This window comes from Oryctolagus cuniculus, chromosome 9, assembly GCF_964237555.1.
Source record: "Oryctolagus cuniculus chromosome 9, mOryCun1.1, whole genome shotgun sequence".
Classification (NCBI taxonomy): Eukaryota; Metazoa; Chordata; class Mammalia; order Lagomorpha; family Leporidae; genus Oryctolagus; species Oryctolagus cuniculus.
The window spans coordinates 66,899,935-66,971,839 of record NC_091440.1 but is presented as its reverse complement, the minus strand read 5'-3'; the positions used below and the strand labels follow the sequence as shown (position 1 = coordinate 66,971,839).

The 71,905-nt window shown below is 45.8% G+C and overlaps 2 long non-coding RNA genes across 2 annotated transcripts in view; both read left to right on the top strand.

Annotated features, from left to right (window-relative positions):
• The window catches only part of LOC138843800 (uncharacterized), a 19,705-nt gene extending 16,669 nt beyond the window's left edge, over positions 1-3,036 (top strand). Inside the window, exon 2 of the long non-coding RNA XR_011378799.1 lies at positions 2,229-3,036. This is a non-coding gene — a long non-coding RNA (uncharacterized lncRNA). The remainder of the gene's footprint in view (positions 1-2,228) is intronic.
• A 30,861-nt stretch (positions 3,037-33,897) lies between these two features.
• LOC127487258 (uncharacterized) lies at positions 33,898-51,607 on the top strand. Its single transcript, XR_011378800.1, has 3 exons — positions 33,898-34,013; positions 34,937-35,083; positions 49,915-51,607. It is a non-coding gene; the product is annotated as an uncharacterized lncRNA (long non-coding RNA).
• The last annotated feature ends 20,298 nt before the right edge of the window (positions 51,608-71,905 follow it).

Below are 71,905 nucleotides of genomic sequence, written 5' to 3'. Positions count from 1 at the left end.
ACTGCAGGCGGGGGCTTTACCCACTATGTCACAGCACTGGCCTTTAAATAAACTTATTTTTAAGCTCTGTTTTCTGGGTCCAGCACTGTGTCCCAACAGATTAAAGCCGTGGCCTGCACTGCATATGGGCACCAGTTTGAGTCCCCACTGCTCCACTTCTGATCCAGCTTCCTGCTAATGTGCCTATTCTCCAGACCACTGATTGTAGTCTTAATAAAAGAAGCTGTTCCAGTGACAGACACTGGGACTCTAAAAAATTATTTATTTTTATTTTATTTTAAAGGGTGGAGGAGAGATCTTCCATTCATTCATTTACTCTCCGAATGTCTGCAACAGCTGGAGCTAGGCCAGGCTAAAGCCAGGAGTCCGGAAGTCAATCTTGGTCCCCAAGTACTTGAGCCCCCACCTGCTGCTTTCCAGGGTGTGCATTAGTAGGAAGCTAGAACCGGAAGTGCAGCTGGGACTTGAACGCAGGCACCTTGATACAGGATGGGGGCGTCCCTGGCAGTGTCTTAACTGCCTGCCAGCACTGAGAAGGTTTTATAGTGCATTTTTCATCTTCCGTTGTCTTCTCCTATGAGCTGGGGAATTTCCCACAGGGAGCAGTCCCAGTTTTGTCTCTGCAGGGGGGAATAAGCCAAGTGTGTGGATTCTTGACATGCTAATGTTGGCTAATTAGACACTCTAGAAGAGACTCCCGCAGTGCGACTCAGGTGACTCCACACGTGAGAGGGGAGGAGCTTTTGCTTTGTGGCTGAGCTTAGATTTTTTTGATAGATCTTCCTTTTGTCCCTGCCTTCTCAAATCCCATGACCTTGGAGAACTAGATGTGTTTGCCAACACCTCTTGTCGTGACTGGCGTTCAGTCAATATTTGTTCTGTTGAGCTGGTTCTCATTAGTCACGGCACAGAGTCTGGGTGAATTGGCTGAACATCAAAAGAACCCAAAGGGCATTTTGAGGCTTCCTGTTGAGGCGGTCTTCTTTCTGGACAACTTAAGTCATTTATTTATTTTTTATTTGAGAGGCAGACACACACACACAAACCACCTGTTTGTTTACTCCTCCAAATTCACACAAATTCTGGCTGTGGCCAGAACCAGAGCCAGGATGGCAGTCCAGGTCTCTGTCAGAGGTGACAGGGACCCAGTTTCTTGGTCTACCACCTTCTATCTCTCAGGGTCTCCATTACCAGAAAGCTAGGGTCCGGAGCCAAAGTTGGGAGATGAACCTAGGTACTCTAATGTGGATGCTGGTGTCTTAACCAGTGAGTCAAACATCTACTCCCAATTTCAATTTTTAATAGCTGGTCTGTTAGCATGTGTACTAGCTCACCAGGACTGATGTAATGAAAAATCACAGCTTGCATGCATGAACAGCAGGAGTTGGTTTTCTGTTGGTTCTGGAGTCTGGAGGTCCATGGTCAAGGTGTTAGTTGGGGTGGTGTCTGCAGAGGCTGCCCTCCTTGGCTTGCAAATGGCCTCCTTGCCATGTCTCCCATGGTTCCCCCAACGTGTGCCCACTCCTTACCTTCTTCTTTTTGGGCTGAACTTTCCTCTTACAAGGACAGACCCACGCAGACTGCACTCGGGCTCCCTCGTCTGACCTCATTTCACCTTAGTTACTCTTTAAAGCATCCTGTCTCCAAATGCAGTCACATTCCAGGTGCTGCCGACTAGGGGTTCAGCATTCGGGGGGGCCTCAAAAAACTGGTGAAGAATGGAATGAAAAGTTGTTTTGCTGCAAAAAACTTTGTTTTTTGAAGTTTCATTTTATTTTTTGAGAAAGCTTTTATTTAATAAATACAAATTTCATAGTTGCAGCTTTAGGACTATAGTGGTTCTTCCATACCCGCCCATCAACCCCCACTCCTGTCCTACCTCCTACTCCCTCTCCCATCCCATTCTTCATTAAGATTCATTTTTAATTATCTTTATATACAGAAACCAACTCTATACTAAGTAAAGATTTCAACAATTTGCACCCACACAGACACACAAAGTATAAAGTACTGTTTGAGGACTAGTTTTACCGTTAATTCTCATAGTACAACTCATTAAGGGCAGAGATCCTGGACAGAGGTCCTACATGGGGAGCAAGTGCACAGTGACTCCTGTTGTTGATTTAACCACTGACACTCTTATTTATGATGTAGTTTTAAAGAGGCATGTTTACTACAGCAATGACAACCCAGTGACATCATCCCCCTTTCCCTTGCGCCCTGGGTAGGCCAGTTTCTAGGACGTGGTAGATATTCAGGATGTACTTCTGGAATGAGTGGAATCCAAACTTCCAGGCCGCCCCTCGACACCTTTCCTGCTCGATGCAGGCTGACGGATGGCTTACCGCTGCTGAGTGTTGAGGACATGCCCTGACGGCTGCCCTGCAGACTTGGAGGCGAGTACTTCATGTCTTCCTCTATTCATCACTGCAAATGTCTTTCAAGCGGCTACAGCAGGTCAGGCATTGGACAGCAGCACAGCACCCTCCATCTTCTCCAGGAGTTCAACCTGGGACGTTGCAGAGCCCGGGATTTGTCATTTCCAGCTGACCTCAGAGATGTGGGAGAATTCCCGCGGCCTCATCGTGCCTGGTACACACTAGGCTCTTCTGGTTTTGGGAATCCGTTCATTTGGCTTGTGTGTTTCTAAGACCTTGCACGAACATAGTGGCGTCCTGGTGCGAAGTGTCAGCAGAGAATTAAAGGCTGACTGACACGTCCCTCTGTGACAGGCCTTCACATGACGGCACGTCCCTTCCGCTCGTCTGCCCTCTCCAGCTCATCACAGCTGCAACATCCTTCACTGTGGTGGAATGAGAAGGCCATGCCAAGGTGGCCACTGGCAAGCGAGTGTCAGTTACTCAGGAATGGCTTTGAAACCCACCTGGCAACGGAGCCTGCCTGGCAACAGGCTGTGATTGGCTGGGGCATAGACCGCCCCTTGACCGGATTGGCTGGTCTTGGCTATATAAGATGTTGTTCCAACAATAATAAACGAGTCTGCGGGCTGCTCGCCTCAAGCCTGCTTTCACCCGACTCCTGGGGTCTGTGTGGTGATTCCGCGCCTCTTGCCCCCACCACGCTGCTCCTCTCAGAAACGAATCCACTGCAACATTGTTGAGAAATCAACGGCAACATCTGGCGCACCAATGTGGCTGAGAGAAAGACAGCATGGGCCTCGGGGAGGTCCCCCCTGGATTTTGGCAAGAAGGCCCCTTGGTGTTTTGTGTGCTGTTCGGGTCTGTGAGGGTGGGCACAAAACCCCCTCCTACACCCCTTTCCTTGTCCTTGTCCTCGGTCTAAGTGACCCCAGGTTAGGCACACACCGCCCAGAAGCGTACGTCGCTTCTCGGCTTCTCCTTTTACTTTCGGTTCGCCTGGCGAATTCACATAAGGGACTGATCATCCCAGAATTCGGAACCAAGTCATCTTCCCTCACTCGAGGGATGTGACGCTCTGGAGACACCGTGTGGGCATACGGCCTTGACCTAACGAATCAAGGAAGTCCCCCACTAAGCACAGGACATACTTACGATCTGATACACCACTATCTGTCTAACGTAGGGAAACCTCCTGCAAAATGCCATCAACAGCTGAGGTGCTAGGAATTTGCTTTGTTATGGCAGCGTGCTGTACGTGTCTTTCCTTTGGCTAGAGTTGGCATGCCGTGCCGCTCTTAAGCGCTCAGACATGGGAAAGATACCCACCTCTCAGAATCCTGTGCAGATTATCAAACATAGTGAATCTGTGAGTGATAAGAGCCTGACACTCCAGGTCCCTGTTTCACAATGGTTGATGACTTAGGGAGAGAGAACTCTGACTGTGAAAAAAACAAGGTAGCCAACAAGGTAGCAATGCCTAGTCGGCCACCCCCACATACCCGTAGGATGAACTTAGAGGACCTCTAGATAGTAACTCATGCGAGGTCATCCCATCCGCACCCAGTGAGGATCCCCACATTTGTGGCAGTACTCGGACACCCCAAGCTCTTAGGGCAGCAGCTGGACCCCAGCCCACCTGCACGTTTGCTGTTAATGTAGGAGTGGTTGCAGAATTCAGGCCCTGGATTCCAACACCCATAAATGACCTTACTATGCTAAAAAAGGCTTCTCAAGAGTCAGGTCCTGACTCTCCCTACTTTGAACACGTGCTCATATAATGGGCAGCAAACCTTCAAACTCATTTTGACTGTGTTGCACTGCTCAAAGCATGTTTGTCAAGACCACAGTTTTTACAGTGGAAAGCCTCCTATGAGGAAGAGGCTGAAACTGTGGCAAGGAATAATGGTGCCTATGGAATAGCAGTAACCTTTGATATGCTTACAAGCCGTGGCACCTACATATATCCTCAAGAAAAGGCCTGCATTGGAGTAGTTGCCTATTGTGATCAGGTCAGAGATTTGGCAATGAAAGCCTTAAAAAATATAAATCCTCCTGATTATAGTCAGCTCTTTAGAAATCTAGTTCAAGGCCCAGGTGGATGGTTCCCCGATTCCCTTGCCAGAGTCTTGGAGGCAGTAGAGAAAAGACTACTGCCTGGCCCCGATCAAGGCAATTTGGTCAAACAATTAGCTTGGGAAGGTGCTACCAAAGAGGCAAAAGCAGCAATCGCCCCAGTCCGTAATGAAGACATTTCTAAATGGATAGTAGCCACAAAGGAGGTAAACCCTGCTGATATACTCATACAGACCCTAACTGCAGCCATTAACAAATTGAGCACAGAGAAGTCTAATGACCCTCCAGTTTGTTGGGGATGCCAGGAAATAGGACACCTGAGGCGAAACTGCCCAAACGCTGCAAAATGGGGCAAGCCCAAAACGCTGTGTCCCAGATGTAAAAAAGGCTTTCATTGGGCAAAAGATTGCAAGACCAAACCTTTAAACTCCCAGTGGGGCGGCCCTCGGCCCAGCAAGTAAGAGGGAGTCCCACCACCATTAACTGGTCGATGCCTATCTTCAATCTGAGGCCGAAATTGACCCCATATTTAGATGACATTGCCTTTGTGGGTTTAATTGATATGGGAGCAGATGTTACTGTCTTAAAAGCTAGGGATGTAAGAAAAATACAACATTGGAAGACAACACCCGGACCTGACCTCCAAGGTGTTGGAGGATTAAAATTGGCTGATCAGGTCATCACACCTGTAACTTGGCGAGATGACAATGGAGATACGGGAACCATCTTTCCACTAATTGCTGAGGTTTCCATGACCTTATGAGGGAGAGATGTGCTCTCACAAATGCAAACGGTCCTTACTACGGATCACAAATCTCCACAAGCCAGCAGCTTTAATGGAGAAACTACAAGTAAGATTCACCCCCAATTCTAGGGGCCACTGCTCACCTCATACAAAAGCCAAGCCCAATACCCATTGAATGGGAAAAAACAGGAAGCATCTGGGTAGAGAAGTGGCCAATAATACAACCCAAACTTAGCATCCTTAAAGAATTAGTCTAACAATGAGCCAATGCAAACACCTAGTGCACTCTAGCAAGAATTGTGCACCCCTTGCCCCGTTAGGCCCACTGCAACAAGCAGGAGCGAACCCGCGAGGCCTTGCTCCTAATAAGCTATGGCAAGTGGACGTCACCCACATTAACTCCTTAAACTTAAGTTTATCTGTGTGGTGGTAGATACTTATTCAAAGGCTGTATTTGCAACAGCCCAATCTGGAGAAAAAGCTAGTAATGTGATAAAGGTGGTTAAATCAGCCATGCTGGTCCTTGGTGTCCCCTGGACCATAAAGACTGATAACGGGCCAGCGTATACATCACAGGAATTTAATTCCTTCCTGAAATCTTGGAACATACAGTCTGCTACTGGTATCCCATACAATCCACAGGGACAAGCAATCATTGAAAGAACTCATAGGACGATTAAACTTCTCTTACAAAGACAGACAAAGAAACAATCATATGCTCTCAGACCCACAGCTTGCTTTGGCTGAGGTCCTTTTCACTATCAATTTTCTTACTTTTGATTCCCAAGGGATAAGCCCAGCTTATAAACACTGGGGATCCTTTCCATCCCAGACCCCAGCCCCTATGGTTAGGTGGAAAGACCCCCTGACAGGAGAATGGAAGGGACCACACCCTCTGCTAACCAAAAGTCGAGGATATGCTTGTGTCTTTCCAGAGAATGCGGAACAGCCCATTTGGGTCCCAGCCAGAAACAACAAGCCTGCAACTGACAGCCAACCAGAACCAGCTGAACAAGATGGAGACTCTGCCTTGTTAGCAGATGCACCTGCCCTATCATCCTACCCTGAAGAACTGCCCATAGCCATGCCTGTTACTGTTTTATACCCCCACTAGCTCTGGTCAGCCACTCAAATGGCCCACAGCCTGTGTGCGGTCATGCCATTCCTGATAACCATTATTCCTCATTCCTACCCCTATCTGAGCAAGCAATCCTGTGGTCTCTCGATTTGAGCGCTTGTTAGTCAATGATGGGTAAGATCCCCTGGGGGACAACCTAAGACAGGCACAGCTGCGTATGGAGACCACATGGAAAGTGGGGTCAACAATGGTATGGCCAAGAATCATGCCTCCCGTGGCTCAAAAATAAATGAAAAGGGGGAAATGTGGTGGAAAGAGAAGGCCATGCCAAGGTGGCCACTGGCAAGCGAGTGTCAGTTACTCAGGAATGGCTTTGAAACCCACCTGGCAACGGAGCTTGCCTGGCAACAGGCTGTGATTGGTTGGGACATAGACCACCCCTTGACCAGATTGGCTGGTCTTGGCTATATAAGATATTGTTCCAACTGTAATAAACGAGTCTGTGGGCTGCTCGCCTCAAGCCTGCTTTCACCCGACTCTCTGTTTTGGAAAAAAAAAAAAAAGACTGCTAGTCTTTTCACAGTGGCCTTGCAATCATTACCCGCATTCTCAAATTAATATGTCAGGTATTAAAGATAGCATTTCCATTATAGTTTTGGGGAGTGATGGATCTGGTGCCAAGAACCTTTTTTGGCTGTGAGACTGCTAGAATGATGGAATTCTCAGTGTGTGACCAGGAAGCTGAGTGTGGGCTGGGAGGGGAGGGAAGAGAGGAAGAGCGTGGATTTGGCCCTGGAGAAGCGACAGCAGCAATGACTGAATCTATCTACACTGACAGCTAGATGTACACACAGATACAGTCCTTGGCTTTGTGGGTTTTTCCCTCAGTAGTGTGCCATGTACACAATACAGTAGAACCACTTTTATGTAGTTGGAAGATCATCCTAAAAACATATCAAATTAAGTACTTTCATGTAAAAAATCTATGTTGAATAGGAGATAGAGGCCCACACTATAAATTACAGAGGAAAGTGAACATTCATAATTCTTCTTTATTATTGGAGTAAAATATACCCAATGTAGTGTTTATGATTTTAACCCCTCAGTGCACAATTTAGTGGCATGCAGAACGTTCACAAGGTTGTGTAACTGTTCCCACTGTTGACACCTGTGAATTTTCACCATCCCCAACAAAACTCTGCGTCCCTTAACCAACACCCTCCTCCGGGCAAGTCTCTGCTGACCCTTATTCCATCTCCATCTTTGTGAATTTGGCTTTGTAGGTGCCTCACATAAGTAAGATTAAACAGTGTTTTTCTTTTGGCACTGACTTATTACACTTAGTATGATGTCTTCAAGATTCACCCAGTTGCAGCCTGTGTCAGAACTTTCCTTTTTAAGGCAGAATAATCTTCTGTTATATGATGGAGGGTCCGCATTTTGTTTATCTGTTCATCTGTTGGTAGACACCAGGGTGGGTTTCACCTTTTGCCTGTCATGAATAATGCTGCTAGAATCGCAGGTGCACAGATATCTCTGAGTCTCTCAGGTTTTGGAGAGATACTTAGGAGTGGAGTAGCTTCTCACCTTCTGAGCTTGCAGGCTGTGTGGAGGAGCCCCCTTCCTCCTGAGACATCGCTTGCTTCCAACTGCAGCAGGAAGCATCGATTTGGGGTGCTGTCCCTGCTGCGACTCCGGCAGTCTCCATGACACCCGATACCCTTCCACCACACTTCCTTTGCTGCTTAAGTCAACCAGAGTTGTTTTTGTTTCTTGCAGTGCAAGCCTTGACAGTTTTTCACACTTTCCTGTTCTCTAGCCCAGCAGTTCATCAATTTGTCATCAATTTCCTGTGCATTCCTCTGGATAATTCTCTATGTTTTTCTTATTTGATTTTTTAATGGACTGCACTTCTTGGAGCAGTTTTCATAGCAAAACTGAGTGGAAGATGGAGATTTTTTTCCATAGACCTTCCCCCACATTCACATAGCTTCCCCTGTGTCAACAGCCTCAATGAGAGTGGTGTGTTTCTTACTGTTGATGAACCTACATTTGACACATCATTCTCCTCCAGGGTCCATAGTTTACATTAAGGTTCACTCTACTTTTTTTCTTTTTGGTAAGATTTACTTTATTTTTGTGAAAGGCAGAGTGACGGAGAGAAAGAGGGAGAGACAAAGAGAGAAAGAGATCTTCCATCTACTGGTTAATTCCCCAATAAGTGGGGCTGGGCTGGGCCAAAACCAGGAGCCTGGAACTCCAGCTGGGTCTCCCATGTGGTTGTCAAGGACCCAAGCACTTGGGCCATCTACTGCTGCTTTCCTGGGCACATGAGCAGGGAGCTGGATCAGAAATGGTGCAGGGGCCAGCGTGGTGGTATAACAGGTAAAGCCGTTGCCTGTGACACTGGCATCCCATCTGGATGCTGGTTTGAGTCTTGGTTGCGACACTTCTGATCCAGCTCCCTGCTACTGCACCTGAGAAAATCAGTAAAAGATGGCCCAGGTGCTTGGGCCCCTGTTACCCCTCTGGGAGACCCAGAGGAGGCTCCTGGCTCCTGGCTTTGGCTTGGCTCAGCCCCAGCTGTTGTGGGTCATTTGAAGAGGGAACCAGTGGATGAAAGATCTTTCTCTCTGTCTCTCTGTAATTCTGACTTTCAAATAAATGAAATAAATCTGAAAAAGATGGAGCATCTGGGATTCAAACTGATCTGGGATGCCAGCTGTTGCTGGGGCCAGTTTAACCTGCTGCACCAGATGCTGGCGCCTGATTCACTCTTGGTGTTGCATGTTCTGTGGGTTTGGACTAATGCAGAATGACCTGTATCTACCAGTATAGTATCACACACAGTATTTTCAACCCTAAATATCCTCTGGGCTCTGCCTGTTCATCCCTGCCCCTCACCCCTGGAAACCACTGATCTTTGTGTTGTCTCCATAATTTCTCTTTTTCTAGAATGTCAGGTAGTTGGAAAATTATCATATGTGACTTTTTCAAATTGGGTTCTTTCTCTCGGTAAGATGCATTTATGTTTCATGTCTTTTCATGTCTTTTCAGAGCTTGACAGCTCATTTCTTTTAGTGCTGAAAAATATTTTCATTGACTGGGTGTGCCACAGTTTGTTTATATATTCACCCACTGAAGGACATCTTCATTGCATCCAAGTTTTAAAACCATGAGTAAAACTGCTATATGCATCTGCGTGTAGGTTTTTGTGTAGATATAAGATTTCAACTCCTTTGGATAATTACTAAGAAGCATGATGACTGGATGGTATGGTAAGGATATTTTAGTTTTATAAGAAACTGCCAAATTATTTTCTAAAGTGTTTGTGCCATTTCGTATTCTCACCAGTAGGGAGTGAGTGTTCCTGTTACTCCATCTCCTCGCCAGCACTTGACACTGTCGGTGTTCTGGACTTTGGCCATATGGAGAGGTATGTGGTACCATCTTTTAATTTTTGAACATGGAAAAGAGAGTGTATGATTGGCTCACTTACTAGCACTCACTTGAGACTGGAGCCTTGAGAATGTAGATCACGGGCTGCAAATGTTAGCTTAGTAACTTTCTAGTATCTGTGCTTGGAGTTGGACTGGAGACAGACATCACTGCTGCTGTGGGCTTTCTGGTGAATTGAAAGGTGATTGTGAGGTGCTGTGCAAGAAGTTCAGCAGGCAAGGGCAAGAAATGAACAAGATGGGGCTCCAAGTACCATGCCAGAGCCAAGAGCCTGAGAAAACCGACAACTGGAGAGATGGATTTTGGTTTCTGTGATGTCTTCCTCCAACCATGTCGGTTGCATGACTGCAGTAATCCTTCATTTTTGACCTTTAAGTCTGAGTGGGTTAGGATCAGAGTGGCGTTGGCTTGGGTCCTATGCACCTACATAAGGATTGTTGCGTTCTAGTATTCTCTCTAAGGTAGCTGGGACTTTGCCTTGCTCTAGACCACCCAATGGGCTTTGGTCTGGGGCAGAAAAAGCAAGAGAAATGGGATTTGTCTTTTGAAAAGGCTACTCTTGCTATAGTGTGGGAAGCAGCTAGAAGCTCAGATTGTTGTGGGGACTCAGGAGGCAGCTGCAGTCCCCAGGTGAGCTAGGGTGGCAGTCTGGATGGAGATGGAGGGATGGCAGTGGGCAGCAGTGGGAGACTCAGGAGAGTTTAGGAAGGAAAGCCATCAGGGCATGATGGAGGATTACCTGCGCGTGTGTCAGAGGGGGGATGTTAAGGAGGCACCCCGATTTCTGGCCGTGCAGATCGATGCATGGTGGGCTGTTCACACAGATGAGGACCCCCACCCAGACCTGGACCAGGCCTGATGACCACTCAGAGCAGCAACCGACCTCATAGCAGAAGATATGCCCCTGAATTGTTGAACTGATCAATCATTTGCGAACTTAATAGCGCTCTGGGAATGACCCTAACCACGTGGTCTGTTCCCCATGGCTGTGGTAAAGGAGTTTTTGAGTGTGAAGCACTGAGCATGGAGCCTTATAACTCTCATTGCTATTTCTGAATGGTACAAAAATGCCCCTTCTAGTTATTGTCTTGTGAGAAATGAGACAGTTCTGTTCTGTTGGCCCCAGACTGTAGACTACCAGAGGTTGGGGAACAGTCTGGTTTTGTTTACCAGTATCTCATCAATGTTAACTCCTCTTTAGGAAAGGTAGGGATCCTTTACCCACCCATTCCCATTGGGAATAGACTCAATTCCACTAAGCATTCATCATAAAAAAAAAAAAAAACTACACACAACATCTTTCTTGTTTTGCTTTCTGACATTAAATAGGAGATCCATTTCTGTGGAGTATTTCAAGCCCCAATCACTTGAATATATTTTTATCTGCATCCACTTCCTGCAGTAAACTTATTTCAGATTCAAGAAACCAAAAAAAAAAAAAAAAGAAAGAAAAAAAGCAAATTTACATTATTCCTATCTCTGTTACTTAATCTCCAGGAGAAATCAGTCCAATTTAACTATTCTAACCAATTTAGCTCCTTCCAAAAACATCCACTGAGGAAAGCATGTTGGGATCCAGTCAAAACAACTCAGGCAACAGGAAGGCATTAAGGTTCAGAAGCCACTTTAGTCTGGCGCCGTGGCTCACTAGGCTGATCCTCCGCCTTGCGGCGCCGGCACACCGGGTTCTAGTCCTGGTCGGGGCGCCGGATTCTGTCCTGGTTGCCCCTCTTCCAGGCCAGCTCTTTGCTGTGGCCTGGGAGTGCAGTGGAGGATGGCCCAGGTGCTTGGGCCCTGCACCCTATGGGAGACCAGGATAAGTACCTGGCTCCTGCCATCGGATCAGCGCGGTGCGCCGGCCATTGGAGGGTGAACCAACGGCAAAGGAAGACCTTTCTCTCTGTCTCTCTCTCTCACTGTCCACTCTGCCTGTCAAAAAAAAAAAAAAAAAAATGCAGTGATCAAATCAGAGAAATAAGCATTTCCATCATCTCAAATACATTTCTTTGTGGACAGAACATTGAAAATCCCCTCTTCTGGTGATTCTGAAATATATAGTAGATTGCTGTTAGTCACAGTCACTGTCCTGGACTGTTGAACACTAAAACTTATTCCTCCTAACTAGCCGTGACTTTGAACTTGGTAATCACACTCCCACACTGTAGCCTTCCCAGACCCAGGCAACCATCATTCTACTCTAATTCTGTGAGATCAACGTTTTTAGATTCCACAAGTGAGTGAGAACATGCTGTACTTGTCTTTTGGTGCTTGGCTTATTCTAATGAAATTCATAACACATGTAAATAGGGTTGTTTGGTGCCAAAAATATTAATAAAACACTAATTATTAGTTTTTATACTATAAGAGGTATTTTTTAAAAAAGATTTTATTTATTTATTTGAAGGCAGAGTTAAAGAGAAGCAGAGGTAGAGAGAGAGAGAGAGAGAGAGAGAAAGAGGTCTTCCATTTGCTGGTTCACTCCCCAGGTGGCTTCAATGGTCGGAGCTAGGCCAATCAGAAGCCAGGAGCTAGGAGCTTCTTCCGGGTCTCCCACAAGGGTGCAGGGGTCCAACAGCTTGGGTCATCTCCTACTGCTTTCCCAGGTCTTAGTAGAGAGCTGGATTGGAAGTGGAGAGGCTGGGACTCGAACCGGTGCCTATGCGGGATACTGGCACTGCAGGCAGTGGCTTTACCTACTACACCACAGCGCTGGCCCCAAAAGGTATTTTTTTTTTTTTTAAGGTTTATTTTATTTATTTGAAAGATAGAGTTACAGAGAGAGGTAGAGACAGAAAGAGAGGCCTTCCCTCCAATGGTTCATTCCCCAGATGGCTGCAATGGCCGGAGCTGTGCTGATCCGAAGCAAGGAGCCAGGAGCTTCCTCCGGGTCTCCCACATGGGTACAGGGGCCCAAGGACTTGGGCCATCTTCTACTGCTCTCCCAGGCCATAGTATACCAGAGAGCTGGATTGGAAGATGAGCAGCTGGGACTAGAACCTGCGCCCATATGGGATGCTGGCACTGCAGGCCAGGGCTTTAAGCCTATGTGCCACAGTGCTGGCTCCCAAAAGGTGTTTTTAATTAGTGGTAATAAGATGAATGAGTCAACAAATGGTGTTGGGAGACACCACTACAGCAAAAATAAGTTCATAGTGGAGCAAATACTTACATTTGAATAATGAAATCTTGAAAATACTTGAAAAACATTGAAGAATTTAAAAAAATCATCTTAGTGGGGGAGACTAAAGTATAACACAAAATACAGAAACAGAAAAGATATTGAAATAGTGAAATAAATGAAAATATAACTTTTCATAATCAAAATCAACAAATAACAAACAAGAAAAAAATCTGCCACTTGTATCACAGACTAAATGCTGATTTTCCTAATAAAAGAGGAGTGCCTGTTATTTAATGAAAGAGCAATAAAAACAGAACAAGGATATGAACCGAGGGTTTAAAGTAAAGGAAATGGAAGCGGCTCAAGCACATAAGTGTCCAGAAGCAAACTGAAATAACACTAGCAAATATTTTTCACTTATCAATTGGAACATATATATATATATATTGCATTTTTTGACAGGCAGAGTGGACAGTGAGAGAGAGAGACAGAGAGAAAGGTCTTCCTTTGCCGTTGGTTCACCCTCCAATGGCCGGCGCACCGCGCTGATCCTAAGGCAGGAGCCAGGCACTTATCCTGGTCTCCCATGGGGTGCAGGGCCCAAGTACTTGGGCCATCCTCCACTGCACTCCCTGGCCACAGCAGAGAGCTGGCCTGGAAGAGGGGCAACCAGGACAGAATCCGGTGCCCCGACTGGGACTAGAACCCAGTGTGCCGGCGCCGCAAGGCGGAGGATCAGCCTAGTGAGCCGCGGTGCCAGCTGGAACATATATATTAAAACGAGTTTTGAAAACACTGTTGGAAAGGGCATGGGAGACACATGCCCTTACAGACTGATGGGGGGAGTAAGAGCTCCATGGAGACCAATGCCTTAAATGTGGGTACCTTTTGGTTTGCAAAGTCTACCTTTAGGACTTTATCCTACAGCTACACTCATACAAGTAGAATATGACACATACCTGACATCCCATATCAGAGCACTGGTTTGAGTCCTAGAGACTTCACTTCTGATCCAGCTCCCTGCAAATGTGCCTGAGAAGGCAGCAGAGGATGGCCCACGTACCTAGCCTCTGCCAACCACGTGGGAGACCCAGGTGGAGTTCCTGAATGGCTTCAGCCTGGCCCAGCCATGACCACTGCAGACATTTATTTATGTCTCTCTCTCTCTTTTTCTGTAACTGATTTTCAAAATAAATAAATATTTTTTAAAAAGACTCCCCAAATGCTAATGGTCTCTATGGTACAACTGGTTTAATGAACAGATAACTGAATGAAATAAATAAACAAACGCATACATACATACTTGAGATCCTTCACTGCAGCATGGTTTAGAATATTAAAACCACTGAAATGTCCATCAAGAGAGGAGACGTTAAATAAAATATCACAAATGGGCATTGTGGAATATTACAGTCATTAAAATGAAACAGTTCTTTATATACTGATATGAAATGAGCTCCAAAATCTGTGGTTAAGCAAAGCTAAAAACAAAAACAAAGAAGATGCAGAATAATCTGTACAGTATATTTCCACATTAAGAATATGCACTGCACTGCAGATAGAATATACACATACATACAGATATGCACATATTTGCCTTCAGATGTGTAGAATATCTCTGATGTTTACACACAAAACCTCTGGGAGGGTACAGGGTTACTGGGAGACAGAGGTAGGAAGGAGAGCTATTTTTCACTCTCTCTGTTGCATTTGAACCTTTTATATTTTTGTCATGAGCATGAATTACTAATTTAAGAAATAGATAAAACATGTAAAATTGTGCACTCCCAGCATGCGATTCTGTAATGAGATACATGCTTAGGCTCTTCACCTGGCCTGCCCTGACTCTGGTTCAGGTGCTGGGTGTCTTCCTAGCCTTTTCCCCTTAGTCCCTGACTCGTCCCTGAGTGGTACCCAGGGGCCGTTTTATAATCCTGCTACATGGCAGCACTGCATGGGACAGCTTCCAGACCTGGAAGACGCTGCCGTTCTCACGGTGGAGGGTACAGGACACAGAGCGAGCTCTCCTGGCTCGTAGCGAGGCTCATGTTTCTGCCAGGACCATCTTTGCACAGCCAGACGAAACCACTTTTGCTGAACTTGTGACTCTTGCTGTCTGATGTATATTTTCAGTCAAGGCAGCTGTAATTCATGCATCTCCAGTGATGTTTTTTTGGCTTTGACCCTTCCTTTTTTACAAAAGCAGACCCAGTGAGGCTTGCACTGGCAGGTGTCTGAGACCCTTTGCGTGGCTACCCGTGGACAGTGCTCGGGGTCTGAGAGTAAAGTGGGTTTCTATTTCTGTGTCTCACCATTGGGAAACTCAATTTCTGTGCTTCCTTTTGAATGGTGTTTAGCGCTCTGAACACACTGTGGAGTGACAATTGTCTCACATTTGTTGGAAGAAAAGCTTTAAAATTAGGAGACTTAATTTGTCTTGTTTCCTTCTGTGTAGATTTTCCAGTGGTGAGATGGCCCAGTGCTTCTCATGATGGGTGTTATGTAGAAGAGACAAAAGGATGAACCTTTTCATGTTCTTTTGGGGCATACTTAATTCCTCATGCTTGGTAGGCAAAGGCCAGTTGGTCTTTTTCCAAAGGAGTTCATTCAGTTATCTGCTCATTAAACCAGTTGGACCATAGAGACCATTAGCATTTGGGGAGTCTTTTTAAAAATATTTATTTATTTTGAAAATCAGTTACAGAAAGAGAGAGAGAGAGAGAGAGAGAGTCTCCCATCCTACTGGTTCACTCCCCAGGTGACTGCAATGCCCAGTGCTGGGTCAGGCTTGTATTGCTTTTCTCAGGACATTTGCAGGAAGCTGGATCAGAAGTGGAGCAACCAGGACACCAACTGGCATCCATATGGAATGCTGGCATCCCAGGTGGTGGCTTTACCTGCTATGCCACAGTGCCAGACTAGGAAGTTTTACTGTGAATATAATTTTGTGAGAACACAGAAGAAAAGTAATACCTACTTGAATGGAAAAATTCACTGATTCTTAATGAATTTATGTAAACTAGCCAAAAAAAATCTGCAAACTGAGTTCAAGGAAATGGAAAAGACAAAAAAAAAATGAGGCCAGAAATCATAAAAGCCTGATAAACAGAATCTAGTCTTGGTTCTAGTGGGGAGGACACAGACATATGCTAGTGCCATCGGTATATGGGCCAGAGCCGTGGTCCTGGGCATGAATATGCCGCCTCCCAGCCTGCAGACCCCTGCCAGACATTCGGCTCCTTTCTTCACAGCAAGACACAGTAATCTGGCTCTTCCTTTGGGGGGATGACTCAGCACAGCCCCGACCATAAAACCTCTAAATATTTTATGCAGCTGGCTTGCCCTGGTGCTCCCAGGATTTATCTCTCATCCCTAGGAGTGCATATGTCTTCCCAAGGCCCTTAGCGTGCTAGTCTTTGGCTCATCTGGCTTGATGTCATCTCGTGTCATCGATGTAATGGATTAATGTGATGTTCTGCAGGCTGTCCAGATGGTGCAGATCTCTGCCTTATGTTATGACAGAAGGCAGGCGACTTAACCTAGTCCTGGGGCAAAACTGTAAATGTATCCTGTCATCTATTCCAAACGAAAGCAAACCGTTTCTGGTCTCCTTTTCTGAATTGGATGGAAAAGCTTGCATTTGCCAATACTGATCACATATTCTAATACAGAAGTTGGAAAACTTTCTCTGCCAAAGGGCAGATAGAAAATACGTTAGGGTTTGTAGGCCACAACCAGTCTCTGCTTCAGAAGATGCTTTAGGGGCCAGTGCTGTGGTGCAGTAAGTTAATCCTCCACCTGTGGTGCAGGCATCCCATATGGACGCCAGTTCGAGTCCCGGTTGCTCCACTTTCAATCCAACTCTCTGCTATGGCCTGGGAAAGCAGTAGAAGATGGCCCAAGTCCTTGGGCCTCTGCATCCATGTGGGAGACCTGGAAGAAGCTCCTGGCTCCTAGCTTTGGATCGGCTCAGATCCAGCTGTTATGGTCATTTGGGGAGTGAACCAGTGGATGGAAGACTTTTCTCTCTGTCTCTCCTTCTCACTGTCTGTAACTCTACCTCTCAAATAAATAGATTAAAAAATCTTAAAAAAAAAAAGAGGCTTTAGATGGAATCCAGGCTGGAGTTCCTGCATTCGAACCCCTGGGCTGCATCAAATAGCATTCTTCCTTGCAGAGCGAGTAGTTGATGATCCGCTCTCAGGAGACACGCCTGGTGACCCGTGGCAAGTTCCTAGTGGTTTTGGCTCTCCTGTGATGGAAGTCCTGTCTCAAAATTAAAACCCTCCTCTGCTTCACAGGTCTGACTTGTGAGCGTTGCAGGGAAGGCAAAGTAGATAACTCTGTGTGAGTGCTTGCTAGCAGGCTGGTGGGGCACATGCGTAGTTACTGCTGATGTGGTATATTAGCACCCGGACTAGCGAAAGGGCCTTTGCCGTCATGCAGGTTTTGGATTTGGGAAGCAAGCTTCTGGTCCAGTTGTTACTCTCCCTGTGCTTTCTCCCTACAAATCAGAGCAGAACTGTGTGGGACCAAGAGTTTCCTCAGGGATTAGCTAAACGCAGATTAGCACCCAGTTAACTACACTGAACTTTTGCTATAAAAGTAAGGCTATTGGGCCCCTGCATCCACGTGAGACACTCAGAAGAAGCTCCTGGCTCCTGGTTTTAGCCTGGTCCAGCTCTGGCCATTGTGGACATCTGGGGAGTGAACCAGAGGATAGAATCTCTCTCCCTCTCTCTTTCTCTCTCTCTCTGTAACTCTGTCAAATGAATAAAATAAATCTTAAAAAAAAAAAGCAATACATAATCAGGTACCATCAACCCTCACTTTTCATGTGTACCATGTTTGTGGATTTTCTTACTTGCTAAGATTCATCTCAAATCCTCAAATCAATATTGGTTGGTGCTTTTATGGTTGCTAGTAGATATGTACAGAGTGGCAAAAATTTGAATCAGCCAGTGTTCTCAGCCGTGGCTGAGATTGACCAAGGCAACACTCTATTTTTTTTTTTTTCAGTTACAAAGATGTTTATTCTAGGCCCTAACCCCAGCCACATGATAAAGTTGTACTGTGCTTTAAAAGCAGGTAGAAGGAGGGGAGAGGTTATTCTCTTTAAAGGCATGGTTCAAAACATGGTGCTGGAGCCCTCCAGCGTGTGAAACAAGTATGTTGACTGGGTTCTTTTTTTTTTTTTTTAAGGATTTATTTGAAAGGCAGAGTTAGAGAGAGAGAGAGAGAGATCTCCCATCTACTTGTTCACTCCCCAAATGGCCACAACAACCAGAGCTGGGCTGATTCAGAGCCAGGAGCTTCTTCCGGGTCTCCCACCTGGGTGCAGGGGCCCAAGCACTTGGGCCATCTTCCTAGGCTTTCTCAGGCACGTGAGCAGGGAGCTGGATCAGAAGTGGAGCAGCCTGGACTCAAACCAGTGCCCATACGGGATGTTGGCACCATAGGTGGCAGCTCCACTGGCTATGCCACAGTGCCGGCCCCAACTGGGTTCTTGTATCAGCTCTCATCCTGTAAATAAGTGGCCTTTTGGTGGTCTATTTAGTGCCATGCTTTTTGCGTTGTTGCGCTTGTTGTTGATGATTTTGATTTTGAAAATGACCCCTAGACATAGCGCTGAAGTGCTGCCTAGTGTTCCTTGGTATAACAAGGCTAGGATATGACTTTCGGAATAAGTGCACATGTTAGAGAAGCTTCATTCAAGTGAGAGTGATATAGATTTGGTTGTGAGTTCAATGCTAATGAGTTGATGCTACATAGTAAATGAGGTTGTCATATTATCTTGCTTAAGGATTCTGAAAATGTTGTCCATCAATCTAAGTCTCATGCAAGTAACCTGTGGTGCCCCGGGGCATCCATGGCTCTTTTGCTCTGTGATGTGGGGCAACAGTACTGTTGTAGGCCTGGCACATAGTAGGTATCAGGAAGAACCTCAGTCTTTTTGGGGATGGCAAAGACCAAGCCTGTGTCACTCTGTAGGTGCCAAAGTGGGACAGAAAATCCCACTTCAAGCAACATAGTTTATTACTTAAGAACAACAAGCAGCAAGAGCATTAGCTAAGTGGCACCTGTTCCATCTCCCTTGACTCCCTGGTAAGGCATGATTGGGTCTTGATGAATGCTATGTACCAAGAGTTAGGTCACAGCTGAAGGACTCAGGGCTGAAGGCCTGAACCTTTTGAGCAAGCAAGGTCATATGATAACCTTATTTAACATATATTGTTGACTCATTAACACTGACCTCCTTCTCTGGAGAAATAAACAGGTGCGTGGTAGACACACTGTGGATGCCTTGACATTCTTCAAGATCAGGAGACTGGCATAGTCAGCAAGAACATGAAAGATGCTTAAGATTCATGGTGGGTGGCCTCTCCCAATGGGAAATCTTCATAGGTGTTTGTTGAATGACTAAATGAGGAAGTCTCTGTCAGATTTCATTTGGCGGCTTGCAGTGGAAAACTTTTTTCTGTCGTAGTGTATAGTTTTAACCATAAAGTTTGAACTAGAACTTGTTCTCACTATACTTGGGACTTTGAGGAGTGCTAGGAAGAAATATGGGTGTGTAGGAGGGTACGATATTGGCAGATGAAATGCAAATTTTTCTGGGAAAATAGAGAGGCATTTTGGGAAGCAGGTTGATGAGCCTCAGAACTATTTGCAAAACTGCTTGAAATTCCCACATAGTACCAGGCTGTGATTGGCTATTAAGTTGCAGCTGCAACTGTGGAACAAGATGTTATCCAAGTTTTAAATAATTCTTTGAAATGTGCCATTCTCCAGGGGATGGTAGATTAAAATTCATGTTTTCTATTTTTAACACTTCAGGAAATTTTCCTTTTAAAATCCACTTCCGTTTATATTAGGGAGGAGTAAGATATTGGAGGGAGATAGTAAAATAGCCAAGATAGCAATAGACTGAAAGGGGCTGGCTCGAAAGAGTTTTATCTGTAGAGTAAGGGATTAGTCATGTCATCTTGTAGGGCTCTAGGACTGCTTGAACCATTTTAAATGAGACATTAGATGGCTTCAAGAATCAGGGCCCAGGACTGGACTGAATGATCCACCGGTTAAGCTTTGTCAAGCAAGTCTCAAGTCCACCCTTGCAACAAAAAAGAAAGCAGCGATTTGCCTTCACCATCAACACGAAGCCTTCATGGTCCCCGGGAAACAGCAGCCAAGAGTTCTGGGAATGTGCTGCCCCGAACCTGCCCTGCTCGGAGGCCTCTTTCCCCCTTCCTCTCATTACTCCCCTTTCTTCCCTTGCTCCTAATCCATTTCCTGAAGTCTACCTCACATCCTCCGACGTCTTCTCCGACCGCTTCGGCCCTTGAAGGTCTCATGTTCTTGGAGGCTCAAAATCCTTCTGACCTGCATCGGTGGCCTTTGTACCACAATGGGTACGAGAGTCGCCCAGAGAGCTCGTGACGATGCAGACTGCTGGGGGCCCTGCCCCAGAGCACTCAGGGGATCTGAGTGCTGCCCACAACGTTGCATTTCTGGCAAGTTCCCAGCTGCTGCCACCACTGTTCTTCCTAGAACCAGGCTTTGGGAAACTCAGATATATACTTGTGTTTTTCCTTCAGTGTGTACATCTTGGGATAGGAGACCATTCTCCCTGTGTTGCTATTGAAATTTTCTCATGTAAATGTATCGTCTTGCTCATAGAAGGTACTTGGTAAATGTTAGTTCCTCTCTTCCCTATAAATTCTCAAAAAAAGGAGTCTTACAGATACACAGCCACGAACTTAGCATGTACTCTATATATTTGCTAAATAAATGGATAGGTAGGATATTCTTTATCTAAATAAAGGTTTTTCCATAAGCCCTCTAGATTCTGATTCTGCTCTGTTCTAAATACCTTCAGTTGTTTCTCCAAAGCCCCGGTAGCATAAAGTATCTTTTATTGGTTGGGTGTTGAGGAAAGAACTGACAATAAAATGCTCACTTCAGTGGTGTGCCAGTGGGTTAATGAAACATAGCTTTCTGATCCTGGGGTCTTCCACACCGCTGTGCTGAATGAAGGATGGGATCCTGTTTTTTTTTTTTTTTTCCTGGCTGATGTCTCTGCAGTCTCTTGGCACAGAGTTCCCTCTGGGGTTTGGTTCCACTGTTGGGAATCCAACGTTCCTCTGTCTTAAAGCCATTTTTCCCTCCTGTCCTCAACGGGATGGCAGCAGCACCAAGGCTGCCTGATACCTGTGATTTTGGTTCTCTGTTGTCAGTGCGATCTGATGCTTACATCTGCGTCCATTTTGGGAGGAGACACGACTCTTTTTCCTCCAGCTGTTGCTGAGAACAGGGGCTGTTTTCACAGGGCAGGCATCCAATAGAACAGAACCGAGTTGTTCTGCATCTCAGACAACCAGCAGAGTCAAATAATTTGGGAAATAATAAAATTTACTCCTTAGTTGACTTTTTTTTGTTTTTTGTTTTGTTTTTGACAGGCAGAGTGGACAGTGAGAGAGAGAGAGACAGAGAGAAAGGTCTTCCTGTGCCGTTGGTTCACCCTCCAATGGCCGCCACGGCTGGTGCTCTGATCTGAAGCCAGGAGCCAGGTGCTTCTCCTGGTCTCCCATGGGGTGCAGGGCCCAAGTACTTGGGCCATCCTCCACTGCACTCCCTGGCCACAGCAGAGAGCTGGCCCGGAAGAAGGGCAACCGGGATAGAAGCCGGCGCCCCGACCGGGACTAGAACCCGGTGTGCTGGTGCCGCTAGGTGGAGGATTAGCCTGTTGAGCCACGGCGCTGGCCCTTAGTTGACTTTTAAAAAATGGTTTTCACACCCAGCTTTTCTGATTTTATGGTTAAGTCCATCCTCTTTTTTTAAATTATTAAGAATTTTTTTTGTTTATTTGAAAGGCCTAAGAGACAGGAAAAGAAAGACAAATACAGAGAGAAATCTCCCATCCACTGGTTCACTCCCCAAATTCCCACTACAGCCAGAGCCTAGCCAGCTTGAATCTAGGAGCCTAGAACTAAATCAATACTTGAACTTACCCAAAAGGCTGAGAAGCAATGCTAGAACTCAATCTAGGTCTCCCATGTGGGTGGCAGGGGCCCAAGAGCTATCATTTGCTTCCTCCCAGGATGGGAGATTCTAGCAAGAAGCTAGAATCAGAAGCAGAGTTGGGATTCAAACCCAGACACTCCCATCTGGGATGCAGGTGTCCCACACAGTGTCTCAACTGCCGTGCTGATTTCCCACCCTATCCTGTGATTTTTTTAAAGATTTATTTATTTATTTGAAAGGCAGAGTTATAGAGAGGTAGAGGCAGAGGCAGAGAGAGAGAGAGAGAGAGAGAGAGAGAGAGAGAGCGCTTCAAGCCTCTGGTTCACTCCCCAAATGCTGCGATGGCTAGAGCTGAGCCAGGCTGAAGCCAGGAGCTTCTTTCAGGTCTCTCAAATGGGTGCAGGGGCCCAAGCACTTGGCCATCTTCCACTGCTTTCCCAGGTGCATTATCAGCGAGCTGGATTGGAAGTGGAGCAGCTGGGACTCAAACTGGCGCCCATATGGAATGCTGGTATCACAGGTGGCAGCTTAACCTGCTACACCACAGCAGCATCCCACCTCCCCATCATGTATTTGACACCGAAGAGACAAGTACAGTCTTATTCTCTGTAATTATTAGGATAAACATTTTTTCCCCACCTGCTACTACTCCTGTGAGTGTGGTGGAAAGAACAGATTTCAAGTTGCATAGATGAGAGCTCACTTCGTTCTGGTCTTGCTGAGAAGCAGAGGTGGAGACAGAATTAGAAGTATGGAGATTTACTTGGGGAGGGAGCAGAGCCTCAGACCATGTGCAGCTCTGACACTTGGAGAAGCAGGAAGCGAAGGAGGATTGTGTGGGAGGGCTGGAACTGCAGGGCTCAAGGATTTGGCCAGGTCTCTGAGGTGCCTCAAGCCAAAGGTGCCCTTGGGTGGAATCCTGTGTCTGAGGATGATCCTACTCTAGTCTTCACTGAGGACCCCATATTTTGAGGTCTAGGTTCTACTCAAATTCAAGGGGAGTGTTTTTGCTCCTGTCAACATATTGTGATAGCAATGAAGGGGTCTTTGTGATCTTACACAGGGGTGCTGTTCTTCCTGTTGCGTATTTTCAGACGCACCAGGGGTTCTCACTGGGTTCGGGCCTCAGGGTGCTGCCCGGTGTTGGTGATGAGGAAGGCGTCTGGTGGGGAAGATGACAGCTATCTGCTTGTGGTGGCTCACATTTCCCCGAGATTGCCAAGGACTCCGCTTCTTGTTAGGCTCAACACGGCAGGGAATACTCATTCCGAAGTGCTTTTTACAAAGCAATACTACTGATGCTAATTTTTAGTCATATTTATTTGAAGATTTTAAATTAATATGATTAACATAATTACCCATGTCTTATGTTTTACAGAAACACAAAATATTAGCCTTTTACTCACATAAGTATAAACACTAATTTTAGCCTTCCATGAGTAGAAAGGCCAATCACCCCAAACCCTACCAGCTGGAGAGGCTAACAGAGAAGGGAGGCCACCTCTTCTGTCCCTTTGGTGTGCCCCTGATGCTTTTCATCTTTCAAAGTCTTGTTCTTATTTTGAATCTGATCACTTTCAGGAAAGTAGCCATCATGCTCGGCTCCCACCTCCCATTCCTTTGCAGGGAGACAGAAATTCATTTTGGGGACTTTTTACCCTGAAAAACTTTTCACTTGCCAGCCCTTCTTCCTGGATTATCCATTCTCCAATTGTTGGAATTTTTATGCCATAGTTGAGACTCAGTTCAGGGGCCACCACCTCCACGAAGCCCACTGACCCTGCGGCAGTTACTTGTTCTCTCTCGCACACACCTCCAGTGCGTAACACACTGTGTTGTAATGATGGTCCTTGTGCTTATAAGGGAATTTCATCTTTGTCTTCTACCCAGCAGAGATCTTGGCACTTGGCTGATGACTGAGGAATGAATGACTTCCTACACAACCTCACACTGATCCTCTCTGAATCCCTGCACCGCCTCCCCTTAAGCTTGGAGGCTGCTAGTTCTAACTCTGTGCTTTTCTTCTCTCCTGTGCCCTTTGGTTATTTTACTTTTCCTTGGGCCACATCGATCCAGCAGCTTTATTGCAGTCAGAGAGGGCAGGCTTTGGATTGCAAAGCTGATGTGGTGGTTCAGTGGGTAGACGGGAGTGGGGGCAGTCAGTCAATTCCCTTTGAAGGCTGTTGCAGGGCAGAAACCTAGAAGGCTCCATGCATTCATCTTGTCAACTCTACTTCTCTTTGATTGATGGGTGTTATACTTTTTCAAAGACCTCTGGGGATGGCAATTTTGTATGGCTCTGGAAAGAAACCTTTGCCGTGGCGGAGTGATGACGCAAGTGTGAGAGTTTAAGAACATAAAGATGGGTGTTCTCAGCTGTCTCAGTGCAGAATACAGCTTCTTGAAAGCTGTCGAGGCTGGGGCTGAAAAGAGATCATTAAAGAATGATTATCAGTGCGAATTTATCTGGCCTCACCCACATGTCCCCAGATCCCACTGTCCTCCCCTTCCACCGTGTCAGTTCGGAGGAGCCTAGCTCATTGGTCCTTCTCAAAGTTGGCAACATCTGTTAGGAAGCTAGCATCTCATCTAATACCATCTCTGCTTCACTCTGTGTTTTACTGACACATAAAATGAGGCTACTTCAAAAAGGTCATGGGAATTGGAATTAAAATTTAAGTTTATTTTTGCCTCATCCATTTGTGAAATCCATGCACACAAGGGTCCTCACAAAGTTCCTGGAGAATGTGTATTAGGAAAAAACTGTGCACTGACTTCAAGACTGAATCTCTTTGTACATTTGGAGGGAAAAATACGATATTTGATACCCATAGACCATGTGCAATGATCACATTGGGATAATAGCACTTTGCTGTCTTCAAACATTAGAGTTATCCTGCTGGATTATGGACACTGGGACTGACCTTGCTTCACCATCTCCCAGTCCTGTGTGTGTCTGGTCTCAGTCTCCAGGAATGGACACCTGCATATTCCATTAGTGCTATAATGGCTGGTGTATAACATGTGGCTGAAGAGCCAGGATTACCCACTTACCAACACAACAAAATTTTGGCATCTTATGTAATGAGGCATCGTATGTTCTAGCAAGTAAATTCAGTCTCATCTACCCATTCTAAATGCTGATAAAAGAGCTAAGTGCATCTCTTTTAACTGTCACAGAAGTGGGAGTTGTAAGGGGGAAAAGGCCAGATGCATTCTGCTTTGCTTCTTAGTTACCCCTAACGTCTTTGCTCTCTATTTGTGTCTCTATGATCTTCCTTTCTTGCTGTTAGGCTGGTCTATTGTTAGCACAGCACATGTGGGCTGCAGTCATAATTTGTGTCCTATAAAGTTTCAGTTTATAAAAATAGGCAAAGTTTGACTTTCCACAATCACTTCCTCTGTAATTAAAATGGAATTTTCTTAAGTTATAAAAGGACGAGTTCATGGTAAGGGAATAGGAGCCTCTTCAAGGAGGTTAAGTTTATACTCTTGAATCATTGCCATATATAATAAAAGGCTTAGCATGACTTGAAAGTCAGCTGAACATGATATAACTAGGTGGTACAAATTGGATAAGTAGTGCTTCAGATTTTTTTCTTTTCAGAATATATTGACTTTTAAAAAATTTTAAAAATTCCTCTCCCTCTTTTTTTTTGGCTGATCTTTGGGAAGTGGTTCTAAAAGAAAAATTGGACAGAGGTTTCCTTTTATCTTTCTTCCTTTTTTTTTTTTATTTTTGATAGGCAGAGTGGACAGTGAGAGAGAGAGACAGAGAGAGAAAGGTCTTCCTTTGCCGTTGGTTCACCCTCCAATGGCCGCCGCTGCAGCCGGCGTACCGCGCTGATCCGATGGCAGGAACCAGGAGCCAGGTGCTTTTCCTGGTCTCCCATGGGGTGCAGGGCCCAAGCACCTGGGCCATCCTCCACTGCACTCCCTGGCCATAGCAGAGAGCTGGCCTGGAAGAGGGGCAACCGGGACAGAATCCGGCGCCCCGACCGGGACTAGAACCCGGTGTGCCGGCGCCGCAAGGTGGAGGATTAGCCTATTGAGCCACGGCGCCGGCCCTCTTCCTTTTTTTTTTTTTTAAGATTAATTTATATACGTGAAAGGCAGAGAGAGAGTTAGAGAGAGAAAGAGAGAGAGAGAATCTTCCATCTGCTGGTTCACTCCCCAAATGACCATAACAGCACAAGAGCCAGGGCTGGACCAGAGTGAAGCCAGGAGTCTGGATCTTCCTTCAGGTCTCCCATGTGGGTGCAGGGGCCCAAGCATTTGGGCCATATTTTGTTGCTTTCCTAGGTGCATTAGCAGGGAGCTGGATTGGAATTAAAGCAGTCGGAACTCGAACTGGCGTCCATATGGGATGCTGGCACCACAGATTATGACTTTACCCACTACACCACGGCGCCCGTCCTCTGTCTTTCTTTAAATGTAGTTAGGAAAATGCATATCTTGTGGAAGGGATGCAGAGAATCTGTTTTGTTTTTCAAATTTGGTTTTGACTTCAGGTACTACAGATTTAAAATATGTACATTGGCTTATGCTCAATGCATAACCGTGTGTGGGTTCTAAATGGGCTGCTGAATTTTTCATTGAAATAATGTAGTTCTTACCCCATGGAAGTTACGTGAGCAACTGCCTATATGAACCTAATGAAAGCATTAGTGCTTAAGTTACTGCTCGCCTGGGACTAGTTAAGACGGAAGCAGTCCCTCACACCTTCAATAAAAGCAACGGTGACAAATTCTTTCTCTGAGTTGCTCCAAGGCCACCAGGGAGAAATCTGAAGTTGACTGAGGGAGAAAAAAAGTCTTTAGAAGTCTGCTTCCTTGGTGGTTGGAAAAAAAAAAACTCAATATAGGCAAAAATTCCTGTATCATCTTTGCAAGTAACTGAAGTGAAAGGGCTCTTTGCTTGAGGTCTCCTGCTAACTGCTTGAATTTTCCACGTGCTGTGCCAGTTGAGACCGCTAATGTGAGCAAATGCCTGGTTCTAGTGATGACTGAAATAACTGGAGAGAAGGGCATCGGGAACACAGCATCCTTTCCTCTTTAGTTTGTTTATTTAGCAACCAATAGGGGAAAAAAGTAGAAAAAATGTGCATGATGGAAAAAACCATGCATGGATTTCAAAGATCTTTTAAAAATATCCAAATAAACTTATCTTTTAATTCCATTTTCCATGAACTTATAGAAGTCCCCTTATATAGCTTTGCCTCAAGAAATGATGGTCACAATTTTGTCCTCAAGAAGTAGCAGTGTGGCTGGCGCTGCAGCTCACTAGGCTAATCCTCCACCTGTGGCACCAGCACCCCGGGTTCTAGTCCCGATTGGGGCGCCGGATTCTGTCCTGGTTGCCCCTCTTCCAGTCCAGCTCTCTGCTGTGGCCCGGGAAGGCAGTAGAGGATGGCCCAAGTCCTTGGGCCCTGCACCCGTATGGGAGACCAGGAGAAGCACCTGACTCCCGGCTTCGGATCAGCACAGTGCGCTGGCTGTAGCGCCGTGGCGGCCATTGTGGGGTGAACCAACGGAAAAAGGAAGACCTCTCTCTCTGTCTCTCTCTCTCTCACTGTCTAACTCTGCCTGAAAAAAAAAAAAAAAAAAAAAAAGAAGTAGCACTGTGATGAGGGGTTCTAGTGTATGCCTGAGCTGGTGAGCCTTCCAGGCTGAAACCAGATGGTGGTCTGTTCTTGGATGTTTCTACATGTAAAAAATGAAGTCTAATTGCCCTCCCATGCATGTGAGCACGAGCTGCACTTGGTGACTCATTTCTAAGTAATAGAATGTGGTGGGAGTGATGTCCTACTGTAGGTCATAAAAACAGCAGGGCTGGGTCTAGTGCTGTGGTGTGGTAGGTTAAGTCACTGCTTGCGATTCTGACATCTCATACCGGCACTAGTTTTTGTCCCTGCTGCTTCATCCAGCTCTCTGCTAATGGCCTGGAAAAGCCTTGGAAGATGACTAAAGTCCTTGGGCCCCTGCACGCATGTGAGAAATTTGGAAGAAGCAGCTTTGGCCTGACCCAGTCCTGGCTTTGGCCTGGCCCAGCCCCAGCTGTTGCAGCCATTTGGGGAGTGAACCAGTGGATGAAAGATCTTTCTCTTTCTCTCCTTCTCTCTCTATAACTCTGCCTTTCAAATAAATAAATAAATCTTAAAAGAAATAAAAAAAAATATAAGCAGCAGGGGTAAAAATCTCTAACCCATATTACATTCTAGCAGAACAAAATTTTTAATCTAGTTGAATTTGATGTAACCCAGGTAAGCTTTCCTAGAGCATAAAGCTTGGTTGGTCCGGATTCAGGGACTGGTGAGAATGATGACTTAGATTAGACTTGGCTAGAGTTCTCCAGTTAGCAGGCAAGGATACACACAAGATTACGACTGCATGCCAGTGTAGGTGGGTGTGGCTTCTTGGTATTCCTTAGTCCCCCAAGCAGATGTTTTGTCTGAAGTTCAGATGTCTCCACCAAGTGCAGGAAGGAGGAAGGGGCATGGCAGAGGAACGCATGGATTCATAGTTCTTTAAATAATAAAGTTAATGTTTAAAGTTATTCTTTAAATAAGCAGGTAAATAATAATTATACAGTGTATATTAGCTGGATTCCCAGAAAGCAAAGCCCGAGGCAAGGGCTGTGTCTGCTTATGTTAGCAAGAATTGCAATACCAGGAAGTACACATGAGGGAGAAGGGGAGTGGGACAGGGGGTGGCAGAAAGAGTCAGTGCAGGAACCAGAGCGTCGTCGCTTGATCTCAACGGCACTAATTCCCAAGTATCCGCCTAAGTGACTGCTTCTTGGGATTGTCCATTGGGAGAGGGGGTGGTAAATCATTTATCTGCTATATCCATTTCCTTGGATCAAAGTTTTGCTTCATGGGACATTAATTACTTTAGTTGTTGTGGTTGCGTTGTGGGGGTGCTGGTGAGTGGCATGCCTCCATGTCAGCAGGGAAGCCACAGGTCAGCACATGAGAATGGGAGGCACAGGCATGAAATGAAGTCCTGAGGGACTGTGATCCCATTAAGTTGGTCATGGTTTATGAAAAACAGGCCAGTCAAAGGTCCTGCTGACAGGTAAGGCATGAGTATCTGAGAGATGTTGGCAGAGCATCTGGTACCCAGTGCTCACAATCCCAACTTCTCCATGCTATTTTCTGCTCATGAATCTACTGAGGTTTCCAAAGAGTAGATCAAGTCACAGACACCCCCACAGATTATTTTAAATAGTGCTTTGTAAAGTCTCTGTATCAGAATCACGTGAATTGAGGGAGTTCTTGATAAAGCACAGATTTCTAGGTCCCTCCTCAAATGTACTTATTCAAAATTTCTGAGGATGGGTACCAAGATGGGCATATTTAACAAGTATACAGGTGATTCTTAAATATACTGTATTGGTCAGGGCTCTCTAGAAATACTTGATAAGGGGCTGGCACTGTGGCATAGAGGGTAAAGCTGCTGCCTGCAGTGCCGCATCCCATATGGGCACAGGTTCCAGCCCTGGCTACCCCACTTCAAATCCAGCTCTCTGCTAATGTGCCTGGGAAAGCAGTGGAGGATGGCCTAAGTTCTTGGGCCCCTGCACCCATGTAGGAGACCTGGTTGAAGTTCCTGGCTCCCGGATTCAGATCAGCCTGGCTCTGCCCATTGTGGCCATTTGGAGAGTGAACCAGCAGTTGGAAATTCTGTCTGTCTCTCTCTCCCCTCCTCCCTTTCTCCCTCCTTCCCTCTCTCTCTCTGTAACTCTGCTGTTTCAAATAAACAAATAAATCTTAAAAAAAACTTGATAGGATATGCATGTAGGTATATGAAGAATTGTGGCCTAGACTGCTGCATGTGATGCTAACATCCCATTTGGGAGCACTGTTTTGAGTCTTGGCTGCTCCACTTCCAATGCAGCCCCCTGCTAATGTACCTGGGAAAGCAGTGGAAGACGGCCCTAGTACTTGGAACCCTGCCAACCATGTGGGCAACCTGGACAGACTTCCTGGCTCCTACTTTCTTTCTTTTTTAAAGATTTATTTATTTGAAAGTCAGAGTTACACAGAGAGAGAAGGAGAGGCAGAGAGAGAGAGAGAGAGAGAGAGAGGTCTTTCATCTGCTGGTTTACTCCCCAACTGGTCATAGTGGGTGGAGCTGTGCTGATCCAAAGCCAGGAGCCAGGAGCCTCTTCTGGGTCTCCCATGTGGGTGCAAGGGCCCAGGGACTCGGGCCATCTTCTACTGCTTTCCCAGGCCATAGCAGAGAGCTGAATCAGAACTGGTGCCCATATGGGAAGCCGGCACTGCAGTTGGTGGCTTTACCCACTATGCCACAGCGCTGGAACCCTGGCTCCTACTTTCAGCCTGGCCCTGCACTGGCTGTTGTGGGCATTTAAGAAGTGGACCAGTGTTGCTAACTGACAAAGAACAGCCTTCCTTAGAAAAGCACTGCCGTATAGCTCCCGGATGGCACTTTTTATTTTAGGGTCCAAAAAAAACTACACATGCAAGCAAGCACATAGGCAAAGTTGTATGTCAACTTTATGGTGGGAATAAGGCAAAGGAATCTGGTCTGGGGATCCATGACAGAGAACAGAAAGGTGGTGTGTACCTTTAAACACAGGCCCATTCAAATGCTATTGCAAGTTCAAGTTCCTGAAAACACCAGGTACTAATTAAAGCCCATTAGCCCCCTGCTGCTTCTGCAGCTGCATTCTGTTGGGAGGGTGTGCCTCGCCCAGCATAGGCAGACACAGGACTGCCACCTACCATGCCTCTTAATTTCAGGGGAGTGTCCTCTACAGACCAGTGGGTGGAAGATACCTGTCTCTCTCTGTCTCTCTTTGCCTTTCAAATAAGTAAATAAATCTTAAAAAAAATGAAAAAGATGACAGAGAATTCATTAGGGGGTTTGGCTCACGCGATGGTGGCAGCTGAACCCAAGTCCAAGGGCTTCAGTCCCAGAGAAGCTGAGGGTAGCAGTCTCAGTTTGAGGCCAGAAAGCCTAAGAACCAGCAAGGGAGCCATGGGCGTAGTCCTGGAGTCCAAAGGCCAGCAACTGACCTCCAAGACAGGCGCTGAATGTGTTCTAGCTTTATCTGCATTAGAGCCCCAAGCTGCCTTCCCATTTTTGTCTCTCCAGGTCTCAAGTCCATGGCTGATTCCTGCCCATATCGAGGTCAGGTCTTCCCACCTTGCACATTTGGATTCATGTAAGAATCTCATTTGGAGGCCGGCGCCCTGGCTCACTAGGCTCACTAGGCTAATCCTCTGCCTGCGGCACCGGAACCCTGGGTTCTAGTCCCGGTCTGGGCACCAGATTCTGTCCCGGTTGCTCCTCTTCCAGGCCAGCTCTCTGCTGTGGCCCAGGAGTGCAGTGGAGGATGGCCCAAGTCCTTGGGCCCTGCACCCGCATGGGAGACCAGGAGAAGCACCTGGCTCCTGGCTTTGGATCGGCACAGCACTAGCCGTAGTGGCCACTTGGGGGGTGAACCAACGGCAAAGGAAGACCTTTCTCTCTGTCTCTTTCTCTCTCACCGGCTAACTCTGCCTGTCCCCCCCCCCCCCCCCAAAAAAAAACAAAAAAACACATCTCATTTGGAGACGCCCTTGTAGACATGCTCAAAATAATGCTTTTTTCTAGGCTTCTGGGTATTCCTTAATCCTGTCAAGTTGACACCAGAAAATTAACCATCACACATACTAAATCTTAAGAGCCACTAAGATAACATAGAGCCCTACTGAATTTATTGATTCTTGTTTAACATGTTCAGAAAAAGTATCAGAGGATACTCTGAAATAATTTTTATATGAAATAATTTATTTACCAGGCCCACATTATTTCAACAGTGCCAACAGCCTATTACTATTTCAACCCACTGTGTTTTACTCTGCATGCTACGTATTGAAACTACTTTGGATATCTGAGCATGCTTAAAAACATCTACAGCTGTAACTCTTATAAAAACCCATTTTTGTTGTCACCTGTTATTTTCACAAATTTTTCTAGAGCCAAGAAGTTAACCTCACTGGTCTCTGGTGTGGTCTCTGGTCTCCATTATTTGGACACTGCCTAGAAAGCTAAAGGTGACCTGTGAACAGAAAACTGCAGCTGTGTAGCTTTATTAGCTTAGAACATGAAGAGACCTTAGGTTAGGTTCCCCACCACACCCAATTTATAAGAGCATATGCTCACCTAACTCTTTGGTTTGGCTTTTTGTTTTCTTTTTTTAAGTTTGGAGACTCGTGATGACTTCCATACTGCACTACATAGGGGGAAGTCCAGTGCTTTAAGCAATTTGGATATTTATAGGAAGGATAATCCAGACCTTCAACAGCCTGTATCAGTGTTTTCAAGCCTCAAAATCAGTATGTTAGGTGATCCCTGTGGTCTTCCTTGGGCTGCTTTTCCTGAAATTGAAACCAGTAAGAAACAAAATTGTACAGTGTTGTGTTATGAACTTCATTGTAACTAACTTTGATTTTAATAGCTATAAATACTAGGTTAATTGTAATAACAGCCATAAGTGTGATATGGAAATAGCTTAGAGTTAAAAAGCCAATGAGGGTAGGTAGGTGTGTGTGTGTGTTTGTGTGTGTAAGAAATGATTCTGGTAAAAATCACTGAAGAAGAATATCAACTGACATGTTTGTTGAAGAACATTGCTCCATGGAAGAAGTTACTCCACAAATGGACTGAAGATGGTAGTGCCATTTGCTGCTAAGACATCTAAAATCAAAGTGTATCAATGGATAGCAGGTCCAGTCCTTCCAACAAGACAGTCTGGTTTTTCCAATATCCACATTGTACACTAAAAGTAACACTAATCGAACACAGAAATGTTAGATTCAAAAAAATAAAATCTTTCCAAGGCAGTCCAAAAAAAATTCACTGGGCATGGCTGGTCAATCCTAATGTTTGTTTAGCTGCATATACTAATTAAGAATTAGGTGATTATGGTACATGGAATTTTTTTGGTTACAAAACTTTTTGTTAAAAGATTTATTTATTTATTTGAAAGTCAGAGTTACACAGAGAGATGAGAGGCAGAGAGAGAGGTCTTCCATCTGATGGTTCACTCCCCAGATGGCTGCAACGATTAGAGCTGTGCCGATCCGAAGCCAGGAGTCAGGAGCCAGTAGCCTCTTCCTGGTCTCCCACGTGGGTGCAGGAGCCCAAGGACTTGAGTCATTTTCTATGCTTTCCCAGGCCATAGCAGAGAGCTGGACAGGAAGTGGAGCAGCTGGGATTCGAACTGCCGCCCATATGGGATGCCGGAGCTTCAGGCCAGGGTGTTAACCCACTGCACTACAGCGCCAGCCCCTGGTTACAAAACTCTTAAAAATAGAGAATTTGACCCTGTTATCTATTTGTTTTAGATTTCTAATTTTCAAGGACTCACATCTTGAAAATTGATAAGCTATTTGATCAGGCACAAGTTACATGCCTTTCTGGATTCACATTGCCTTCTTGTCCCCCAGGCCCTGGCTGCCCACGTAATGGAAAACCTTCTTCTTCTTCCATCTCTGGCCGTTTCATGATAACTCATCCTCCAGGTGAGACTTGGACTCTTCCCTGGACCCCAGTGTGCTTGTGCTGGTAGAAGCTGCATTATCCAGGATTCAACCATGACCTGACAGGCCTGAAAGGGTCCTGGCTCTTCTCACCACTTCTGATTCGGATGCAGCTCCGCACTACAGGACATGGGACCTGGGTTCACTAGCAGCTGTCCTAGTGGAGGAGTGGAAGGAGCATTCTGACTGAGGAGGACAGGAGATGTTCCCCAGAGGATACATTCATCTCCCTTTGTTCCATGATGGACTCTTCGGAAGTGAGTGGTTTCATGTGGGCTCTCTGGAAAAGCGCCACGTAACCAAGCACCTGGGTGTGTTTTCTCATCACTCTGGGGCTAGATAGGCAAGTAATGAATGCTTTATATTTGCTGATTCTATCTCCTTCCCCCCTTACTTTGGCTATCCTGGGGTTATATTTTCCTAAAACCTTCTTGTGTGAGCTTTGCCACAAGCTTGTTTTCGAAGGAAACCAGAGTAAGATGACTGGCAGCAAGAATGAGTCTAGAAAGCAAAACTTCAGGACTGGATTGAGAGTTGGATTTCTTGTCTTTTTGAAAGCAAGAGGAGCTCCACAGCTGGTGGTGAGTGGAAGGTTGATAACCTTGGCAGGCAATGGCAATGCCACGCTGAATTAGCTTTCTATTGCTGTGGTGACACACTATCACAATCAGAGTGACTTAAAGAAAGAACATGTATTAATTTATTCTAGCTAAGTTTGGTAGACTAGAAGTTGGGCAGAGGTCTCACTGGGTTAAAATCAAGGTGTGAGTAGGGCTTTGCTCCATCCCAGGAACTCTGCCTGGAGAAGGTAGCATGTTTCCTAGCCTTCTCCAGTTTTTAAAGTCACCTGCATTCCTTGGCAAGTGAAGCCTTCCCCTGTCTCAAAGGCCACAAATGACATCTGTCTAACCCTGCTTCTATTGTTACAAGTCTCTCTATTACATAGCCACAAAAATATCTCTGTTTCTAAGTACTCATGCAATTAGTTTGGACCCATCTGACAATCCAGGACAATCTCTTTATAGCAAAATACTTAACCTTAATCACAACTCTATTAGTCAAAATACTTAACCTTAATCATAGCAAAATACTTTACCTTAATCACAACTTCATTAGTCGACATGTAGATTCTGAGATTTGGAGGTAGATTTTGTTGAAGGAGACACTCTTCTGATAATTCATTTCAATTACTAAAGTTTTCTCTCATGGCTTATTGAAAAATGTCATTAGAAGGCAAGTCATTGGTAAATGTGTTACTGACACATTTAGTTGTTTGGGAGAAAGAAAATTTATAAGGATTATGCCATCAGGTGTCTTCTTTTGAAGGCATTGGTAGTTTTATAAAAAGAGAATTCTTGACATGGTTAAGCAATGCTCTGTAAGTCTGACTGTTCTTAAGTCTGCTTTAAGGGACTAAAACATCATGAATACTTTGCTGGAAATCAGGCTCAGGATTTTGTTGTAAGGGTGTCAGAAGTGAAAGACATGTGTACCACCTCCACAGGTCTCCTATGTTAGTGTGAGGACCTTGATCAGAAAAGTTGGTGACTTCGAGACCTGGGATGCTCTGTATCCATTCCACCATCTACCACTCTCATCAGATGCCAGTCCAGTGGGGCCACCTGATCTTGGACTATGAATCTCCAAAAATGTAAGCCTAAATCAACCTTATTTATTCATAAGTAACTTTTCTCAGATATTTGTTATAGGGACCAAAAAATTGACTAATATAGAAAACTGGTACAGAGGAGCAGAGTTACTATTATTGCCTATACCCGAAGACGTGGAAAAGTCTTTGGAAATGATTTGCTAGAGAAGTTAGAAGAGTTTGAGGGAGCAAGCCAGAGAAAGTTTAGACTTTGCTGAAAGCAGAGTACCATGTGCGATTCTGATTAGGCCTCAAAAATATCAGAATGCTGATAGAAATGCGGATGCTAAAAGCCATGCTGATGAAGTTTCAGATGGAAATGAGGGGTCTATTGGGAAATGGACTAAAGACCAACCTTATTGTGTCATGGCAAAGAACCTGGCTGTGTTGTGTCTCTGTCCTGAGACTTCATGGAAGTTTGAACATAGACAATGGACTAATGTGCTTGGCAGAGATTTCAAGGCAGCAAAATGTTCAGTTGGCTACTGTTAGTGTTACAGTGAGAACCAGAAGCACAAAGGAACAGAGTATAAAGGTTTGAAAAATATAGTCTGGCCATAGAAAGAACAAAGAAAAAAGATGCTTAGGCCAGGAAGTAGAGTCGTCACTCACTAAAGTGATTAGCCCAGGTATAAGGGAGCCATGTGCCAATGGGCAAGGCAGTGGGAGGAAGACTCTAAAGGCATTTCAGACATCTTTTAGGCAGTCCCTCCCATCACAATCCTATCAGAGGTCTAGACGTGTGAATTTATGTCAAAGATCTTTCAGGGAAGAATCTTTTCAGGAAAGCTCCCCAGGATGTCCTGCTCATTCAGGACCAGTTCTGGATCCTGGCTTGCTGGGGACATGCTTTCAGGCCACTGCAACTGTGTTTCAAATAGTCCAGTCATGGCCCCTGCTGGTGGCAGATCTTGGCAGTATCCATGTGGTTCTGGTTTTGCAGCCATGCAAAATCCAAGAGCTATAGGATCATGATAACATCCATAGCGATTTCAAAGGAAAGCCTAGGAGGCCAGGCAGAGTTGTGCCACAGTTTGGAGGACTTGCAAAGAGCCCCAGTAGGGTGATGCATAGTAGAGCTATGGGGGAGAAGCCACAGTAGAGAACTCATAAAGGTTGAGGTACCAGCATCATGAAACATCCACTGGGAAAAAGCTGCAAGCGATATCCAGTGCAAGTCCTGGAAAGGTGTGCTGTGGACATCAGTACTCATCTTCAGCAATAGTCACATGGGTAGAGACCAACAGAGTAGTAGAGGCAAGGAGGCCTCTACCTAGATTTCCAGGACTGTCTCAAAGAACCTGGAAACCCAGAGAGAGAACAGTTGCAGGACCAAGATCAATTCCGAGAGGTCCCACCAAGGCAATGCCAAGTGGGAGTGTGGGGTCAGAACTATCACAGAGGGCTCCCAGCAGGACTGCCTACTGGAGCGTCACAGGTGGCATTCCAACATGTGAGGACTGAAGCATAGGCTGTGCCCACCAAAGCTGTAGAGCTGTGCCTACTCCCACCACGGGGCATGCAGGATGTTTGGACACCTTAGGATTTTTTTTTCAGTGAGAGGGAGAGACAGAGAGAGAGAGAGTTATAGACAGTGAGAGAGAGAGAGAGAGAGAGAGAGAGAGAGGGAGAGAATGGTCTTCCTTTTTCCATTGGTTCACCCCCCAAATGGCCGCTATGGCCGGCGCGCTGCGCAGATCTGAAGCCAGGAGCCAGGTGCTTCCTCCTGGTTTCCCATGTGGAGGCAGGGCCCAAGCACTTGGGCCCTCCTCCGCTGCCTTCCTGGGTCACAGCAGAGAGCTGGACTGGAAGAGGAGCAACCGGGACAGAATCCGGTGCCCCGACCAGGACTAGAACCCGGGGTGCCGGCGCCGTAGGCAGAGGATTAGCCTAGTGAGCCACGGCACCAGCCGCAGACACCTTAGGATTTAATGTCTATTTTGTCAATTTTATACCTTTCTTTGGTTGGGTTAATCCTTTCTATTTCATTGTATCCTCCTTTTGAAATGGAAAAGCATACCCGGTGCCCGTCCTGCCATTGTTTCTTGGAATTTCATAACTTGGTCTTGAGTTTTCAGGAACTCATAGCTAGGGGAGTTTGCCTTGAGTCTCAGCTGGGTCTTTGGATTTTGAATGTCAGACTGAATTAAGATTTTAAAACTACTGAAGATGGAAAGATTGCTATATGTAAGGACATGAGTTATGGTGAGCCAAGGGCAGAATGCTATAGTTTAAACATGATTTGGCTCCCCAACTCATGCAGATGTTTGAACTCCAAAGTCTTATATTAGTAGTGCTGAAAGGGTGGATACTTAACCCAATTATAGTGTCTGAGGGCATGGTCTTGGGAAGTGATTAGATTGGGTTAGATTTGGGGGAGAGCCCTAGTAATCAAATCATGGTGACATTTAAAAAATATTTTAATTTTACTTGAAAAGTGGAGAAGGAGTGAGAGGGAGTGGGGGAGGGGAGAGATATGTTCTACCCACTGATTCACTTCCCAAATGCCTGCAACAACTATGACTGGACCAGACCAAAGCCCAGAATGCCATTTAGGTTACTCTTCCAGGTTGCAGGGACCCAAGTCCTTGAGCCATCATCTGATGCCTCCCAGGGTACCCATTAGTAGGAAGCTGAATTGGAAGCATAGTAGCTGGGACTCAAACCAGGCACTGTGATATGGGATGCCAGCACCCAAGTGGCAACTTAACTCCTCCACAAAGTGCCCAACCCCCTCATGGTGACTTTGTAAAGAAAGATCACATGGACATGGAGGATGAGAATGAGTGTGTTCCAGTCTCTCTCTTTTCTGGCTCGCCATGTGCTCCTTCCTCTGCGTGTGTTCTGCCATCCATTGCCTTCATCAGATGACAGACCAATGGGGCTGCCCAATTATTTCATCTATGAACCTCTGAAGTCATGGACCAATATAAACCTTCTTCCTTTGGAAAGTAGCTTCTTTCAGGTATTTGTTATAGTGACAAAAGACAGCTGACAGTGATGATAACCTTAGCTCCCTAAATTCTTCTCTGTTCTCTTCGTTGGTAGGAGCAGCTCCTTCACCCTTCCATCATGCAATACCTTATGTGAGGGTGAGGCAGGTAACTGGCTGGTTCTCCTCAAGCTCAACTTCACTACTCTTCATTGCCTCAGGCCAATACCAGATTCAGGTCACAGCACATCCTGAATGGGGAAGTAGAGCCCTCAATCAGGATGAATGGTTGCCACAATGGAGTTACATAGAAGAACTGGGGAAACACATTTCGGGGTGGATCTTGAGAATGTTAGTCCTCAGCTTGGAAGAATAAGGAAAAGAGATTCACTGCTGAACTTGCATGCATAGTTTAGGATTCTCTGTTCCAATAAGACACCTACTGTTTGTCTAGATAGCTTGCTAAGCATTCCCCTTGAAAACTGAATTAGGCAGTGAATAAAATTAATTAATAAAATTCAGTGCAAATGTCATAATTTTCTTCACCAACATTATGATAAAAATGCTCAGGTTGCTGAGTAAGACTTACCTTTCCCAAACTAATGCAAGATATTTAAACTCTGCTAAGGATTGATGGATTAAAGGTGGAGACTTATCTAATTATGGCATCTGAGAATGGGTGTGGTGAGGGGGTCTTTAGGTCATTGGTGACATGCCCCCATAGGGTGGCTCTTGAGTGTTGCTTATTTGAGTTCAAGTTTGGCTTAGTTTTTTCTGTCTGCCTCCTGGATCACTGTGTGATGGTTATTCCACTTCCGCCAGACACCAGACTGTGGGGCCACTTGATGTGGAACTGGAACTTCTAAACTGAGCTGAAACAAGCCTTTTCTTGCCCAAGAAACTCTTCTTAGGTTTTTAGTCAAAGTAATGAAATACAGACTAATACAGATGCCTTTGAGGTTTTAAGAATGAGTAGGCTGGGTCTGACCTGAGAAGCCACCATGCGACTATGTCCCTCGTCCAGTTTAATGACACTAGTTGTTTAAATGTCAAGGTATTTCTGGGTTAGGAAATTTGAGACATGGAGCAAAGCAGAGCTTCATGCAACTGCTGACTCATTGACTTAACAAACCTTTGTTGAAAACTGATTCTATGCCCATCAGTCGGCAAAGGAGCCAGTGAGACACAGAATATCTCTTACCTTAAGGAGTTCCCAATCTAGTGTGGGAGACAGATCCCTGGGAAGGAAAATCTTCTCTCAATATCACTTCTTGGTAAGCCCTTTGGAGCGTGTGTTGTGAAATATGAATTTCAGCACAGTAGTCCTATACTTGCTACTTTTCTATTCTAACAAATTGATAAGATCTATTCTAGGTATAGAAATAAGTGCATATACTCATAGACTTATACAGATTTTATCTGAAGCCTTCGATTTGATAAAAGACTCAAGAGGAAAATATATAGATTCAGACATTTATTTCTTTTTTTAAGATTTATTTATTTATTTGAGGGGCAGAGTTACAGACAGAGAGAGAGAGACAGAGAGAGAGAGAGTTCTCCCACCTGCTGGTTCACTCCCCAAATGGCCTCAATGGCTAGGGCTGGGCCAAACAGAAGCCAGAAACCTAGAGCTTCATCTGGGTCTCCCACATGTGTGCAGGGGCCCAAGCACTTGGCCCATCTTCCTCTGCTTTCCCAGGTGCATTAACAGGTAGCTGGCTCAAAAGTGGAGCAGCCAGGACTCAAACCACTTCTCATATGGGATGCTGGTGCTGCATGTGGCAGCTTAACTCGCTACACTACAGTGCCAACCCCACATATTTGTTTCTTAACTATGTTTATATCCTTTCTATGTCTTTTGAGATTGTTGCTTGGAGGCCATATAATTATTTTTCAAGAATTCCTATTTGGTGAATTTCTTTTTTTTTTTAACTTTTATTTAGTAAATATAAATTTCCAAAGTACAGGTTATGGATTACAATGGCTTTTTCCCCCCCATAACTTCCCTCCCACCCGCACCCCTCCCATCTTCTACTCCCTCTCCCATTCCATTCACATCAAGATTCATTTTCAATTATCTTTATATACAGAAGATCGATTCAGTATATATTAAGTAAAGGTTTCATCAGTTTGTACCCACACAGAACATAAAGTGTAAAATACTGTTTCAGTACTAGTTATAGCACTAATTCACATTGGACAACACATTAAGGACAGAGATCCCACATGAGGAGTAAGTATACAGTGACTCTTGTTGTTGATTTAACAATTTGCCACTCTTGCTTATGGTGTCTGTAATCTCCCTAGGCTCTAGTCATGAGTTACCAAGGCTACGGAAGCCTTTTGAGTTCGCCGACTTCGATCTTATCATTATTTAAAAAAATTTTTTTTGACAGGCGGAGTTCTCTCAGTGAGAGAGAGAGAGAGACAGAGAGAAAGGTCTTCCTTCTGTTGGTTCACCCCCAAAATGGCCACTACAGCCGGCGCTGCGCTGATCCGAAGCTAGGAGCCAGGTGCTTCTTCCTGGTCTCCCATGGGGTGCAGGGCCCAAGCACTTGGGCCATCCTCCACTGCACTCCTGGGCCACAGCAGAGAGCTGGATTGGAAGAGGAGCAACCGGGATAGAACTAGAGCCCCAACCGGGACTAGAACCCAGAGTGCCAGCGCTGCTGGTGGAGGATTAGCCAAGCGAGCCGCGGCGCCGGCCTCTTTCTTTTTAAAAGATATATTTATTTGACACTGTGGCACAGATAAGGCATTACTTGGGTTGCCTGCATCCCACATCTGAATGCCAGTTGGGAGTCCTAGCTACTCCATTTCCAATCCAGCTTCCTGTTAATGTACCTTGGAGGTAGTGGGTGATGGTTCAAGTACCACCCGTGTGAAGACCTGGAAGGTGGTCCTGACTCCTAGCTTCACAATGGCTCAGCCCTGGCTGTGGCAGTCATTTGAGGGGGAACCAGTAGATGGATGAATTCTCCCTGTCACTCTGCCTTTCAAACAAATAAATGAATAAATCTTTAAAAAAATCATACAAAAATAGAAAAGATTTGTTTACTTGAAAGGCAGAGTGACAGAGTGGGATGGAAAGAGAGAGAGAGAGAGAGAGAGAGAGAGAGAGAGAGAGAGAGAGAGAAACAAGACATTCCATCTATTGGTTCACTCCCAAATGCCCTCGATAGTTGGGGCTGGATCAGGCTGAAGCCAGAGCCAGGAGTTAGGAGCTGCATCTGGGTCTCCTACATTGGTGCAGGAACCCAAAAACTTGAGCCATCATGTGCTGCCTCCTAGGTGCATCAGCAGGAATCTGGATTGGGAACATGGAGTAGCCAGGACTGGGACTTGAGTCAGGCTCTCCCGAAGGGGATGCAGGCCTTGAAAGCAGTGGCTTAACCCACTAAGCCACAATGTCCAGCCCTATTTTGGTGAATTTCTAATTTAAGTAGATATGAGCTTAGAGGGATATGCTTCAGGGGAAAATCTCATTAATTCTTCAGACTTTCTATTTTGAAATTAACAAAGAAGTTTATGAATAAGGGGCATAGAAAGCAAGATGAATTTCTGTCTTATTTCATTTCATCTGCCATTCAGATATTATAATTTTCTGAAGCAAGGAGAACCACTTAGTTTTTGATAATTTAAGTTCCTCACATAATTGATAGATAATTTTGCTCGTCCAATAGCTTCATCATTTTTTCCCATTCTTTTGTGACTTATAGCTGAGTAAGCACCAACAATATTAGTTGGGTAAGATGGTTAATCCATAAAACCTGTACTCATTTTAATGATTTTTATTCCAGTTAAAGTTGTGGAATGTTATTAAGAAGATGAATGCCAATAAAATTTTTGGAACAGTTCATAAAAACGATTATGGTAGTTAGGAGGTGGTCAATAGATATTTGAATGACTTGCAGAATTGTAGGAGCAAGTTGAAATGTGGAAAAAATGGCAGTCTCCTTTACTAGACAGTTTCATTTTCTTTCTTTGTGAGAGAGGAATGCTTATTGATTGACTACATAATTGAAGAATTATTTATTAGGAGAGCTGAATCCTAACATCTATTCTAGATGTTGTATTTTGGCAAATAGTATCATAAGAATATTATGAATATTATCTTTCTTATTATAAAAGTAATATGTTATTTATTTAGATATGCATATTTATAAAGATGGTCACTCATATTTCTATCCCCAAGAAATAACAGCTAATATTTTGCTATCTGTTAATCCAGTCTTTTTGTATGTAATAATTTTATTAAATAGACTAGTCAGGAAAAGGTATTATTTTTCCTCCAATGCCTTAAATGTGTTCTGTTGTTTCTTACTTTCCTGTCTCTTGACAGTGTCTCTGGCATTTTTCATAGTCCTTCCATTTTCCTTCTCTCTCACACACTTTACTTACTGTGCTGGAAATATTTACACCATGGCAATTGGCAAATGCTACAAATCCAGGTATTGTATTCTCCCTTGACCCCACAATTATCATTATTCTCTTAAAAATGTTTATTTGTTTATATTCATTTACTAGAGGCTGAGGAAAGGGGGAGAGGGAGAGAGGGGCGAGGGGGAGGGCCAAAGGAGGGGAAGGGAAGGGAGAGGAAGAGATATCTTCCATTAGCTGGTTCACTCCTTAAATGCCTGTAACAACCAGGGCTGGGCCAGGTTAAATCCAGGAGCCTGAAACTCCATCTGGGTCTCTCACTTTAGGTACTTGGGCCATCATCTACTGATTCTCAGGATTCATTAGTAAAAAACTGGATTGGAGGTGGAGTAACCAGGACTTAATTAACTTTCATATCCAGATACTAGGATGCAGGTATCCAGAGCAGTGGTCTAACAAGCTGTGCCACATGCACTCTTCCCCTACCTGCCCCCCCCCCCCCCATTGTGGCTTCAGGTAACCCTGTTGTAAACCATATTCAGTACAAGACAGTCCCTTAGTCCAAGGGATTGATTCAGAGGTTTTCTAAGCAATATATGATGCCTGGAAAATTTCCCAAGATTTCTAGGACACAGGAAATCTTTCTTTTTTGGGTGACAATGTCTATGGAGTTATAACCTGAACTTGCTGCCACCGTTGTGTCACCTCCCAAAACAGCGCAGAGACAAAGTCAAGAGATGTGCAGAGAGTCCTGAGCAAGCCAGGCCTGAGATCTGTGCTAGCTTCAAATGTTTAAATGATATGAGCGAATAAATCATATCTAGCATTTGAGCCTTTGACTTGGGTTTTCTGTTCCTGGCTGCTGCCAACATCCTCGCTGGCTAACATGTGGTTTAAGCAGATGGTAATTGTACTATGCTCATTTCCTCTCACAGAACCGTCCTGACCTCAGTGGAATCACATGCTTTGTGGGATTTCAGAGCTGTTTTATGGAAATGACACAATTTCAAAGGAAATCATAGATATTTGAGCATGAATTATGCATTATATTTCTGCAACAGCTTTTCAAGTGCAAACGTCAGGATGTAATGAATTCTTAGGAATATGCTCTATTAGTTTGGCTTAGCTTTGAGGGGACTTGATTGAGCTGAAAGATAATTAAGCCTTCCAGGATGATTCAGAATCTCTGTAAAGTTAGCATTAGTATATTATTTCTAGAACTTTGTATAATTTGTATTATGAAATTTGTTTTGAAATATATATGGCTGAGGTTTTGGCAACTTTTGCTTCTACTTAACTTTATGGAAATATCTTTTTAAGAATGTGTTGAGGGACCAGTATTGTGGTGTAGCAAGTTAAGCCACCTCCTGTGACACCAACATCCCATATGGGCTGTGTTTCATGTCATGGCTACTATACTTTCTTTCTTTCTTTCTTTTTTTTTTTTTTAAAGATTTTTATTTATTTATTTGAGAGAGTTACAGGCAGTGAGAGGGAGAGACAGAGAGAAAGGTCTTCCTTCCGTTGGCTCACCCCCCAAATGGCCACAATACGCAGAGCTACACCAATCTGGAGCTACACCAATCCGAAGCCAGGAGCCAGGAGCCAGGAGCTTCTTCCGGGTCTCCCATGTGGGTGCAGGGGCCCAAGCATGTGGGTCATCTTCCACTGCTTTCCCAGGCCACAGCAGAGAGCTGGATTGGAAGAGGAGCAGCCAGGACTAGAACTGGTGCCCATATGGGATGCCAGTGCCGCAGGCGGAGGATTAACCCACTGTGCCACGGAGCAGGCACAGTAGGTTGGTCCTCCTCTGGCCATTATAGCCATCTTGGGAGTGAACCAGCAGTTGGAAGATTTGTCTTTAACTGTAACCTTGACTTTCAAATAAATAAAGAAACCTTAAAAAAAGAGAAGGTGTTGAATTACAAGTTAAACACAAGACAAGATACAAGTTAAGATTTCCTGTCTAGGAGATACATCTGCAGTCAGAATTTAGATACACGCTTATTGAATAGATCTCAATTTTTTGAGATGGATTTATTTCTGTTAGTGCCACTGGTTTCAGTGACTTGATCAATATTATACACTCTGAATGAATAAGAAGTTGATAAAAGTTTTGTGTGTGGCTTTTGTATTTGTGCTTTAATCCTGTCCATCATCATTATTATCCTTAAAAGATTTGTGAATCCTTAGTTGATTTTCTTTTAAAGATTTATTTATATGTAAGAGTTACAGAGAGAGAAGGAGAGACAGTGCAAGACAGAGGGAGAGAAAAAGAGAGAGAGAGAGACAGAGAGAGAGAGAATATCTTTCATTTGCCGGTTCACTCTACAGTTAGCCACAACAGCCAGGGCTGGGCCGTGAGATGCCAGGAGCTGATGCCAGGAGCCAGGAGATTCATCCAAGTCTCCCATGTGTGTGGCAGGGGTCCAAATGCTTGGTCGTCTTCTGCTGTTTTTCCCAGGCTATAACAGAGAGCTGGACTGCAAGAGGAGAAGCTAGGACATGAATCAGTGCCCATGTGGGATGCTGGCATTGCCAAGCAGCATTTTGCCCACTACAGCACAGCGGTGGCCTTATGATACTTGGTTTTCGGACTTGGTGACCTGCTATGGACTGAATGTGTCTTCCCAGAATTCATGTGTGGAAGATCTGCTGCACAATGTGATGACACTTGAAGCTGAGGCCCTTGCAAAGGCATTGGGATGTGATGGTAGCCACCTTTGTGAATGGGACTAGTGCTCTTATAAGAAAAAACGTAAGAGAGATGATTTCTATTTTGGTCGTGTGAGGATAGTGACTGTCTACAAGCCAGGAGAAGGGCCCTTGCCAGACCTGACTCTGCTGGCTCCTTCATCATGGTTTCCCCTGTATATCCAGAACTGCAAGAAATAAATGTTGGTGAAGCTATCAGTGGTACTTTTGTTATAGCTGCTTGACTAAGACAGCCTATTGTTAACAATTCTTGAATGCCTCTGTTAAAACAGTTGTGCATGTAGCTCCAATATGCTTCCTTGTTACTTTTATTTATTCATCTCAGTTAGTTTTTGTCTGTCTGGCTAATCTAGGAAATACTGCAGAAAGTTATCACAGTATCGTCTCTGTACCCGTGGGAGCCTCTTTTCTCAGCCAAACATTGCCAACTTTCATCCCTCACTGTCCTCCTTACATACCTTTGTATGCCCTGTCCAATTTGGCAGTCATTTTTTTAAGGAGAATTTCTCAATCACAGCAGGAGATTAATAGAAATAAGCATTGATAGCATCAGCTTAATAACTTGACTGGCAGAGCTAATGAGAATTCTGTGATTATGTGACTTTTTTTTTTCTATTTATGTCATTTGAAGTAGTATGTGTAAAGCTATCATTACCAAATCTGTGGTTTGTGGAATGATTTTAAAGAAATATTTTTTTATAAAGGAAGAAAAAAACACTGAGTTTTGCTGTGTTACCTTTCATCATTTTTTTTTTAATTTGACAGGCAGAGTTATAGACAGTGAAAGAGAGAGAGACAGAGAGAAAGGTCTTCCTTCCGTTGGTTCACCCCCCAAATGGCCTCCACAGACGACGCTGTGCCAATCCGAAGCCAGGAGCCAGGTGTTTCCTCCTGGTCTCCCATGCGGGTGCAAGGGCTCAAGCACTTGGGCCATCCTCCACTGCCCTCCTGAGCCACAGCAGAGAGCTGGACTGGAAGAGGAGCAACCGGGACTAGAACCCAGCACCCATATGGGATGCCGGCGCTGTAGGCGGAGGATTAACCCAGTGAGTCACGGCGCCGGCCCTCATCATTTTTTTTTTTTTTTTAAGACTCTTCATATTGTTCAGATTGTCTCTAGACATGGCATTTGTTTTTGAGTTGGGATTTTAACATGGTGCTATTGTTTCCAACCCCAGGTTCTGGCAAACTCCAGGTTCTTTGGCTCCTTTGGGAACAGCAATTGACAAGAGGCCAGTGTGCAACCCCAGACAAGGTTTATTGAGGATTTATGCTTGAACACAAGGAAGACAGCATGGCCAGAAGGGCTTTCACTGACTTGCTCCCTGAAGGGAGCAAAACAGGTGCTTTTAAGGGGTTCGGGAGGCCTGGCTCCCCAGAGCACACACACGTCCATCTGCACTTGGCTTGCAGTTCCTGGTCCTCACCCTCGGCACGTGGCACTTTAGTTTGCATCCAGCTGGGTGTTCAGGAAGGCACATTTGGTTGTTTTTTTGTATACAACACTCAAAATGGCAGTGTTGTTCACTCCTGGACCCACAGGGAGGTCACATAGGGGTCACGTCGGGCTCACTGGGCCTGTGTGCAAGTTGGGGTGCCCCTCACAGAGCACTAAGAGGGGCTTTGCAGTTAGGGTCCAGATGCTTATTGCTGCTGATTGGTTCGGAGCTGGAGATAGGTACCTCTATGGTTGGGGGGAGCTTGACAAAGGCTCCACATGGCCGGTGCCCAGCCAGCATGAGGCAGTGTCTGAAGGGGGCTCATTCAGGTCCTCAGGCTCCCGAGGCTGGCCCTGTTCGGCCACAGAGCTGCAACCCGGGCCCAGGCACCTCCGTGTGGAGGTCTCCTTTTGCAGGGAGACTGACTCTAACTCGTTATCCAATACTTTTCTGTTTGTAGCCCTCACCATTCTGATCCCCCAGGTCCTTAAAACTTTGAGAGCCTCTTGTTCTAGGCTCCCTAGCAGTGAGACCTCCCTCCCTGCATCCAAACCCCAGGTCTGTGTGGATCCACCGGGCCCTCAGCTGGTGCACCTGTCTGTGGGGGAAGTGGAACAGGGGAGAAGGAGCTGCTCTCTCTGGTTTTAGCTTCTTGCTTTTATTTATTTATTTTTTTACTAAGTGATAGAAGCCTTCTGTTTCCCTTTCATTGTGGCTCACTTTTTTTTTTTTTAAGAGATTTATTTATTTATTTGAAAGCTTTACAAAGAGAGGGGCCGACTCCATGGCTCGCTTAATCCTCCGCCTGTGGCGCCGGCATCCCATGTGGGCGCCGGGTTCTGGTCCCAGTTGCTCTTCTTCCAGTCCAGCTCTCTGCTGTGGCCCAGGAGTGCAGTGGAGGATGGCCCAAGTGCTTGGGCCCCTGCACCCACATGGGAGACCAGGAGGAAGCACCTGGCTCCTGGCTTCGGATCGGCGCAGTGCTGGCCGTAGCGGCCATTTTGGGGTTGAACCAACGGAAGGAAGACCTTTCTCTCTGTCTCTCTCTCTCAGTGTCTAACTCTATCTGTCAAATAAATAAATTAAAAAAAAGAGTTTCTTTTTTTTAAAAAAAGAGTTATACAGAGAGAGGAAAGGCAGAGAGAGAGAGAGAGAGAGAGAGACGTCTTCCATCCGATGGTTCACTCCCCAGTTGGTGGGTGCAGAAGCCCAAGGACTACTACTACTACTTTCCCAGGCCTTAGCAGAGAGCGGGATTGGAGGTGTAGCAATCGGGACTTGAACTGGCACCTATATGGGATCCTGGCACTGCAAGAAGTGGCTTTACCCACTATGCCACAGCACTGGCCCCGTGGCTCACTGTTATCATTTACTGCCTCAGCAGCTCAGCTCTCTACAGCTCAGCCAGAGACAGGTCCTGACCACACGGTTCCCATCAATAAAAGCTTTTACCATAAAGCACATGCATCATAGCGTAATGATAATTATAACAGCCAACATTTATTGAGCTCTTACTGCATGCCAGCCACCATGCTTAGTCCTTTTAATATGTGATTGCAGGGTTACTGAGTGTGGTCAGCAGACAATGTCGATTGGCAGCCACTTGGTATAAACTTAAGACAAGTACAGGACTGGAAAGTATTTAGAAACTTCTATTTGTCCTTGCTATATAATTGGTAATTTTATGGTATTTTCAGAGTTTCAGTCCACAAGAGCCTGCAGGTTTTAGAAATGTTTCCCATCACCACAGATGGATGGAGAAACACTGTGTTATCTCACTTAATCCTTCTATTGCTATTTGGAAGTAGAGTGTGTTATTATCCTCTGTTTGTTGATAAAACCCCAAGGACAAGAGAGGTTGAGTAAATTACTCAGGATCATACAGCTAAGTGTGCCGGCGCTGAACTGTGAGACGAGACAGAAGACGCCGCAGCTGCTGGGCTGAACTCTCACTCCAGGGCTAAGTTCACAGCTCTTCAATCAGTGAATGTTTTACGCTACCACTTCTGTGGCCTATCAGGGTCCCATGGAGCCGCCGGGATAGAATATCTGCAATTGGGTTCATCCCAGCAAATGTGGGGTGCACAGCCGCCTGAGACACACTGCCTCCATTACCCAATGAGGTGGCTCTCTCCCTGAGTGACCTGGGCAGAGGGCAGGTCTGGGTCTGCCCGGGAAGCCCACCGTGTTCTGAAGCATCTCTCTGGGTTGGGTGTTGTATTTGCAGAAATTCATTTCTTGTTAGAATCAGTGTTTGCCCACAGCAGTTGGCCCTGTCCCTTGTACTAACGTTCAGACTTCTAGTTCCGTCTATCTCCTGCTCTAGCATTCTGCTAACTGTTGTCTCTGTCTTCTGCAGTCATCACCGCTGTGGAAAGGAAATCATGTGAACCCAAGCGTTTCCCTTAGACTGAGGTCTTGCTTGCGTATATCGAAGAGCCCAGTGCTCAGAGTAAGCCTGATGAGGCATAGACGTCTGTTTGTAAAGAGTTAATAATGAATCCTCTGAGTCAAATCCCTCTGACATTTTCTTATGTGTGATTCTTGGGGGAAAAGGTAGACCAGGCTCAAACAGAAAGCCTCATGGGAAACCCCTGGTGTGGAAGGGATGAATGACTTTACAGTGTGACTCTTTTCAGCTAGGGTGGGGAGCTTGCTTTCTGCCATGGGCCATTTGGCTATTTATGGGCTACACAAAATTATCCACTTAAAAATGAGCCTACTACAGATTTTTTGTATTTTGAGTCCTGCCTTGGTAGGGCCAGACCAGACTATGACTTGCAGGTCAGGTGCTCCTCACCTCTGCTGAGGAAGAGTGAGATATAGAGGTAAATACTGGAAAAACTGGGAACAGCAGCACAAAGTCGGCTCTGGGGAGTGGGACAGAGTGGGGAGGGGTGGAGAGGAGATGGCTGCCTTCTCCTGGGCCCTCTTCCCTCCTTGGTCTTCTGACCATGTGCATGCATTGCCTGGAGTAGTTACAATCATATCGTAGTTGGGGCTTTGTGTTACCTTCCCCCAGCGCACCCTTGAGTTGGCCTTAGTGTCCTAAACAATTCTCCATGAGCTCTGATTTCTCTTCTCTTCTATGGTCAGTATCATTTTTTTTTTCTGTCTCAGGGACCTTCTCAAAATCATGAGTGCCTTCTTGGTCTATGCACAGAAAGAACCGGAAGTGGAGATCCCTTGGGGGCCACCTTGAAGCAAAAACGCAAGTGGAGTCTGTAGTGTCTCCCACCCTTTAGGCTGATAATTTTGGGGGAAATCTGAACACTTCTCAGAGGTCAGCAGGAGAATGGAGCCCACTGCCTAAGAGCTGACATCAATAACTTACCCTTAAATTGGATTTTTCTCTTTCTTTCTCATAGTCCCTTGTTCCTGCTTCCTGGGATCACTCCCCAACTCCCACCTCAACACGAAATACCCAGAATGGAGTCCTTGTTTCTACTGAACCGAGCTAAGGCAGGTCCTCATTGGAAAACCAGGAATCCTGAGAGGAGATGCCGACTAAGGTTTGTGGATCCTGCTCTCTGCAGGACAGATGAGCTGGCCATGGGCTCTGGGAGCTGCAGCTCTGTGCACTGTCAAGTTTAAATGCAGCCAGCAAAACCATTCCATTCTGAGCAATCAATTAACCACCAGAGAAATGTACCAGAGGGAGACTCCTGGCTGGAGGAGGGATCAAGAGATGCCAGAAGGAAGACCATCAGTGACTTTCTGGTCAGCCAAAGAGATGTCACAGAGAAGAAAGAGGGAAGATAGAGCTGAGAAAAGAAGCTGGCATCACACAGAGGAAAGGAAGTGCTGCCTCTCCCTTTCTTCCTGTCAAGAAGGCTAAGAGGTGTGAGCAGCAGATTGCAAAACAGTCTAGGGAACCAAGGACACCGCCAACTTGCTCTCCATGTTGGCACTGTTTCTTGAGTTTTGGAAGGCAGCAACTAAAGCCTGGGGACATTGACCAAGGAGAGCCATGGGTTCCTTCTGCCATGTGCCTGCAGAGAAGAGTATCCACTGACCAGAGTGTGGCAGGTGGTGTGTTCTTGGTGGATGGGAAGAAATTTGGGATGCACCTGTCAGTGGCAATGACTGGCAAAACATGAATTGGGGGTAATTTAGGCCATATGCTTTGAATCAGAGCTTGTCTGAGCTTGAACTCCAGAGTGTACAGAACTCTATTTGCAGAGATGGTTCTTCCCCTTGCAAGGGATTTGCCCCCACATCCACCCACACCCCCGTAACAGTGGACACAAAGAACACTGCTTGGAGATACGTGTGTGTGTGTTTAGCCGCCAGCATTATTGATGAACCAAGAGTAAAGCTCTTTCTAACAACACCCTAAGTGCCAAAGAAGACTTTAAAATAAGCCAAAGACAATGGCTGCAGGGAGACTTCTGGAATATAGGGTTTCACAGAAGGAAGTCCGTCGGTCTCAGACTGAGGTGCTCATTTCTGTACCAACAGGAATCACATCTTCCTCCCTTTACAGGTGCCCTCTCCGCTCGTCTCATGGATGGCAGCCAGTTTCTTCTACCAGCTTGTAAGGCTGAAAGAACTCAAAATGCTGAAACCAAGTGAAACGGGCATTACTGCTCTGGAATTTCTGAATCAGAAAAAATCCATTTAATGGGAATGAGAAATCTTCATTATTCATTTATTTAATATCAAACAGGCATAAATTAACTGGAAATTGAACTGGAAAAATACAGCACACCCACAACCCCAATACTTATAAATCATATATGATAAAAAGGGAAAAACCCATTCCCCACCACCTCCCTCTCCCTCCCTATTCCCGCATTCCAATTGTTGTTACTAGTTTAGAGTGCATGCTGGAATTTTTAGTCTTTAAGATAAGTCACAGTAATGTAAATTTAAAATATATTATATTAAAAACTAAACAAAAAAAAAAGAAAGGGAGAAGGAAGGAAGGAGGATGGAAGGGACAGAGGGAGAGGGAGGTAGGGAAGAAGGGATATCATTATATTATTAGAATTGTATCTACAAAGCACATTGAAAAACTTAAAAACTAATGAAAAATTAAAAAAAAAACTATAAAAATTAGTGGTAAGAATGTCTCAAAAGGAGAGAAAGCTCACAGTGGAGAAGGGGCTGGGTAAGCTCTGGGTACTTCCCCACCAAGCGTCAGCAGCTCCTCTGGTGTCACAGCGGCACCTTTTAAGAGACAAGTCAGGGAAAAGGAGGAGGGTGACAGAGAGTGTGGGACGGGGAGGGCGGGAAATGCCAGGGGCAGGGGCCCCACTTCCTCTTCCGCCTCCCTGGACCGCAGGGCCAGAGCACATCGATTCTCCTTGAGTTCTCCCTCCCTGTTTACAGACGTGTTTTCTATGCCTTGGTTCTTGATGCATCCTGGAAACTAGGATTCTATAAGGAAGATAATAGCAGAGACCCCAGCAATCCTTGCTTGAGCATTCACTATGTGCCAAGGTTTTTAAATGCCCTTTCTCCTTTAAGGTCTGCAATAGTCTTATTATTAGTCTCCATTTATTCAATGTGCTTTACAGAAGGGGACACTGAAGTCAACCCAAGGTTCGGAGTTTCAGCCACATCAGTGGACCCCACAACGCACATTCTTTCTACCTTCTAAGACTCCTGGAGATGCTGCACAGCTCCCCTTTACTATTCTGGGGAAAAGCATTTCTTTAAAGCTATTCTGGAAACCATGGGGAGGCAGCATCCACATCTTTGAAACCCACCTAGCCTAAATTAGGAAGGTTTCCCACGTGTACTTTTCTCTTGCCAGGAAATTTCTAGAAGGTAGGAATAGTTCATAGGCTACTAGACTGGCTTTGTAGATGCTGTGGCTTGAAAATAAGGGGCCAGGAAAATGTCAAAAATGATGCTAGGGAAAAAGAGCTAGCAGATAGAAGGCAGAGCCATCAGTAAGGGAAGCTAATGGACGAAGTGGCTACGCTACTGAGCGGTGCCTTTCCAGTTGACATCTAGGAAGCTAAGTAAAAGCAATCAGGAAGTAATGAAAAACAAACCTCATGGGTAATTCTTGGCATGGATAAGCAACAAAGCAAGGGAGGCTTTGGAGAATGCTTACATGAAGCCAACAGGGCTAAGTGGGGGGCTCTGGCAGGTCTGTGGGAAGCTTTGGAATGCTGGCTTCGTTGGGTGCAAACCCAGGGAAAAGAGCTCTCTTACAGACTGCCTCTGGGCATAAATGGTGGAAGAAAATGATTAAACTTGCAAGTGGGTCCGAGGGGCTGAGAGGGTGGTAAGAAGCTGATGTTCAGACCCCGGCCTTTCTGGGTAAGGACCACTCTCTCTGAGGCAATGGTCCCTCCCGGATGGCTGCCTTCCTTTCTCCGACACCTCCTGCCACGTACTGGCATTGGATCTGTCTGCTCAAAGGAACGTTCTGGCTGTTCACTGAGCTAACCTGATTGCAGGTGTATTTCTTGGGAGGAAATAATGGCCAGTGGCTTGAGGAGTCAAACCCATTAAGGATGACAGGGAAATAATGTTGATTGAATGGACTATGTCCTGATAGTTTGCCTGGGCCTTTCAACAGGTGATTTTGTTTAAGCCTCTTAACAAATGGAAGACATAAGTGAAAGTTGCTTACGCAGGTGTTAGGCCTAAAAAGAGATGGTCAGTCAGAGGGACAAGGAAAGAAGCTGAGCACGACCCAGCTGTTGGGAGAGAAGGGCTGATTGGATGCTTGGGATGATCCATGATCTCATTAGACTTATCATGTCTGTTGCTACCTTAGAGTTCTGGTTTGTAGGACACAGTTTGGAAATGGGAGCAAGTGACAGGAATGCAAGGGTCATTCTGCCAGTGTTAGGAACATGGGCTCTGGAACCCCACATAGCTCTACCACTGACTTCTTCTGGGACCTTGGGGAAATAATCCTCTGTCCCTCAGTTTGCTTATCTGTAAAGTAGGGCTCAGAAGTGGGTTCCTTCATAAGGGCACCATGAGAATTCTGAGTTAATATCTATGAAGAGTGTTTAGGACAGTACCTGGAATGTGATGTGCCTATTTAAGTATCAATGATTATTAACTAGTACCGACAAGAGACTAAACAAGATGACCAGTAATCAAAATAGTCACTGCTTATGGAAGACTTACTAGGTGGAGTCCCCTGCTGTTCCCTCTACCTGCACTGTCACTTTTACTCTCTGAACTGCCACTCAAGAGATGGTTATTTTTCCCATTGAACAGAGGAGGAGATGGAGGCTTAAGGAGTTAACTACATACATTGCCTGGAGTCAGGCAGCTGGAACTCTAACCCTGGGTTCTTTGTTTTCAAGTCTGAACTTTTTTTTTTTTAAAAGGTTTGTTTTATTTATTTGAAAGGCAGAGTTACAAACACAGAGAGATCTTCCATCCTCTGGGTCCCTCCTCAGATGGCTGCAACAGCTGGTGCTGGGCCAGGTCTAAGCCAGAGCATTAGCAGGGAGCTGGCTTGAAATGGAGCAGCCAGGACTTGAACCTGTACTCATATGGGATGCCGGCACCACAGGTGGCAGATATACCTGCTATGTCACAACATGGGCTCCCACTTTTTTGTTGTTGTTGTTAAAGATTTAATTATTTACTTGAAAGGGAGTTACAGAGACAGTGAGAGAGAAACAGAGCAAGGAGGAGATCTCTTCCATCCACTGGTTCACTCCCCAAATGACTGCAATGATTGGACTCGGCCAAGCCGAAGCCAGGAACCAGAAACTCTTTCCGGGTCACCCATGTGGGTGCAGGGGGCAGGGGAGGAAGTACTTGGGCCATCTTCCGCTGCTTTCCCAGGTATATTAGCAGGGAGCTGGGTCAGAGGTGGAGCAGCCAGGACTTGAACTGCTGCTCGTACAGGGTGCTGGCGTTGCAGGCTGTGGCTGAACTCACTGCTTCCCAATGCTGGCCCCTCAAGTCTTCACTTTTAAGAGGTAAGCAGGAAGCCTCAGAAGGAACTTCGGGAAGCAACCTGAGAACGTGTGGGAGTGTGGGAGCAGCCGTTCTCTTCACCAGCCCTTTATTTGGAAGGAGACTCAAGCAGGCAGAAGTGCCGGATTCCAGCCAGTCAGGGGTCTGTGAAAAGTGTTCTTATGGATTCTAATTTGCCATATTTTCCTATTGAATGATGTTTGGTCTCTTGTACTCTGCATTGTTCTCAAACTTGGCTGCCCATTAGATTCCCCTGGGAAGCTTTTCCCAACTTCACCCTGGCCAGTTGCATGGAAATCTCTGGGGGAGGGACTCAGGCACCAGTATTTTCACAATCTTCCAGTTTGAGTTCACTGCCTTGAAGTGTTTGAATCTTAGAAGCCCAAGGATTCTTAAACAATGCCCAGGCCCCGCCATCCCTGAGCCCAACCAGCTTGGTCTGCGCTGGCCCTTAGGCCATGATCTGCAGGTGATCTGAATGTACAACCAGATTTGAGAAGCATTGTCTCAACACTTTGGGTAGCAGGAGAAAATGCTTAAGTTATTTAAAAAACAGTCTAGAAAGATAAAATTGAGAACATTTGTATGTGTCAGCAATTACATGTTTACAGCTTTTATCGTGATTCAACATCCTACACTGTTCTGTGGTAAAGCTTGGCCAAAGAGGGACAGCACAGGTGGAGATTTATTACAATAAAAGGGCCGTAAAATGAGTAATGCTTAAATGCTGATAAGATAGGATCAAGGGGCTATGTTGGGGCATTGCAAGAGCAGATGGATTGCATGCAAAATGATAAGGAAAGGTGAAAGCACTCCATGCAGCCCTCATGGCCTCCCTGACAGCAGCTGCAGGTCCTGACACATCCGCAGCCTCTGCACTTCTGCAGTCTCCGGGGGTGAGCCTGGGGCATGATGGAGCCATGACGACAGGCCGCAGGCCTGGTAGTGAGGGTCAGCCAGAGCCCACCCAGGAAGGGCGACATGCAGGCGGGGGCTTGGGGTTGAGACCCCCTGCACTGGGGAAGATGAAGCCTCCCCTGGCCAACTGTGGCCTGCTTCTGGCTGGACGTCGAGGTAAGTTTTGGAGGGGGCATTCTCCCAACTCTTTTGTCCTAGATGGCAGAGGGCCAGAAGAGGGCTAGCAGGCTGATCGGGCACAACACGGTGACACGAGTAGTAAAGTCTTGCATTGCTAAGCCGTCTCTTCGCATCTGCAAAAGGGGACCAATAGCATTTTAGACTGCCATTAGGATAAGAAGAAGTATTTAGGGTGTCCCTAGCAGAGCCTGCATATGTTTTGCCTGCTGCCAGCTGGCGTGCTGGGGGCAAGGCTCTGAGGGCCACACATGCTTGGTGCTGGCAGCTGTGGAAACCGCGGCTGGCAGGCAAGGAGAGCGTGGTGTGATGCTGGGAGATGCTGCCCCTGGCTTGTGCATCCCTCTGTCAAATGAGCTTGGCAGCCTGCTGGTTTCCATGGAAACATGGAAATTTGGCCAGCCTTCCTTTAACCTGAGGATGAATCAGGAACTTAAAGGAAACTTACATCCTAAGTGACAATGTCTGATCACCCAGTGTCAGTCATCAAGGCTTTTGGTCAGTATTGCTAAACTTACTAGAATTTTACTGAGTTTATCTGGTGAAAGAACTAAAGCACATTTAAAAACATTCATTTTTAGCACTGTGCCTCCTGGTATTCGGCCGTGTGTGTTGGTGTGATACTGTCCTGCTTATTAATATTTTCTAATGTTAATAACTTGTGGGTTCTTGCCACGTATTCGGGGAAGAATTCTGAATGCTGGCTCAGATAGACCAGACAACATGGTAAGTTTTTAAACTTTTTATTTAGTGAGAGAAATGCATAGGAGAGTGAGGGCTTTATCTAAAGGAGAAAGGGAAGTCTGGAACTGAAGTTGGAATCCACACCCAGCAGAGAGCAGGCCAAGAGCCGCATGCAGCAAGTGTTTGGTTATGAGCAGCTACTAGCAACTTAGCATGGGCAGCCCAAAGGCCACGCGCCCAGAAGGCACAGGGCAGCAAAAGGAGGGGCCCACCATGCTCCAGGCCTTTTATTTACTCCCAAAGAGGGTGGTTATGTAGCCTGATTGGCAGGTGGGCATACAGGTGGGGGCAGTAGGGACAGGAGATCACATGGGGGGCGTGGTGAAGGCGTGGTCTTCCAGCTCACAAATCTAATCAATTTTATCCTTTCTGCCTGCCTACATCAAGTGTAGCGTTCAGGGCTTATGTCACCTTTGGATAGGGGTGTCTTGAAAATTAATAAGCGATTTGGTATTTTACAAAGTTTTTCCCTCAGAAAATCTGTTATGGATACATAGCATGAGGCTTATGGTAAATATCTTTGGAACATAATGTAGTTAAATTATTGATGTTAATTTTTTTTTTACACTCATCTGTCCCAACCTATGGAATAGGCAAAGTTTATCATTAACTCTTTTTAAAAAACTGTTTAAAAATTTTTATTTAAGTTATGCAATTTTCATTTATTTCATATATATAGATTTAGGAACATAGTGACACTCCCTTCCCGCCCCCCGTGCACACTCCAACCCTTCCTCCTCTTCCCTCTCCCACTCTTTAATTTTTGCAACAATCTATTTTCAGTTTGCTTAATGATCATATAGTTAACCTTACACTAAGTAAAAGAGTTCAACAAATGTCTCTTCCATTGAGGAACAGTGCTAAGGGCTATAAACAATTATTGATTCTCAAAACGTCCATTTCACTCCAATACATTACATTTTAGGTATTTTATTAGTTACCTGGAATCAGGGAAAACATATGATATCTGTCTTTTTAGGACTTGCTTATTTCACTAAGTATAATGTTTTTCAGTTGCATCCATCTTATTGCAAAAGACAAGATTTCAGCCGGTGCCACTGCTCACTAGGCTGATCCTCCGCCTGTGGCACCAGCACTCTGGGTTCTAGTCCCTGTTGGGGCTCTGGTTCTGTGCCGGTTGCTCCTCTTCCAGTCCAGCTCTCTGCTGTGGCCCAGGAGGGCAGTGGAGGATGGCCCAAGTGCTTGGGCCCTGCACCTGCATGGGAGACCAGGAGGAAGCACCTGGCTCCTGGCTTTGGATCGGAGCAGCGCGCCGGCCGTAGCAGCCATTTTTGGGGTGAACCAATGGAAGGAAGACCTTTCTCTGCCTCTCTCTCACTGTCTAACTCTGCCTATCCAAAAAAATTCTTTTCTTTTTTTTTTTTCTAAGAGCTGAATAGTACTCCATAGTGTATATATACCATAATTTCTTTATCCAGTCAACAGCTGAGGGACATCTGGGTGATTCCATATCTTAGCTATTGTGATTCATGCTGCAATGAACATGGGGTACAGATAACTCTTTCATATGCTGATTTCTTTTGGTTTGGGTAAATTCCTAGAAGTGAGATGGCTGGATCATATGGTAGGTCTATATTCAGATTTCTGCGGTATCTCCATGCTGTCTTCCACAGTGGCTGTACCAGTATACTTTCCCACCAACAACGGACCAGGGTACCTTTTCCCCACTATCATCAGCTCCTGTTCTGCATCCTGTATCTGCCTTCCTGGGCCCCTCTCTTCTTACCCAACCTCATGTGTTCTCACTGATCCCCAGAGGTTACCAATATAGCCTGTCTCTCATCAGGACTTCTACTCCACACCACCGATCCCACCTCTTTCTGCATGCCCAGTGGAAACATGCAGTTGATCTTGGTTAAGAGTCAGAAATGAGTAGAGAAACTTAATTCACACTATTGTGTGAATGACTGATATACTGACATAGTTATAGTACTTAGTTATGGTACTTTTTTTTAGGAAAGAGAAATTTTATCCTCTTCCCCCTACCTTCTTCAACATTTTTTCCCAATAGAAAAAGATTTCAGACCATTTGACGAAGTGTAGTGGAAAGATTCAGAGAAGCTGGAAGGGATATTTTGTGTGCAGGCAGCCACAAGAGAGGATGAACGCCCACTTGGGAGTTTAATTTGTTTTCAGTCCTTTAAAACCAGGCCTTCCGTAAGTGTGTCCCCTGGTCCTTTAGGGCTGTTACTGAGATGGGGGACCCTGTGTTAGGAAGGGCTATGGAATTTGGTGGCCCAGTGCAAAGTGAAAATGTGGGAAACCTTGGTAAAAATTTATAAGGAATTTCAAGATGGTACCAGAGAGAATTAGCCCAAGGGTGGGCTCTAGGCATAGGCTCCTGGGAGAAGACAGGTTGCATGCTTGGAAGGTTGGCCCTACCCCACGTTAGAGAAAGTGAAACACATTTTTTACTGAAGCCCTTTAAGGGCTCATGGCTGTGAATCTGTAAGAAGACGACCAGGGGCAGCGTCTCTTATTTCCAGGCTATGAGCATATCTCTTGGGCACTTCTTGGTTCAGATTCTTTGGGATGCTCACCAAAGTTTTTTGCTCTTAAGTTTCCCTGGCTTCACTTAAAAGCTCCCATGCTTGTGTGTCGCAAACCATGATACTCAGAGCTTCAATATCAATTGAAGGAGAGGAGGAGGAGGATGGAAGGTGGAGGATCCAAGGTGGATGTCAGGACAGGCCTGGGCTGTCCCCTGAGCTCCTTTCCCACTAAGGGCATTTGGTGGTTGGGGTCTCTGTGGGGTTGGGTAAGGACAGCAGCCTGCCACGTTCCTCTCTTTCCAGCTGCTTGCAGTAGAACAGTGACTCCTGTGGGTGCTGATCATGCGAGCTTTTCTGAAATGTTGTGTTTGTTGTGTTCTCCGTGAGCCACTATGTCCTCTGGAAGAGCCCTCTGGTCAGGAAAGTCAAATGAGCCCTGAGCAGCAGTGTCTCTGTTGCCATGGCAACCAGTGGTGGTGGGCAGTGACCTTGATCACCAGGTAGAGGTGAAGAGCGGGCGTGTCCCCTTGGTGGTGTTTTGCTAAGTGTGTGTGCAGATCCACACCAGGAGGACGCATGGAGGGACATGTGGGAAGCATGGTAGATAGACCCACTTCTGTCTTCTCATGAAATTAGTAGACTCGTCAGAAATTCTGAATCTATAAGCAATCCTTTTATATTTTAATTAAACTAGAGTCTTCTAGCAGAGATATGGTTCTTTGTGGAACTATTGAACTCACTCCATAAGTAAAGGGACCAGGCCCTTAATGCTCTTCGATTTTATTTTTTATTATTTTACTTTAAAGAGGGAAAGAGAGAAACCAAGAGAAAGGGAGAAATTTTCCATTCATTGCTTCACTCCCAAATGCCTTCAAAAGCCAGGGCTGGGCCAGGCTGGAGCCATGAGGCTGGAACTCAGTCCAGGTCTCCCATGTGGGTGGCCAGAACCCAAGTACTTGAGCCATCATCTGCGGCCTCCAAGGATGTCCATTAGCAGGAAGCTATATCAGGAGCAGTCGGGACTCGAACCCAGACACCACCATAGGGGATGTGGACATTCCAGGCACTGTCTTAATTACTGCGGCAAACACACAGCCCTTGGGTTTATTTTAGAGGAGTCTGTTTACATGAAATACATATGCAATAGAATCTCTGATGTGCTTTCTCAATTATATTTCCCAGTGAGACCTACTTTGCCTCAAAATTAAAGTGTATTTTAAGAAAGCCCCTATCTTCACTATAAACATTAAAAAGAAATAACCACTTAAATACAATTTTGGGCGATAAAAATAAACATATCCCAGGGCTGATGTACTTTGACATTTTGAGTTTTGTGGGGTTTTCAAGTCAGTAGCGTGGGATTTAAATTATGTGAAGGTGCATTCGTTAGTGTTGCTGTGACTCTGGGAGAAACTGTGGCCTGAGGCCCTGGGAGGCTGCTCGGCGTGTGTGCAAGTGAATCGGAGGTGGCTGAGAAAACATTTCAGGGTCCAGTCTGTCTTCCACTTCCTCACTGCCTGGGTGAATGAGTGTGGGCGGTGCCGTATCCAAGGCAAAGTGAAAGCCGATTATAACTTGTGACCTCTGGGAGAGCACAATTCAAGCCAGGGGTTGTCAGGGGGGACTCTCAGAGCTGACTCACTGCGGATTCGGGCATCAGTTACACCACAAACTTTAACCCGTTCCACATCCTACAGGAGCTCAGGAACTCAGTCCTGACTGTTGCATGGTTCTTACCAGGGGGCCAGCCCATCACTTTGAGTCTCCTTCTTCCCCCTCTTCCCCCTCTTCCCCCTCTTCCCCCTCTTCCCCCTCTTCCACCTCTTCCCCCTCTTCCCCCTCTTCCCCCTCTTCCCCCTCTTCCCCCTCTTCCCTTTCCCGCTCCAGTTCCCCCTACCTCCTCTCTCTTCTTCCCCTCTCCCCTCCCCCCTTTCCCCTTTCTCCCCCCAACCCTCTCTCCGGCTCTCTCACTGTCTCTCTCTCTGACACACACTCACACTTGAATGATGGAGAATCGGTTCTGCTTCTTTAAAGAGCCGAGCAGCTTATCTGCATCTCATCTTGCCCACAACACAGGCCCATCTAGAGATTTCTGTGTTTGGGTTGATTTACATGAATATCACCCATCAGCAGAAGGTAATCCAGATAAAGCACCATTCCCTTGAAAGGGCCGCTTGTTAGCTGTCTCCTCCGCATACTGGGGTTGCTGCTGACTTTGTCACATGGGCTCACTACTACAGATAATTGATGATGATCTTTGCTCACAGTAGCTCTCTAACTAGGCACTTGATAAAGACAACAAATTTTAGTATTTGAGAAAGAACTGTATGCATTGTTGTATATACTTATGTGCAGAAATATGTTTTTATGTAGCCAACTGTTTGCTCAGAGTTTAGGTACATGTCCTGGTTCTGGCCAGCAGGGATGTGTCAGAGACCACCTTGACACCTGGGAGAATGGATTATTTTGGGGTCCTGAAGGACAGGAAGTATCCACTTCCCCAGGAGAGGTGAATGAGCTGGAGCTCACGCTCGCCCATTGCTGAGGTTGGAAGACAGAGGCTGCAAGGCCTGTGTGGAACAGCAGGAAAGGTGGGGTTGCAGTGAGCTCCCGGCAGCCCCCATGCCAGTGTCCTCACGGATTCTTCAGCACAGAAGCAGTATGGGTGGGGTGGGCTGGGGAGTAGGAGCCACCCTTCCAGATGTGGAGTCACAGGAGGAACAAAGGACTAGCCCCACTCCCGATCTGGGAGGCACTGGGCCAGGACCGGAGCTTTTGCGAGAAGCCATTCCCATGTTCAGCTTCTGCAATGCCTCTGGTCAAGTGAGCTGGGGCTTTGGGTTTATGTTGCTCACTCTGGGAGTGGACCCGAGCGGTGGCTTGAGAGGAGGACAGGGCAGGAGGAGCTGGCAGACAGTGGACGCTGATGCACGCGTCCTAATGCTTTACCTGCAAGGATCCGCGAGCCCTTGCTGGTGTGGTGGGGGACTTATTCCTGGCTGGGCTGCTTTCTTGCTGAGAAGGCTGAGTTCCCTGGATTCTCTCCTTTCTCTGCGCATAGCCACACGGGATGCGATTTGCCAAGCCAGATACTTTGTCAGGTCCTGTACTGATCACGTGCACGGCTCTGGAGGCCCTGGCTTATCCCACCTGCACATTGTGGAGTGAGTGAGTGCTGGCTGCTGGCTTTACTTACTGTTCCCCAGAATAGTCTCTTGTTTGCTTGATACTGCCAGTTTGCTCTGTTAGCCTGACTTTGCTCTGTGACTCTGGTTTCTAAAGGGAATAGAGTTGCAGATACCTTGTAGCATCCACCACCACTTCTGTCTGGCATTGGAGCTAAAAAAAAAAAAAAAAAAAGTCACCTTTGGGCAAAACTATGGAAACCACATTGAACGTCATCCTGTTAAACTGTTACATGTCATTGACTATAGTGCAGGAGAAATGTGAGAAGCCTTGAACAACAGTTCTGGGTTGAGCTGAGACTGTATGTTTACTGCATTTGGTTGCACGGGAGCTGCGCCTCTATTTCTCTAATGACTTAATGCTGATCAACAATACTATATACTATATAGATAGTACTATTTAAATAGTACTCTCAATAATACTATTGATCATCATCATCTTCATCATCACCATCTCTCTGTCATCTCTATCTGTGCATCCGTCTATTTTAAGTCTGGAAAGTGGATGGCGAGAGTGCACCTGAGAAGCAGAAAGTCTGACGAAACTGCTCACCCGCCGCGAGCCTTTCTGCCCGTCAGTCACTTAGTTAAAACCTCTGGAGGGGACTCTGCGGCAGGCCCTCTTGTTTAAAGGTCAGCTGTATCATTTTCTTTTTCTGGCACTTCCCATCTCTTTACTGGCAGGACTTACCGGTATCTCCTGAGTAGCACTCTCCGTTTGACTTGCTGGCTCTGTGTAGTCTCTTTGCTCCTCTGCGAGTATCATGCCCACTAGACTGTGTGAACAGCTGCACCGGCCATGGCCTGGCTCCTGCGGCCTTGTCTTCATATCCCAATGTTGCCCTACTGAGTTCAGGACATTTTGCTGCACAGCTAAGTTTTTAGAATTTCCCTTCAGCAGGAACCTAGGTGCTGTGCTCTTGATTATCTTGGCACATTTTATTGTTCCCATGATCACTGGGGCTTCCCTCTCCCTGTGAGTTAGGAAGAGGGCTACCAGCTTCGGAAGCAAAAAGAACCTCAGGTTACAAGAGTCCCTTAATTATGCCTTCCATCTGCTCTTCCTCCTTCTGTATTTCCAACTTTATTCCATGATGTCATTTCCTGAGGTTCCCAAGATGGAAATGTTTGTATAATTTTTAAAATCTCACCTTCATCCTTTTGGTCTTAAAAGTGCAGACTTAAAACATCAGTGACGACGGCGCCGCGGCTCACTAGGCTAATCCTCTGCCTTGCGGCGCCGGCACACCATGTTCTAGTCCCGGTCGGGGCGCCGGATTCTGTCCCGGTTGCCCCTCTTCGAGGTCAGCTCTCTGCTGTGGCCAGGGAGTGCAGTGGAGGATGGCCCAAGTGGTTGGGCCCTGCACCCCATGGGAGACCAGGATAAGTACCTGGCTCCTGCCTCGGATCAGCGCGGTGCGCCAGCCGCAGCAGCCATTGGAGGGTGAATCAACGGCAAAGGAAGACCTTTCTCTCTGTCTCTCTCTCTCACTGTCCACTCTGCCTGTCAAAAAACAAACAAACAAACAAAAAACAAAACAAACAAACAAACATAAAAAACACATCAGTGACAGCAACACAACCAGATGCTGGCAAGTGCCCAATCTCCAGTCACTGTTGCACTTCGGGCCTCTGTTCTTTCCTCACTAGACTTCTCTAGGCCCCTAACCGGTCCCTGTCCATCTACACTGTTCCTGTACAATACTGAAAATATCTTGGGTGATAACTTATAGAAAGTTGATCTTCAAAATGTGTGCCTTCTGAGCTATGTCTCATTATTTAAGTATTGTGACCTGTATTATATATTACTTGAATTATTGAATAAAGTGTCCTTTATAAAATGTAGATAGGGTACTGATGAACGAAGGCATAGATGAGGATCCTAACTTGCACAACTCAATAAGATCTAGGGGCTGTGGGACTACTGAGGCTGCAATGTAATGTGGGAGATGTCATACAAACCGGAAGAGGGGAACAGATACTCCCCAGATGACAGTATACCAATGGATCTGGGGAGGACTCTTGCCAGTGTCCACACTTGACAACCCAAAAGAGGAATTGACCTGTTTGGAAATGTTTTGTCTCTCTGACAAAAGGAAGCAAGGCAGAGATAGGACAAGACTGGGATTTCTGAGGATTTGCAGGGGGGAGAAGTCCACATCAGAGAGCTGCCAGCTTATAGGCAGTATCAAAGGTCATGAACAAGGTCATGAAGTGGGCAAGGCAGGTGTGAAAGAGGAAGAGGCCTGTGGAGCCCTGAGCACTCAATACTAGGCACTTGGAGAGCAGCTGGGGTTGAGAAAGTGCCCACGAGGGAGCAGGAGCAGGCAGCTCTGTGTCCTGGAGTGAACGGAGCAGGTGTTGAAAGGGGCTTTGCTGCCAGGCCCTGCTGGTGGCTCAAGAAAGGTGGGAACTGAGCAGCGGACATTGGCGGGGGAGGGGGACAGGTCTGATTTCAGTGGGGTCATGAGGACGCGGGAAGAGGATTACAGGCAGCAAGTCTGAATGACTCTGGCAAGGAGTTTTACATAACAGGGAGTGCAGATGCTGGGGGGTAGCTGCAAGGGAAGGTGGCGCCGTGAACACTTTCTTTGGGCAGTGGTTCTGATGCTTAAGATCATCCCTATAGCCTGGGAAAAATGCACTCGGCAGCCAAGCTTGTGTTTGAGTTGGGGAAGCTGAGAAAGAGTCAGAAAGTGTGAGACGTGGACGTCTTTGGGCACCGCAGAGAGATTTCTCCCATGTGGGACTGAAGCAAGGCAGCAGAGACGGTGGTCTCCTAGGGGAGGGATAAGCAGCCCTCTCTGGGCTTGCTGTGGGGGGCTGCAGGGAACAGGGTGGGTCTTTGCTCATCTCAAGAGGCTCCTGCTTGCCCTGAGCCATCCGCCTCAGGCCCTGCCTCTAACAATGTTTGCAAGGTGTGCTGGGGACTTAATTGTCTTCCCCGAAACTGGTCACAGATTATGGGCACAATATAAGCAAGTCTGGACACCTGAGTGACTTGTTGGGGACCATGGTGACAGCCACTCCTGAGGCAGAGAGCTGCACATTTCATATGAATTTGTCTTTTTGTTTTTGTTTTAAAAGAGTTATTTATTTGAAAGTTAGAGAGAGGTAGAGCCAGAAGGAGAGACAGAGAGATAGGTCTTCCATCCACTGGTTTACTCCCCAGGTGACTGCAATGGTCAGAGCTGAGCTGATCCGGAGTCAGGAGCTTCTTCCAGGTCTCCTACGTGGGTGCAGGAGCCCAAAGACTTGGGCCATCTTCTACTGCTTTCCCACACCATAGCAGAGAGCTGGATTGGAAATGGAGCAGCTAAGATTTGAACCGGCACCCACAGGGGATGCTGATGCTGCAGGCCAGGACTTTAACCTGCAACACCACAGAGCCAGCCCCTGTGTTAATCTTATTCTCCACCAGAGCCCTATGAAGTAGGCACTTTCATCTTCATTTATATTCAAGGAACCTGGTGTGCAAACAAATAAAGTCCTGTCCCAGGTCTCCCAGCAGGGCTGCCATTCAATCCAGGTCTGTTTGACTGCAAAGTTTACACCATGTAGCACCGCTTCTCTATTGATCCTGTCCGCCAGAAGTTTGCTTAACCTTTTTAGACTCTGTTTTTATATTCAGCTTTTAAGTGTTGAGGTAGAAAGTAAAGAAAGATTCCATAACAATGTGTATAAATTACCTTCCGTCGATAGTGGTAATTGCTCTATTTTATCTTTGACTTCTTTTTCTCTGACATTGAGAGCTGTCCTTTAAACTTACTGTTGTAAAATGTGAAGAGTGGAGACATTTATTGCATTTTTGCCATTTATTCTTTGTGTTTTCCTAGCTTATGGCTTTTGTGACTTTTTACCCTAACCCTGTAAGCCCTTACTTGTGAGTCTCTTCCCCAAGTGACTGGCCTCCTGTTTTACTTCCTCTGGACTCCTCTTAGTGCCTTGATGTCATTCTTTGGCAGAACATTCCACAGAGTTCCTGCTGCACCTGGATTGTAACTGGATAAAGCAGGAAAACAAGGTCTCTTTGGTTTTCATTCATTGACATTTGGAGAACTCTTGTAGAGACAAGGCTAAAGCTCTCAGTAGCCCACTGGACTGATGCTTCTGTTAGTTGTTAGTGACTCACATTTCTCTCAAGGGTTGTGAGTGCGGAGCTCACTCTTTATGATACAAAGCAGCGTTTCCCAGGCCGGGTTTTATGTTCAGGGAGATGTGCCCGGAATCCAAAAAAAGGACAAGCCGATGTCAACATGTTTGGAAACTGATGCCTGGAGCTTCCTCTTTTGACAATTGATAATGCTGGGTAGCGTGTTGTAGTACAGTTATTGTGGAAAACAGTATGGAGGTTTCTCAGTCAACTAAGAATCACCATGTGATCCAGCAGTCCCAGGACTGGGTAACCATCCAAGGAAAATGTAATCTGGCTGTCAGAGAGACATCTGCACATGTTTATTGCAGCACTGTTCACAACAGCCAAGAAAGGGCAACAACCAAAGTGTCCATCAACTGGTGAAAGGATCAAGAAAATGGTGTGTGCACACACACGCACACACATACACATACACACACACTAAAATATTATTCAACCACAAAGGGATGACAAAATATGTCATTTGCAACAATGGGGATAGAACTGGAGATCATTATGTTAAGAGAAATAAGCCAGACACAGAAAGAGAAGTACTTCCTCTCAATATCTGGAACATAAAAAAGTTGATCTTGTAGGAGTCGTGAGTATAGTGTGCTTATCAGAGGCTTAGGAGAGGAGAGGAATGAGGGATGAGTAAGCGTTGGTTAACCAGTACTAAGTTGTAGTTAGATAGGACTAAGAAGTTCTGGGATTCTGTATCACAGTAGTGGGGACTATGGATGATGATAATGTCATGTATATTTCTCTTAAAAAACTAGAAAAGGATTTTGAATGCTTTCACCATGAAGAAATGTTACGTGTTTGAGGAGATAGATGTATTTACCCTGATTAGATGTATTTAAGCATCACAGGATACCCCACAAATAAATACAGTTTTTATGCTTCAGTTAAAAATGTTTTTAAAAATAGCTAAGAAGACTTTGCTTGGGTATTCCTAGTAACAGACTGTGAAATGAAGATTCAGGGATGAGTGGTTTATTTGAGAGAGATTGGAAGCAATAGAAGAGCAGTGGGAAAAGGCTAGCAGGCTAGGAGGAAAGGTGGCCAAGTGTGCGCTCCCAAGCCAGCCATTGTTGTGGTTGGTTAGAAGTCAACTCCAAGGGGCGTCTGGGAGATGGTGTGAATGGTCTGCCTGAGCATGGGCCTTCCTGAGGGACAGTGGGCTGTGGTATTTCTGCACCGATTCTGTGCAGCTTGCTGAGGCCTACACCTGCCCACCCACATGCACACACACACAAATACTATTCAGCCACAAAGGGATGAAATCTGTCATTTGCAACGACGAGGATGGAACTGTTGCAGCCCAAATGGCCTTCTGCACTTGCTGAAACCCCTCAGGAGAGAGATGCGGTTCGTGTCCCTGGAGGTGGCTGGGAGGAATTATGGGAGGAACACAGGGTGTGAAAATTGCCTGTGATGTAGACAGAACTCTGACTTTCAAATAAACAAACAAATAAGTAAATCTTTAAAAAAAAAACCATGGCCATAGCATGTAATGAGAATTTTTGCTTACCTGAAACTTCTAATATTACTCTGAAGAACAGAAAAAGTCCACTGCTCATAGTTCCAGACAGGAAATGAAAGGCTGTGATTGGATGATATCACTGTCAATCATTTATCCAGAAAGAAGGAGCAAGTGTGAGCAGGCTGGTCCATGGAGTTGACAGTAGAAGAGACCCTTTCTGTTTGATTCACCAAAGACAGGTGAATCTAAAAGGACTTTTGAAATCTTTCAAGAAGGAAACTCACTGCCAAGAAGGGCTGAGTAGAAAATGAAGGGAGTTTTTGTAAAAATCCTTCTGGTTGATGCCAACCTCCTAGTGTTCATAATTTTTCCTGCACAATATTGTAAAAATACTTTGTTCGTTAAACTAGGACTTGGCACTAAGGAGATCTCGTCCTTGCTTGAGAATTTCTCTATGATAGAATCTTTCTTATCCACCTCCTTCTGTTAGTGCTGTAGCCATTGCAACACAAAGCCAAGTCCTGATTTGCTGGGCCAAGTCCTAAGCTTAGCATATTCGAGTTATGTCATGTTCAACCTTTTGTTAAAAACTCCAGTAGACAGATGAATAGATTGAGGTTCAGAGAGGTTAATTACCTTCCCCGAGGCCACACAGTTATTGGCAGAATTACGTTCTGAACCCAAGTGTGACTGACTCTCCAAATCTCAAATTCTGCCTGTCCTGCCATTGCTGTTGCTGTTCATTATTTTTTTTTTTAATTTTGCTATTTCTCTTGGAAAATACCAGCACAGGCTTAATTTAAAGAATAGAAAGGTCCTCAGGAACTAATACTAGTGATAAATGGGGATTGGGGGTTGAGGTGGTGTGGGAAGGAAAGGCTTTGGAGAATAGGAAGAGTGAGAAAGAGTGAGGGATAAACACAAACATACCAGCCTCTCCAGGCTCTGAAGGGTTACACCAGCTAACGAGACTGGCTGGATGCCTTGGAGCAGGCTATGACATGACTGGGGGGTGGTCTCTGCCATGCTGGGAAGCATGGTGCAGAAGAGTTAGAGGGCAAGGGCATTCAACTGATCTCCCTGGGAATCTTCATAGCCATGTTAACTCATGGAGATGGGAGAGAGAGCACTATTCTTATTCTTTTGATCATTTCTTTATATATATATATTTAAAAGATTTATTTTATTTATTTGAAAGAATTACAAAGAGAGGTAGAGACAGAGAGATAGGTCTTCCATCTGCTGGTTCACTCCCCAGATGGCCACAACGGCCGGGGCTGCGCCGATCCGAAGGCAGGAGCTTCTTCTGGGTCTCCCACATGGGTGCAGGGGCCCAAGGACTTGGGCCATCTTCCACTGCTTTCCTAAGCCATGGCAGAGAGCTGGATCAGAAGAGGAGCAGCTGGGACTAGAACCAGCACCCATATGGGATGCCAGTGCTTCAGGTCAGGGGTTTAACCTGCAGCTCCACAGTGCTGGCCCTGAAAATAATGTTATTAATTCTATCACCAACTGGTAGCCAATCTATACTCCACTGGGATTGTATACAGAGGATGGTAAACAGTTCAGCTTTTAAAAAAATTTATTCTTGAGGCAGAGAGAGAAACTGAGAGATGGACACAGACATAAACACACTGAGGGAGGGAGAGAGGGAGAGCGAGGGGGGGAGGGAGGGAGAGATGGAGAGGAAGGGATAGATGGAGGAGGAGGGCGGGGAGAGGGAGGGGAAGGGATAGAGGGAGGAGGAGGGAGGGAGAGGGGGAGAATGGGAGAGAGGGAGAGGAAGAAGGAGAGGGAGGGAGTGAGGGGGCAGAACGGGGGAGGGAGGGAGGGGGAGAAGGAGAGAGGAGACAGAGAAGCATAGTAAAAAAGGAAAGGGGGGCAGAAACCATCCCAATCAGCAGATGGGCCTCCCTGGGAGCCTCTTGTGACCCTGGAGACTGGGAGCAGCTGGGAACAGGGCAAGACCAGTCCTCCGGGAGATCACTCCCAGGATGGGGGCTGCAGCTTTCCACAGGGCTGGGTGTTCCTGGGCTTCGGGGGACTGAGTCTGCCTTTTTGAGCTGAGTTAGCTGGAGAATTCGTAAAACATGGAAAGAGTATGGAGGTCTGTGCTGTGGTTTTCCTGGGAGGGTGCAGGGTAGCAGCCTCTATCTCCTCAAGGAACTCCTCTCACTCTGAGGGTGGAGAGGACTTGTTCTGTGTATAAACCTTGGTTTCTTAGCTGCCCAGAACCCGCCACCCCCAGGTATAAATGAATCCAAGAATTAGAGCTGCTAGGAAGGCCCATCGTAATGAATAATGATGATGTTGATAAGAAAACTATCACCAAGCATGTTAATAATAGTAGCCTTAGGAACGTTCCGCACAACGATCATTCGTTAAATACTACTTCCCATAGGTTATACCTTCTTCTTTAAATGCAATCTCATTGAATTCTCAGAACAATCATGTGAGATATTTTGCAATTGCAAAAACAATGAGGCCCAAAGAGGTTAAGTCCACTTCTGAAGCTAAAACTTAAATGCTGGTTTGTTGGACCCTAAAATTCACACTTGCTCTCTCAAGGCAATTGTTGCTGGCCTGTCTTCTCTTTCCTCCCATCTTAACAGTCCAGACCTCTGAATTGGCTCAGGCATGCTTTCCTCCAGTTAGTCCTGTGATTTAAGTGAAATCAACCCTCTTTCCAGGTTCTGGGTAGATCCTAATTAGTTTAAGCCACTAAGCATGTGGCATTTCTGCGGTCCCAATATTTTTCCAGATGGGGGCCAGGGTGCGGTCTTATAATCCATGCTTGGAGAGTGGCAAGATGGTAAGTGGATTCTGGGGCAGCAGGTAGCTGCTGTTCAACCACAAGGAAAGGTAGCCCTTGGAACAAAACATATTCATGGGAGACATCGGAGTGAATTGAAAGAATGAATTGTAGCCCAGTAGAACTGAACACTAATCATTTTGTGCCTGAAGCCTATGGGCTATCTATTGATTTCCTAGCCTGACATATAATAAACTTCCCTGTTTAATCAGTTGAATCAGCACTTCTATTAGTTACAGTTCAACGTATCCTAACCACAGCTATACCCTTTCTCAGTAATTTGCAAAATAAAATGCCTAGTATCTTGAAGGGACATTTACTGTCTTAGTTATACAAGACACTTAGTGCTTTTCTTTAAGTTTTAAACATTTTTAAAGCCTCTTAAAATGCTTCAAACATAAACCCAATCCTCTAAGGGTCCTTAGAGCTTTATTCTTACTTTCCTCTTTTCACAGATATTCGGCAACTTCTCTCACACCAGTGCAGTAGGGATCCTAATGACATTTCTTAGCCTGCTTTATTCCTCCTCCTGAACTGATCAGTGTTCTAAGATGAAAGATCACAAAAGATCTTTTCCAACACAGTGATGACAAGAATTGCAGGGAGAAAGTAGACTCTCCAGAGGAAAACTTGTCTCTTACAACACTCAGTAGTGCTCTGGGCATGCTTCCCAGCGCTGTGAGGTTCCATAGGGGGCACTGATGACATCTGCCGAGGGAACCCAGAGACGGGTCAGCAACCAGGTGCAATGACTCCACTGTTTTTAAGGAGAAAATGTTGACTAGGGCCAGCATTGGTGCCCGGGTCTTAGGTTATGAAGCCCTGCTGTGGCTGGAAGCCTGAACCACTGAGGAGGAAGTCAGAAATAACTGCAATCGTATGCATGCAGCAAAGGAGTGTTGTGTGCTGGGAAAGCCTGAGACTTAGGAAAGGTGTCCCGGAAGGCAGCTGGCTGGTTTTTCCGGGAAGATGTAGAGTGCTTAAAAAGTGAGGTTGGGGGCTGGCACGATGGCTTAGTGGGTAAAGCCGCCGCCTGCAGTGCCGGCATCCCATATGGGCACCGGTTCAAGTCCTGGCTGCTCCACTGTCAATCCAGCTCTCTGCTGTGGCCTGGGAAAGCAGTGGAAGATGGCCCAAGTCGTTGCTGTGCAGCATGGGAGACACAGAAAAAAGTCCTGGCTTTGGATCAGCCCAGCTCTGGCCACTGTGGCCAAATGGGGAATGAACCAGTGATGCAAGACACCTCTCTCTCTCTCCCCTCTCACTCTGCCTCTATGTAGCTCTGCCTTTCAAGTGGATAAATAAATCTTAAAAAGAAGTGAGGTTGGTGTGAGTTATCAGGGGTGCTGGGCAGCCTCCAGGTTCTCTGACCCAGCTGGAGTTGATTGTCATGCAGGCAGAAGGATCCTACTTGGCAGCATACAGGGAAACAGCCCTTTGAGGGATGCCTGACGACATTCAGACCTGGACTGGGACTTTTT